Source organism: Mustela lutreola, chromosome 4 (genome assembly GCF_030435805.1).
Source record: "Mustela lutreola isolate mMusLut2 chromosome 4, mMusLut2.pri, whole genome shotgun sequence".
In the NCBI taxonomy this organism is placed as follows: Eukaryota; Metazoa; Chordata; class Mammalia; order Carnivora; family Mustelidae; genus Mustela; species Mustela lutreola.
In genome coordinates, this window is record NC_081293.1 from 75,355,708 (window position 1) to 75,426,807 (window position 71,100).

General features: G+C 47.3%; 3 protein-coding genes across 3 annotated transcripts; 2 read left to right on the top strand and 1 right to left on the bottom strand.

The window, feature by feature from the left end:
- Window positions 1-41,335: 41,335 nt before the first annotated feature.
- Window positions 41,336-42,202, top strand: LOC131828983 (spermatogenesis-associated protein 31E1-like). The gene is made up of 2 exons (XM_059170297.1): window positions 41,336-41,598; window positions 41,981-42,202. The coding sequence occupies exons 1-2, from the start codon at window positions 41,413-41,415 to the stop codon at window positions 42,131-42,133; spliced, it is 339 nt and encodes a 112-aa protein (XP_059026280.1). The 5' UTR covers window positions 41,336-41,412; the 3' UTR covers window positions 42,134-42,202.
- A 246-nt stretch (window positions 42,203-42,448) lies between these two features.
- LOC131830126 (spermatogenesis-associated protein 31E1-like) lies at window positions 42,449-47,953 on the top strand. Its single transcript, XM_059172506.1, has 3 exons — window positions 42,449-42,533; window positions 42,585-42,645; window positions 42,895-47,953. Exons 1-3 carry the CDS (start codon window positions 42,449-42,451, stop codon window positions 47,951-47,953), a joined length of 5,205 nt encoding a protein of 1,734 aa, XP_059028489.1.
- Window positions 47,954-54,415: 6,462 nt separating this feature from the next.
- LOC131830128 (spermatogenesis-associated protein 31E1-like) lies at window positions 54,416-59,254 on the bottom strand. The gene is made up of 2 exons (XM_059172507.1): window positions 58,091-59,254; window positions 54,416-56,944 (listed from the first exon to the last, which is right to left on the bottom strand). Exons 1-2 carry the CDS (start codon window positions 59,252-59,254, stop codon window positions 54,416-54,418), a joined length of 3,693 nt encoding a protein of 1,230 aa, XP_059028490.1.
- Window positions 59,255-71,100: the final 11,846 nt, after the last annotated feature.

Genomic DNA, 71,100 nt, shown 5'->3' on the forward strand with positions numbered 1-71,100 from the left:
AGAATGTTATTAACACCCCCACTTTTTAAAAAAAATAATCTCCAAGACCAAAATTTGAACTCAAGATTCTGAGATCAAGAGATGCTTCGCTGACTGAACCAGTCAAGAACCTTTTAAAACTATGGAGCACAGAGGTGTTAGATCTATTCATTTAACCCTATTAACCCAATTTTTTTGGAAGAATGTTTCTTGAAATCATTCTTTTTTAAAAAGATTTTATTTATTTATTTATTTGAGAGAGATAATGTGAACGAAAGAAAGTATGAGAGGGTAGAGGGTACGAGCAAGAAGCAGACTCTCCACTGAGCAGGGAGACCAATAGGGAGCTCGATCCTGGGACTCCAGTATCATGACCTGAGCTCAAGGAAGTTTCTTAACCACCTGAGCCACCCAGGCACCCGAGATCATTCTTGACTCTGATATTTGTAATTTGCTATCAGAAGCAAAGGGCATAATAAAAAAAATAAACAGCTGGGACTCCATCAAACTAAAAGCCTCTGCACAGCAAAGGAAATGTCCAATCATCAACACATCAAAAAGACAACATACTGAAGTGGGAAAATATTTGCAAACTACCTCACTGATAAAGGTTGCATATCCAAAATATTAAAGAACTCATACAACTCAGTAACTCAAAAACAAATAGCAGTTACAAAATCAGCAGAGTTCAGAATATTTTCCCAAAGAAAACACAACAGAGAGCCAACAAATACAAGAAGAGATGTTTACCATTACTCTTCACCAGGGAAATGCAAATGAAAGGCCAAAGTGATGTCACCTAACCCTTGTCAGAATGGTTAATATCCAGAAGACCAGAAATATCAAGCACTGGCCAAACTGTGGAGGAAAGGGAACTGTGCTCTGTTGGTGGGACTGTAAATGTGTGTAGCCACTATGGATAATAGTATCAAGTTTTCTCAAAAAAAAAAAAAAAATCCACATGGGGCACCTGGCTGGCTCAGTTAGAATAGTGATTCTTCATCTCAGGTTCAAGAGGTTGAGCCCCACATTGGGGGTAGAAAATACCTTGAAAAAATTAGAAATAGAAAGACCATATCATGGGCATCTGGATAGCTCAGTTGATTAGGCAACTGCCTTCGGCTCAGGTCATGATCCCAGAGTCCCAGGATTGAGTCCTGCATTGGGCTCCCAGCTCCATGGGGAGTCTGCTTCTCCCTCTGACCTTCTCCTCTCTCATGCTCTCTCTCACTGTCTCTCTCTTAAATAAATAAATAAAATCTTAAAAAAAAATAAGAATGACCATATCATCCAACATTCTCCCTCTTACGTATTAGAAAGAAGCCAAGTCTTCTCTCCTAAATGAAGGTGTATAGTGTGATGTGCCCTGCTGTTTAATTCCAGCACTGAGAGTCTCTGCCCCTTTGAAGTAGATTGTAAAGGGCCCTGGCCACAGGTTAAGGTATAAATTCTCAGGTCAGCTTCTCTCCAGAGCTCTACTCAAACCTTCAGAATTTAGTCCTCAGTCCATTCCCCTTGTACCCACAGCTCTGTCTTTCCCCAGTCTCTCAAGGCCCAGCCTACCACCCCTGGGGATCTGACATAACTTGTGGTTTGGTTGACCGTGAGCCCAAAGCCATGACCTGAGCTTCCCCCTACAAACATACCTGGGTCACAGAAACTTATTAACTACTTAGCAGAAATCTCAGCAGGGTCTCACAACCAAAGGCCAACAACCTGAATACTTGCTGATCAGGGAGCATCCCCCAACCACCGCAGACCCACTGATTCAACGTGCCATCAGGTGTTCTGTGCAAATTCCTTCCACTCTTGTCCCACACTAGACTCTCACCAGCCGGTGAGAACAGGTTAAGTCACAGGCACATGATCACCAGCATCTTACTGGAGTAAGGCCTCTGCTACTCCTTCCCAGCTCAGCAGTATCTGGAAGTGAGAAAAAAAAAATGCCCTCCCTGCAAGTAGACGCAGTTATGGGGCTCCATGCCCCGGGTTGCTGAGCCCTGAGGTAGGAGTCAGCACTTAGCTCAGATTTGGAGCACTAGCCACCTGTTCCTCAACTCTGTATTGGATTTCTCTCAAATATAGACTTCTGTTTTGTCTGTCAGTAGGTATGTTTCTGTGTGAAGCATGGAGTGGTGTGACTACTTGTTCCTCCATGAAGTGTTGGAATGCCCTAACTCATAGATACAAATTCATTTCCCGCCCACTCTGCAGATCTGCCAGAGCACAGCTCCACCTCAGCCCAGTACCCTGTTACCCACGGAAAGCGTCAATGCTCTGTATTATTATCCAGGACTGATGTCTTTTTACAGATCTGAACTGAGGTTTAGCATGGTCAATTAACTTGTCTGACATCATGTGGGTAGTAAATAGTAGAACACAAATTCCAACCCAGATCTCCTCAAGATGCTCAGCACCTGAAAAATATTAGGCCATTCTCAGGCACCTCAAGGCCCTGTGTGTTTCCCTTTCTCTGGCTACCTGTGAGAAGTATAATGAGAGGTGTGGGCTGACTGTCCCAAATGTAGCCCTGGTCAGTGGCAAGGAAAGATCCTAAGTAACAAGACTGATGTCAGGGTGCAGAGCAGGTCTGCAGGGCCGTGATTCTCCACCTGGGGGACAGGCTGAGAGTGCCACTGCAGTGGTTTTCACCAGGCCTGTCATCAGGAGCTCCCCATGGGCTGCTGGCTCACATCTCCAGAGAAATGGTGGGTGAGCAGAGGAGGTCAGAAGAAAATGTAGAGTCATTGAGGAAACCTGGTGGAACTAAAGGCTATCCTGACATGGCCTGTAGTTGGAGGAAAAGGGTAGGGTGGCAAGAGGATGGTCTTGAAGAAGTCTTTTCAACTACTCTGCTCTCTGTGACAAATGCTTCCTAATATTTTTCAGGTGCCAGTATGTTGCAGGGTGGCCATGTCAACTAGTGTGTAGGTCCAAACAGCCATCTGTGTGACCCCTGTGCCTCCATTCAACCCCGTCTTGCAGGGTGAGTACTACCTGAAGAAACTTGGTCTTTCCTCTGTGATTTCTTCTAAGACCTTTAAAGTTGAGTCACTTGCCATAGGAGATGAGTGGCAGGTGGCAGTAAGGAGGAGAGGTGAAGACTGGCTTTGTGGTGCCTGAGTCCATCTGCTCTGGGATCACCTTCACTCCCCTCTGAATTCATCAGGACTTCTGTCCTTCTCCAGTGCACAGTACCAGTGATAGAATAGCTGCTAACCCATGGGAAATATGAACACACATGCAAGAATTACTATACACCTGTGATGTACGATGACCACATAAGAAATCCAACAGAATGAACATTAAATATTATTTGAAATAGAATTATTGGAGTAGACAGACTCCAGAAAATTAATAAACAAAATAAGTCTATCCTTCTGGATATAGGAAAATATCAGTAGCAATAAGACCCAAGAAAACTACAGGAAAGAACCATGTCAAAATATTGCATATGAAAAATAGAATGGTTGAATTAGATTGCACAGAGATAGGGTAAATAATAGGATAAAAACAGATCAAAGAGGTGTGCAGTTGGTACTGTCTGTGGACATAACAGAAGTATCGACTTTGGAGCTGGCAAACTTACGGTAGGACCATTTGTGCAATTTCTGTACCGAAGAACTAATTAGCGAGATATGGTTGGGGATACGGAGAAGTGGAAGCTGGTGCAGGATCCTGGCATAAGCAGCAGCAACAGAGCTTTTGTCATGTCTCCCATGCCCTTTTCACCCCCTTCCTCACTGTCCCAACCTCCCCCACCACTGCTAATCCTAATGGACAGTGGAAGGAAAATGAGAAGTAGAGATTAGCAGCTGACAGACACAACTGACTGAGGAAGCCCCACAAATGGGATTTTCATGGAAATAAAATGGGGCCACTCTAATCCCTTCCTCAGATCTTCCGTTGGGGCCCCCCACAGGCTGAACTCACCCAGCCAGAGAGCATAGATAACTGTCAGGCCTTTCTATCTACCACTTCCACACCACAGAAGGGGTGGGATGGGTGGATATGGTGTCTTTAGGGTCTTTTGGGGTTGTGAGTTTGAGAAACACATTAGGCACAGAGATTAAGCAAAAACAAACAAAGAAACAAATAAATAAATAAAACTTGTATAGAAGGGCAAACCTAAAAGCCAACTCTCAATTATGGAGAGCAAACAAAATTATAGAGAACAAGCAAACCATTATAGAATGGTACCAGAGGACAGGTGGGTCATGTGTTCAACAGATGATGGTTTAAAGATGGCATCTGTCTGATGACCACAGGGTGTTGTATTGAAGTGTTGAATCTACTGTACACCTGGAACTAATGGTACACTGTACTTTCAGTAACCAGAATTTAAATAAATACACACAAGACAAAACAAACAATTTAAAAAATCCCTTAAAAAAAAAAAAAGTCTACATAAAGGAATTGCAGAGGAAGAAAGAGAGGAGGAATGTAGAAGGCCAAAGGCTGAGAAAGCCTGCACTTGAAATAAAATCAGAGTATCTGATTCCCAAAGTTTTTTTTTTTTTTTGCTGCAAGGATATTCCTGGCCTTCAACAGACATCTGCAAAGGCCACAGGAAGGTAGCTGTATTAGTCAGAGTTCTCCCGAGAACCAATTGGGTGTCTAAAAGTAAATATATAGCATCTTTATCTATGTCTATATCTATTATATCTATAGAGAGGTAGGGAGAAAGAGAGAGAGAGAGAATGAGTTTTATTTTAAGGAATTGGCTCATGATTATAGAGAGTAGCAATCCAAAATCTGCAGGTTGGGCTGGCAGGCTCAGACCCTGGAAGAGCTAATATTGCAATTCAAGGCTATATTAATCGTGTTTTTCATTTTCTGTTTTTTTATGGTGATGATACATCTTTCTGGAGAAAAGGAGAAGGTAAGGAAGCCAGGAGAAGTTGTTCTATTCATAGAGATAATAATCACCTGGTTACATACCTTTTATATCCAAACCAACCAATCCCAAGGCCCTACCTCAACACTTCCTTTATCTCACTCTCACAAACTAAAACCAATAGTTACCTCATTCTAAATCACAGCAAAGGTAGGAGTCAGACAACTAAAGGCCACCCTATACATAAAGATGCTTGACATTATTCAAACTGGCCAGTCCTAGACTGTTTCCCCTGCTCTGTCTTGCTTTGTCCATGGAAACCCCTGTAAAGTCTCTGGGCTATGCTTTCACCTCACTCCCTCTTCTGTTTCTTGACCAGATTCCTGTGTGAAGTGGCACGCCCCCTCTTCTGGGGAAATGCAAATAACAAAAATACCTCAGTCCCATTTGCATCTTTGTGTCATCACACAGTCACCTCCATAAGTTAAAATCCCACAGGTATTTTAACACAAAGTACAAATGTCCTTAGGCTGGAGACCTAGGAAGAGAAAATATTGCAGTTCAAGTTTGGGGCGGTCTGTTGGGATTTTAACCATATTCCTCTGGGGCAGTTAGTCCTTTGACTGATGAGGTGAGGCCCACCCACATTATGGAAAGTCTTATGTTTTGCTCCAAGTCCATTGTTTCAAGTATTAATCACATCCAAAAAACACTCTCTCACAGAAATATCTGGGAATAACGCTGGACAAAATGTATGGACACAATGAGATCAACCAAGTCAATATACAAAATTAACCATCACAAGAAATTTATGGGGAATTCTGCACGTATTACTCTGGGACCCCAAGGAGCCTGACAAGATAAGACACACTGTTCTCCTCAAACTCAGGAGCCTGCAGGGAAGGAGTGGAAAGTTGACAGCAAAGGAACAGGCTGATGTGCCCTTGCAGTCTGACTAGCCAGGGATCTGTCAACCAACATCAAGCTATGAATGTGGTTTGAGGTGGTCTGTGACTGATAGGGCTCCAGCCTCATGGCAGACACAAATGCTGAGCTGCTCTAAAAGAGGATACAGTCATTCTTGGTATAAGGAAATTACTGTAGTTAGTTTTGCCAAGAATAAAAACCAGCATATGGTCAAAAAAAGAAAAAAAGAAAAAGAAAGGAAACAAAGCTCATGAAATAAGAAGCAGTAGATACAAGAGAAAGCAGAAATGGACAAAGATTTCAGACTTTGTAAATGCCAAACTTTTCATAGACCTCTAATCATTTCCTTATGTCTGTTAGTTTTTAAATATCTCCACTCAATGCAATTGCATTCACTTTCATTTACTGAATAACAAACGATCTCAAAACTACCAGCTAGGACTATCATTTCCATCATGGGTCTCTTGACCAACTGTCCAGTGAAAGTGATGAAGATGATTTTTTTAAAATGAGAGGGTCCACAAATGGCCCTATGTACATATAGCAAATGAAGAAAATGTATTCAAGGAAACCTACTTAGTAAGAACGGTAGGAGTCTGTGACATTTGAACCACAACCTTCTTCCTCCCTTCCCCAACCCAAGCTCAATATGAAACAAAGTCCACTCCAGATGGCTGCAGCCAAGGACACAGGGCTCTTTGTCTCCCAGTGGATGCTGTAACCCTTGGGAGAGGCACGATGACAGTCTTTCTCATCCTTGATCCTGGCTGCCTGTTGTCAAGGGGAAGGTCCTGGCAAGTGTGGCCAAGAGATAGGGTTCTTTCTACCACTGAGGCCCTACTCTGGAGGAGGCTCTCCCTTGGGTGGTGCAATGGAAATACTAGAACCCCACCTGTCTTTCCCCTCGCCTGAAATGCAATTATCTAATATTCAATTTGGAAAGCTAAGATGACCTGAATCTACCACCTCCTTTCCCCATATCATGGAGCAGCTACCTGCTGACTCAGGATGACAGGGAAGATTGCCTAAGAGCGTAAGCTTCTTTGTCCTGGGATCTTCCCCCGCTCTTTTTTTTTTTTTTTTTTAAACCTAGCAGAGAAGATTGTATTAACTAAATCAGTTGATCTACTTTACCTTTTAAAATAAAATAAGTGAAATGTAATTAATAACTCTAAAATCAAAGGACTTAAATAAAAAAAAAAAAAGCATCTTGGTTCTTTCCACAGTTTAGCAACCACGGCCATTGCTGCTATAAACATTGGGGTACAGATGGCCCTTCTTTTCACTACATATGTATCTTTGGGGTAAATACCCAGGAGTGCAATTGCAGGGTCATAAGGAAGTTCTATTTTTAATTTCTTAAGGAATCTCCACACTGTTCTCCAAAGAGGCTGCACCAACTTGCATTCCCACCAACAGTGGAAGAGGGTTCCCCTTTCTCCACATCCCCTCCAATCCATGTTGTTTCCTATCTTGCTAATTTTGGCCTTCAACAGATGAGCGGATAAGGAAGATGTGGTCCATATACACTATGTAGTTATGATGCCTCCATCAGAAAGGATGAATACTCAAATTTTGTAGCAACATGGATGGGACTGGAGGAGATTATGCTGAGTGAAATAAGCAGAGAGAGTCAATTATCATATGGTTTCGCTTATTTGTGGAGCATAACAAATAGCATGGAGGACATGGGTAAATAGAGAGGAGAAGAGAGTTGGGGGAAATTGGAAGGGGAGGTGAACCATGAGAGACTATGGACTCTGAAAAACAATCTGAGGGGTTTTAAGTGGGGGCGGGGGTGGGAGGCTGAGGGAACCAGGTGGTGGGTATTAGGGCATGGATTGCATGGAGTACTGGGTGTGGTACAAAAACAATGAATGCTGTTATGCTGAAAATAAATAAAAAATTTTTAAAAAAGCAAAGAAAATCCACAACTAGAATAAATTAAAAAAAAACTAAAAATTAATATGTATAAGAATAAATTACTTGGGGGGACAAGACGGCGGGGGAGTAGGAGGAGGCGCCTTTTCAGCCGGTACCCCAAAGTGAGCTGATTACCTACCAAAGAACTCCGATCACCCATGAAATCAGCCTGAGATCAGAATTATACATGTCTGGATCTCTACAGGGGCAGAAGACGCCAGTGGACAGGTAAAGCAGAATGGGAACGGTGGACTGATATCGGAAGATAAACAAAAGTGGGAGGGAGCCACCAGAGGCGACCGGTTGGAAAGTAATACCCCAATACGAGTGAGAGTGCCCTGCATCTGGGGACCAGCATTAACTTGGAGACTGGTTGAAAGCACTCCAAAAGAGCAAAGGATCACGGGGGGAAATTGTGGGAATTGGGGCGGCTAGGGACAGGGGCTTAAGTCCCCGGTCCCAGGACAGCCTCTCCAGCGCTGAGGCAGAGAGAGTGCGGCAGAGAAACCAGGTCTTGGTCCCTAAGCCGCCAGCGTGTCTTAGTCCGAGAATGCGTGGGTTCTAGCTCCTGTGAGGGGATGGGAGCCACGCGGTGGGTCGGCAGAACACGCGAGCCCTACCACAAAGCTTGAGATACGCGGGCACGTCCCTCATGCTCCCCTGAGAGAGTTATAAAGGCCCGGCTGGAGCTCTTTGACCCGTGCCATTGTTTCAAAGCCTAAGACTCGCGCCCCAAACTCTCCCCTGACAGAGGTGCGCAAAAGCCCAGCCTGGTGCTTGCGGACCAGCGCCCCATTCTCAGTGCCCGAGACGCGCACCGGACCCACCTCTGAAAGAGGTGCGCTCAAGCCGGGCACTCCCAGCCCCGGCCAGCGGCAAAATCTCAGTGTGCGATTGCTGCTTGGAACCTCTCTGGCGGTCGGGAGCTCCCAGACAGCCACCACTGCCTTGGCTTTGGGTACAAGCAAAAGATCCTGTGCCCCCAGGGTCTGCAACTTGGAACTTGCTCTGCCAGCGGCCAAGGGGGTACGTATTTAGGTTCTGCACCCAGACTGAGGCTTCTCTCTGAGAGGGAGATCAGGGTGCAGTTTGTTTTCCTCTAAAACTACAAAAACCATCAAAGGTGGTCAAGGTGAGAGAAAAAAAAATGTGAACAAACATAAAAACCGCCAGAGAACAAAAGCCTGAAAAAAAAAAACCAGTTTCCTCGGAGCCCACCCCCTTGAGGGGGGCGGGAGGACTTAACTCAGGAAACATCAAGAAAGAAAAAAAACCAGGAAAGAAAAAAAAAAAAGAGGAAAAAAAGAAAGGACTACAAGAGAACAACCACTACTTGATAGGAAAACTTGTATTGTTCACTCGTTCCCACTATTCTGTTTTTTTTTTTTTTTTTTTTACACATAGGTAATATTTTTAACCTATTTACTATCACCGCGAGCTGTACAGTACATCAAATTCCATAATACCTTTCTAACCTGAACTTTTTGATACATACACCTATGTTTTTCTTTTGCATTTTTATTTTTTGAATTCCTTTTTTAAAAATTTTAGTTTAGTTTAGTCTAGTTTATTCCTTTTTATTTTTATCCTCTAATATTCATATAGAGTTAAACTTCAAAGTAATCCCCTTTCCCCAATCAATACTAACCCTATAGGTAAACCAATTTTTAATCCCGTGGTATCTTAGGAAAGTTGAGTCCTTTAACAAAGATATCAAGATACATCCAGGAAGAATCAAAAGAACCTTCCTCGCACACACTGAGAATTTATAAGAACTCTCCCATCTTCTTCCACCAGTGTTTCTGTGTTTTTTGTGCTTGTCCTGAAAGCATATAAATTTTACACTTGTGGTTCTTTTTGACGAGGTTCTTTCTTTATTTGCATATATATATATTTTTTTCTCTTGTCATATACTTGTATCAGTCTTTTTATCTCTTTTTGTTTGTCTACTTCATAAATCTTAACTTGGGGCCCATCTGGGCTGAACCTTATTTTTCATCTTCCCTTTCTTTCCTGTCTCTCTCTGTATCTCTTTTTTTTATTCTTTTCTTTTTTTTTTTTCTTTTGGCTCTCGTTTGGGTGGGGAATCCTGATTGCTCAGAAGTGTTCCAGAGTGCACCTTGACTGCACCACAGTTGATACATCCAGCTACATCTGTTCAGTCATCTCCCACCAAAATGACTAGGATGAGGAATGCCCAACAGAAGAAAAATACAGAGGATGGACCTTCTGCAACAGAGCTAATGGCTATCAACATAGACAGTATGTTGGAAAGAGAATTCAGGCTAACAATTATCCAGGCAATAACTAGGTTGGAGAAAGCCATGGATGACCAAACAGAATTGATTAGGGGTGAACTGAAAGAGACCAGACAGGATGTTCACAATGTTAGGGCGGAGCTTAAAGCTACCAGGGAGGAGGTTCACAATGCTCTCAATGAGTTCCAATCTAATCTAAACTCTCTCAAAGCTAGGGTAACTGAGACAGAAGGTAGAATTAGTGATCTGGAAGACAAACAGAGAGAAAGGATCAGGAGGAAGCCTGGAACAAACAGCTTAGAAACCACGAAAACAGAATCATGGAAATAAATGATGCCATGAAGCATTCCAACGTCAAAATTATTGGAATTCCTGAAGGGGAGGAGAAAGAAAGAAGTCTAGAAGATATAGTGGAACAAGTCCTTCATGAAAATTTTCCCAATCTCACGAATGGACTCAGCGTTCATGTACTAGAGGCTGAACGGTCTCCACCCAAGATTATACATTCCAAAAAAACATCACGACACCTGATAGTCAAATTGAGGAATTATAATTGTAGGTATAATCTCTTGAAAGCAGACATGGCAAAGAGGCTCCTTACTTACAGAAGGAAACCCATCAGAATAACGTCAGACCTGTCCACAGAGACCTGGCAAGCCAGAAGAGGCTGGCAAGATATATTCAGGGCACTAAATGAGAAGAAGATGCAGCCAAGAATACTTTATCCAGCAAGACTGACATTCAAAATGGATGGAGAGATAAAGAGTTTCCAAGACCGGCAAGGCTTAAAAGACTATGCAACCACCAAGCCGACACTGCAGGAAATATTAAGGGGGGTTCTAAAAAAGAGGAAAAATCCCAAGAATAGCATTGAACATAAATATAGAGACAGTCTACAGAAAAAAAGACTTCAAAGGTAACTCGATGTCAATAAAAAGTATCTATCAATAATCACTCTCAATGTGAATGGCCTAAATGCACCAATAAAATGGCATAGGGTTGCAGATTGGATAAAACGACAGGTCCAATCCATATGTTGTCTACAAGAGACCCATTTTGAACCTAAAGATAAACGCAGACTGAAAGTTAAGGGGTGGAGAAGCATCTTTCATGCCAATGGGCCTCAAAAGAAGGCTGTGGTAGCGATTCTCATATCAGATAAATTAGACGTCAAACTAAAGACTGTAGTCAGAGATACAGAAGGACACTACATAATCCTTAAAGGGACTATCCACCAAGATGATCTAACAATTGTAAATATCTATGCTCCCAATATGGGAGCAGCCAATTACATAAGAAAACTGTTAATCAAGATAAAGAGTTATATTGATATGAATACACTAATCGTAGGAGATCTTAACACGCCTCTCTCAGAATTAAACAGATCATCGAAGCAGAAAAATCAATAAAGAAACAAGATCATTGAATGACACATTGGACCAGATGGACCTCATAGATATATACAGAACATTCCACCCTAAAACAACAGAATACTCATTCTTCTCAAGTGCACACGGAACATTCTCCAGAATAGACCACATACTGGGTCTCAGGACTCAACCGATACCAAAAGACTGAGATTATTCCCTGCATATTCTCAGATCACAATGCTTTGAAACTGGAGCTCAATCACAAGGAAAAGTTCAGAAGGAACTCAAACACCTGAAAGCTAAAGACCACCTTGCTTAAGAATGCTTGGAGCAACCAGGAGATCAAAGAAGAACTGAAACAATTCATGGAAACCAATGAGAATGAAGACACTTCTGTCCAAAACCTATGGGATACAGCAAAGGCGGTCCTAAGGGGGAAATACATAGTCATCCAAGCCTCCCTCAAAAAAATGGAAAAATCCAGAACAGAGCAGCTGTCTCTACACCTTAAGGAACTGGAGAATCAACAACAAATCAAACCAACTCCACACATAAGAAGGGAAATCATCAAGATTAGAGCTGAGATCAATGAGGTAGAAACCAGAGATGCAGTAGAACGTATCAATGAAACTAGAAGCTGGTTTTTTTGAAAGAATCAATAAGATCGATATACCATTGGCCACACTAATCCAAAAGAAAAGAGAGAAGGCCCAAATTCATAAAATTATGAACGAAAAGGGAGATATCATAACGAACCCCAAGGAAGTAGAAACAATCATCAGAAGTTATTAACAGTTATATGCCAATAAGCTTAGCAACCTAGATGAAATGGATGCATTCCTGGAAAAATTTAAACTACCAAAATTGAACCAGGAAGAAATTGACAAGCTGAATAGATCAATATCTAATAACGAGATTGAAGCAGTGATCAAAACCCTCCCAAAAAACAAGAGCCCAGGACCTGACGGATTCCCTGGGGAATTCTACCAAACCTTCACAGAAGAAATAACACCTATTCTCCTGAAGCTGTTTCAAAAAATTGAAGCAGAAGGAAAACTTACAGACTCTTTCTATGAAGCCAGCATTACCCTGATCCCCAAACCAGGCATAGACCCTACCAAAAAGGAGAATTTTAGGCCAATATCACTGATGAATATGGATGCTAAGATTCTCAACAAGATCCTAGCCAACAGGATCCAACAGCACATTAAAAAAATTATCCACCATGATCAGGTGGGATTCATCCCTGGGCTACAAGGATGGTTCAACATTCACAAATCAATCAATGTGATACAACAAATTAATATGAGAAGAGAGAAGAACCACATGGTCCTCTCAATTGATGCAGAAAAAGCATTTGACAAATCCAGCATCCGTTCCTGAATAAAACGCTTCAAAGCATAGGGATAGAGGGAACATTCCTGAACCTCATCAATGAATCTATGAAAGACCCACAGCAAATATCATCCTCAATGGGAAAAAGCTTGCAGCCTTCCCGTTGAAATCAGGAACAAGACAAGGATGCCCACTTTCACCACTCTTGTTCAACATAGTATTAGAAGTCCTAGCAACAGCAATCAGACAACAAAGAGAAATAAAAGGTATCCAAATTGGTAATGAAGAAGTCAAACTCTCTCTCTTCGCAGATGACATGATTCTTTATATGGAAAACCCAAAAGACTCCACCCCCAAACTACTAGAACTCATACAGCAATTCAGCAACGTGGCAGGATACAAAGTCAATGTGCAGAAATCAGTGGCTTTCTTATACACTAACAATGAAAATACAGAAAGGGAAATTAGAGAATCGATTCCATTTACTATAGTACCAAGAACCATAAGATACCTGGGAATAAACCTAACCAAAGAGGTAAAGGATCTGTACTCGAGGAACTACAGAACACTCATGAAAGAAATTGAAGAAGACACAAATAGATGGAAGACCATTCCATGCTCTTGGATCGGAAGAATAAACATTGTTAAAATGTCTAAACTGCCTAGAGCAATATATACTTTTAATGCCATTCCGATCAAAATTCCACCGGTATTCTTCAAAGAGCTGGAGCAAATAATCCAAAAATTTGTATGGAATCCGAAGAGACCCCGAATCACTAAGGAAATGTTGAAAAACAAAAATAAAGCTGGGGGCATCACGTTACTTGAGTTCAAGCTTTATTACAAAGCTGTGATCACCAAGACATCATGGTACTGGCATAAAAACAGACACATAGACCAGTGGAACAGAGTAGAGAGCCCAGGTATGGACCCTCAACTCTATGGTCAACTCTATGTCAATTAATCTTCGACAAAACAGGAAAAAATATACAGTGGAAAAAAGACAGTTTTTTCAATAAATGGTGCTGGGAAAACTGGACAGCTATATATAGAAGAATGAAACTTGAACATTCTCTTACACCGTACACAAAGATGAACTCAAAATGGATAAAAGACCTCAACGTGAGACAGGAATCCATCAGAATCCTAGAGGAGAACATAGGCAGTAATCTCTTTGATATCAGCCACAACAACTTCTTTCAAGATCTGTCTCCAAAGGCAAAGGAAACAAAAGCGAAAATAAACTTTTGGGACTTCATCAAAATCAAAAGCTTCTGCACAGCAAAGGAAACAGTAAAAACAAACAAACAAACAAACAAACAAAAAAACCACAAAGAGGCAACCCACGGAATGGGAGAAGATATTTGCAAATGACAGTACAGACAAAAGGTTGCTATCCAGGATCTATAATGAACTCCTCAAACTCAACACACACGAAACAGGCAAACATATCAAAAAATGGGCAGAAGATATGAACAGACACTTCTCCAATCAAGACATACAAATGGCTATCAGACACATGAAAAAATGTTCATCATCATTAGTCCTCAGGGAGATTCAAATTAAAACCACATTGAGATATCACCTTACACCAGTTAGAATGGTCAAAATTAACAAAACAGGAAAAAACATGTGTTGAAGAGGATGTGGAGATAGGGGAACCCTCTTCCACTCTTGGTGGGAATGCAAGTTGGTGCAGCCTCTTTGGAGAACAGTGTGGAGATTCCTCATGAAATTAAAAATAGAACTTCCCTATGACCCTGCAATGGCACTCCTGGGTATTTACCCCAAGGATACAGATGTCGTGAAAAGAAGGGCTATCTGTACCCCAATGTTTATAGCAGCAATGGCCATGGCCGCCAAACTATGGAAAGAACCAATATGCCCTTCAACGGACGAATGGATAAGGAAGATGTGGTCCATATACACATACTGATGGAGCATTATGCCTCCATCAGAAAGGATGAATACCCAACTTTTGTAGCAACATGGACGGGACTGGAAGAGATTATGCTGAGTGAAATAAGTCAAGCAGAGAGAATCAATTATCATATGGTTTCACTTATTTGTGGGGCATAACAAATATCATGGAGGACAAGGGGTGTTAGAGAGGAGATGGGAGTTGGGGTAAATTGGAAGGGGAGATGGATCATGAGAGACTATGGACTCTGAAAAACAATCTGAGGGGTTTGAATTGGCGAGGGTGTGGGAGGTTGGGGTACCAGGTGGTGGGTATTATAGAGGGCACGGATTGCATGGAGCACTGGGTGTGGTGAAAAAATAATGAATACTGTTTTTCTGAAAATAAATAAATTGAAAAAAATTAAAAATTATTTTTAAAAATTTACTATTTAAAAAATGCATTAGTCACCATTACAGGTTGTAAAAGTGGAATTCAATATGCTTGATAATTGATGATAATAACAAAGAGAAAGAATTAAGTATTAAAATACATGCCCTGGGGGCACCTGGGTGGCTCCATGCATTGTGTCTGCTTGCAGCTCAGGTCATGATCTTGAGGTCCTGGGACTGAGTCCCACATGGGGCTCTCTGCTCTGCGGGGAGCCTGCTTCTCCCTCTCTGTCTCTCTGTTGTTCTGTCTACTTGTGCTCTCTCTCTCTTTCTATAAAATAAATAACTTTTGTAAAAATTTTTTTAAAAAGTAAAAAAAAGAATAAATTACTTATTAAAAATAAGCCTAGAAGAAATTCTAGAATGAAATAATTTAAACACATGTACATATTTGACAATCACTTTAATGTTAAATGAATCTGAAAATAGATAACCATGTAAAAGAGTGGCTATAGATTTGGGGAAGATGAAGGCAGTTGTCCCTTCTAAGTTATATAGGCTGCTCACTACATTAAAGAACAGAACCAAAATGGCGAAGGACAGTTGCAGTAGAAGTAGCGAGAGAGCAGACCCCAATGAATGAGTGGTAGGGGGATACATCTAGAAAATCTCCAGAACCAAGCCGTCATGGATTTGAGCATATCAGAGCAACAATAGGAGAGAGAGAGAGATCTCTGTGAATCTAGAGGTCTGCTTAAGACGTACTGTTTTCTACAAATCCAAGAAAACAAGTTTAGCGACAGAAACATAGTGCTATGGACTCCCAGGCTGTAAGATGAAAGGGGAGTACCTTCAGAATAGCTCCACTGAAGAAAATGAAGGCATAAATTCCTGACAAACTTTATATACTTTCATGTGCTTTTTTCCCCAAAATGAAGAAAAAGGCATTAGGGAAATGAAACAGGATATTGAATGACACCATAAATTAGAGTTAGAAAAACTCAGTGAGAAAAGTACAGACCTCAGGGAAGAAGCAGCAGCATATCGAAACATTACTTCCTAAGTGAAATGGAAAGTAGTAAAAAAGGTAGCAGACAGTGCTGTATGAGAATGGGAAGGGAGAAGAGAAAACTGCTAAAAAAAAAAAAAAAAAAAACCTAAAAAAAGAGACTACAAGATTTGAGAGAAAATACCAAAATGTGAAGTTATGGACAGGAAATGAGTATCTGGAATGCCTCTGGGAAAACCAAAGCAAAGACACAAAAACATTAAAAGTCATAATACAGAATTTTTTGTAAACACAATAAATCCTTTCAAACTGTTTATTAACAGAGTACCCTGAGCTGGGCACACTCCTCGGTCTAAGGACAGAAATGGTCACACCGTTAATCAAAGACTCCCACTCACAGTGCCTTTTTGCCAGCCTGCTGTCTGTGACCAGGCCTGTCTCAGGCAGGACTGCCAGATCACAGGCGGACCAGGACTAGGACTGGACTCTGACAGGAACTGGAAACCCAGGGGCCCAGTTTCCCACAGGGGTTCCCTGGGATATTGGTTAGGATGGGTGCCCTGTCCTCTGACTTCTCTGCCTACCTGTCTGTCCCTAGGGCACTCTATTCCATCTTGAGCACATGGCTAGAACCATATCTTGGGGATCTTTTCCAGCCCCCAGAATTACCCAGCCTGAATATGCTGCTGGCATACCTGGGGCTCAATATGCCAGGCTCAGACCTGGAATGCTGTGTCCAGCTTCTGCTCTCACAGCTGCAACAGCTTGAGCCCACAGAGCCAGAGCCTGGGGGTGAGGAGGACTGGGGGTGGCTCATGGGAGCCTGAGAAGGAGACAGTGTGGGCTACAGGTTGGGCCAAGTGGAGTGAGTAGTCTAAGATCCCTGTCCCCATGGGCTTCAGTTGAGGAGACCTTCCAGGAATTGGGTCTTGAAAGCAGATCACACTGAGTGGTGGGAAAAGTTTCTTTTATTATAAGGCAAAAGGGAAGTGGGTCGTGCTGATGATACTTTCTCTTCTTGGAGCTACAGCACCAGCCCCAGAGCAAGGTCCTGATCCACCTCAGGAGCTGGTCCCAGAACCTTCTCTGGAACCTGCTGCATCTTTGGAGCCTGAGCTGGCCCACCCCATCCCATCTGCTGTGGCTTACCCATCAGGAAAAACAGTGACAGCACTTGCCTTGTTGGGACCAGTGCAGGTGGTAGTCAGGGCTCTAATTCACTCTCCTGAGATGGAAGAACCATCAACCCCTTTGCCTGACCTGGAGGTCCAGCAGTGTCGGAGGCAGGTCCCTGGCCATGGCGGCCTCCGCCATTAAAAAAGATGGCGCCTAGCTAGTTGCCAGGTTAGGATTGCCTCGTGAGACTAAGCGGAACGCCCAAAGAGGAAGCAAACAGCATTGGTTTGCTAGTGAAGTTGTTCGTTTAGGTGCACAGCCTGATTCGCTCCCTCCTGTACCCTGCTCGCTGATTGGTTATGTAAACGTATATAAGTGTGTAGACTTGCGGAAATAAAGAGAGAGAAGATACACCTGAACTGGAGCTTCTTGTTGTCCTTGCGGTCGAAGGCGATAACTGGTGCCGAAACCCGGGAACTAAATAAAGAAATCTTGCAAGGTAATCCGCAGGAAAGTGGGGAGTAAAGGTCCGCAGGTAAGCGGGGACATTAGCCACGTCCAAAAGTGGGAATTCCGCGGTAAAGCGGGGAGTAAAGGGCACGTTCAAAATTGGGAATTCCGCGGTAAAGCAGGGAGTAAAGGTCGACTGAAGTATATGCGTGTAAAAAGTTAATGTGCTAGTTAGTGTCTTTAACGTCTGCATCTGTTGTCTGTGTGTTCATAATGGGATCTGAAGTATCTAAAGTGCGGTTGGAAGGGTCTTTAAAAGACCTGCTGAAATCCAATGGAACTCCACTAAAAGCAAAAACTGCTCAGGCCTTTTTGAATATAGTGGAAAAGGTGGCTCCATGGTTCCTAGATGAAGGCTTGCTAAACATACCTCAATGGGATCACCTGTGATCCAGGGTTCGGTCCCTGTGAAACCTATTTATGCCTCGGGGCCATATCAACCTTTTAAGTTGCCCAGGTGCACCAATAACAGGGTATGGCCACCGGAGTGGTCTGGATGTCAGAGTACCTTGCGCTCAGTTTACATCAATGAAATGCATAGCTTTACATTCACTCCACACTTTCCTACTTATAAAAATAATACCTTTACAGGATACAATTATTCCTTTCAAAATCCTAAGCAAGGCAATCCCTCCTCTCCCTTTGATGCATGGCAGGTCTATAACTTGCTAGGAGCATGCACTGATATCTCAGCAGTGTCCATGTTAAATGGTGGCAAATTCCTCAAGTGTTCTTATAAACAAAATGACTCTAGTACCTTTGAGACAACAGTTAATGTGTCTTGTCCCAATAATATTACTTATCAGCCCACTCCCATATGCGTCTCGCCCCCGTTCCTTTTCCTCGTAACAAATGCTAGCGAGCTGAAAGATACGTTGAATTGCACTAAGAATTGCTATTTTTCCCAGTGCTGGAATGTCACGGCCTTCAAGCTGGCTGTGATTATGTGTATCCCTACCCATGTTCCTATCCCAGTTTCCATTCCAGTAGTGCTATCCAGAAAGAAGAGAGATTTTGGTATCACAGCCGCCATTGTGACAGCATTGGCTATATCTACAGCAGCTGCCATGGCAGCAGCAGTCCCGCTTGCTGCAACTATACCCACTGCGGAAGCTGTGAACACCCTTGCAGAAGGAACGGCGGCTGCCCTTCAAACACAGACTCAGATCAATGCACATCTGCAAGCAGGAATCCTGATAGTCAACCAGAGAGTGGATTTGGTTCAAGAACAAGTGGACATATTGGGGGCCCTATTGGGACTGGGATGTATAGCACCCTTCCCGGCAATTTGTGTAACTCCCATAGCCTATACTAATATGAGTGACTTACAGAATGTCTCCCGACAGCTCTCCCAATACTTGCCCGCAGAATTCCAAAACTACACTCAGCACCTGCTACTAGGAATAACAAGGATAAATAACACCAGAGTTGAGCTTGCAACCCTCCCAGAGATAATCAAAATACTGCAAGATGTGTTAACCTTTACAAAACAATGGGCTAGCGTAATTGGTCTGATGACAATCCTCGTAGTGGGCTTGATTCTACTAGTAAGGAAACTGCAAATTTGGAGGTGACAGCAACCTAGGCAACAGCAAGCCATGGTGCAGGCCTTGTTAGCCATGGAGGCTGGAACATCCCACCAAGTGTGGCTAAGTATGCTGGATCGGTAGTCAACGACGGGTAAGATTGGTGGGGGAAATATACCAACCTAAGACAGGACGCAGATCATTGATATCTGCCATCTGATGACGGGTAAGGATATTCCCCGCCACTGACAACCTAAGACAGGCACGATCCCTGCCATAATAGAAAAAAGGGACAGATGTCGGAGGCAGGCCCCTGGCCAGAGCGGCCTCCGGCATTAAAAAAGATGGCGCCTGGCTAGTTGCCAGGTTAGGATTGCCTCGTGAGACTAAGCGGAACGCCCAAAGAGGAAGTAAACAGCATTGGTTGCTAGCGAAGTTGTTCGTTTAGGTGCACAGTCTGATTTGCTCCCTCCTGTACCCTGCTCACTGATTGGTCATGTAAACGTTTATAAGTGTGTAGACTTGCGGAAATAAAGAGAGAGAAGATACACCTGAACTGGGGCTTCTTGTTGTCCTTGCGGGTCAAGGGCGATACAGCAGGGTCCTGCCCCTGCTCCTGGGGTTCCTGAAGAGCCCTCAGTGAAGCAACCAGCCTTAGAACCCGAGCATTAGCTGGTGAAGGCTGCAGCCCCCCAAAATGCCTTCCCCTCCCCTGTCATTGCCTTCTTTATAATATTTGTGTTTTGTATACAACTGTGTAATGCCTTAATAGTTTTTGTTCATTAAATAAGTAGAATTTGAGTTTACATAAAGTTTTACTCACATATTTTTCAATGGTATATCGAGGTCTCATTAGGTACATTCAGAGTTTGGCACAATCACTTACTTCTACAACATTTCTATCAGAGACACCTGTGCTACTAATCACTCACTGCTCATTCCCTCACCCCAGTCCCTGAAACCGCTCTTTACCTCGTCTTGGTTTTTCATGTGCCTGGAATCCTACAATATGGGCATCTGTGTCTGTCTGCAGATTATAAGAATGATTCACATTTTCTAATTCTTTTATACAAATTACATTTTATTACATAGGAATGTTCCTGAAAGAACAAAGATCACAGGAATCCCCCAAATGAACTATTTTCATTATCTGTGATAGGGTTCCCTTTTACAAGGATGCCTTGAAAAGCAGAAAGCACAAGAGAAATGTCTGGGGCCATGAGACAACTTTCAATTCTTTTATTTTCCTGGATAGTCTACATTTAGAGTATTCTAATGGGCATATTATAAAATATTAAAATTATATCTTAAATATTCTCATTTATTGCTAATAAGTTAGGTAATAAGGTAAATAGTTCTTTAGGTGTTATCCAGACTATGTTTACTTAGTAAATAATGATTTAAATATGAAAAAAGTCACATTCCTTCTACCAAGAAATAATTGCCCATAAGACACAGTGACACAGTGTCCTTCTTCCCTGACTTCCCCTTTAAGGGTAGTGTGTGTGTGTGTGTGTGTGTGTGTGTGTGTGTCAGAGTGGGTCAGGGAAGCTTCCAGGACTGAGCTCTTGTTCTACCATATGTCCCCACAGTGCACAGGCACTGTCACTGCTGTCCCCTTGGGCATTCTCAGTGACAGCATTCAGCAGACATATCATTGAATAACTAAGCCATTTCCAATTATTTGACTCTCATAATGTAACTGATAAGCATGTCTGTGCTATAAATCTCTGTTTCTTTAGGAATGATTCCTATAAACACGAATACTGAAACACACTTTAACCACATTTTGGGGGGACTGGCTGCTGGCTCCTCTATGCCCTCTTTATTAAGGAGAAGAATTGCTTTGGTAAGGAAGGATCCCGGGTTCTATAGATGAGAACTGAAACATGAGGAGGACAAGCCACCAGTGATGCCATCGGGGTATTGGTAGTGACCATAGAGCATGGAGAGCCTGCGCACAATGCCCCGCATATGTCCTCTCCCACAAGATTCCTTGCCTTGTGTCCTGGAACACACCTCACCCATGCCCTGTCTGGTGACACACTCCAGCCCCTCCAGCCCCCCGTGCTTTGTAACTGAGATTCTAACTAGAGCAACCACACCCTGCTCCAGGCCAGCAGAGGGGTTCAGGCCAGGCCACTCTTCTCAGCTTGATCCCTGTCCTTCCTGGCTGAACCCCATCCTCTCAGGGAGGAACCTCTAAGGACAGTGCATGTCAGTGGGTTACAGACAAGTGTTCATCCAGTAGTTTTAGTGGCAACAGCAAGAACCACTTGAACTTGTGTGAGCAAGAGAGGCCTTTACAAAACACATTGGCTGCTCATGGAAGCTGCAGGATGGACAGAGCCTCAACCAGGGGCTTTGGCACTGGACACAGCTCGTCAACACCCCTCAGGATCCTCTAGCTGTTACCTTCTGACCTTTCCAACCCCAAACTTGGCATCCCTCAAGTTAAGCCTGTCTGAGAGAGGGGGCTGTGCTTCCTGCTGGGACCCCCTTTTCTCCCACAAAGTCTGGTAAAGGGGAGTCCACTTGATCTGATGTTGTAATAGAGACCATTGTCAGTAATTCCTGTCTTCTCTGCCATAACATGGAGCTAACCAGGCACAGAAGGTACATCTTCAGAGAGAGGACATTTGGGGCTCTCTCTGCAGGAAGAGAGAGAAACACCAGTGAGTGGGACTCAGTGAGAAAGGAGAGCTCTGAGCACTAAGGGAAGGGCTGCCATGGGCTGGGCACTGCCATATTGGTCCATGGCACAGGCGTTGTGTTGGCTTGTAGGGAGTGGCCAGGCTTCATCCTACTAATAGGTCCAACAAAAACCAAAATGATGCCCATAAAATACTTTCAACTCCAACTACAAAAAGGCTCTGGGACCCAGGCATCCAAGGAAGCCCACGTACGAATACGTACGAATGATTACACGGTGCGGGAAAAGCGGGACAGTCGTGATGGAACTGAGAGAAGCTCATTTCCCTGCTTTGGGGAGAAAGAGCCCCATCACAAGGCACCCCAATATTTGTTCCAAAAATGGGTAACAGCTGTGGGGGCTCCTGCCTGCCAGTCTCCACAATGAGGATTGTCCATGTTCCGGACACAAGCTCTGGGTGACATCTGGTCCCAGGGCTGGCCTGGGTCTGATGGATGAGCCCCAGTGTTGTGGGATCCCATACTGGAGGGGATGAAGGCTTTCTGGAAGGACAACTGAGTCAGGGGAGCCTGGACTGGCAGGCTGAAGGGACACAGTAAGGCAGAAACCCAGAGCCCATGACAGCAATGTGCTCCCAGTGGGCTAATTTTAACAGGCAAAGCTAAGGATTACTCAGTATCTTTTGAGAGAATGAATCATGTCCGTCAATCCCCCTAACAATTCCATGAGGAAGGTAGAAATGCTGTCTCGATTTGATGAAGGAAACAAAGGTTTTAAGAAACTGCCCCTTTCCATGCTCCACATTGAGTCCCAGGCAGGATTTGAACCCAGGGCTTCCAGCATTATGGGCCTTACCTCACGAGAAAGTTGCATGCAGATGCTTCAGAGGAGACTTCTCAACTCTGAGGTTACATGAGCCTTTATACCCAGGGAGAAACCTCCTCCTACCCAGACAAAAGCTGGCTGGTACTGGAAGAGTCCTTAGTGCCAAGGCACAGCATCATCAGACAACAGATGCGGGACAAGCCCTAGTCAGAGGTGGCATCGCTGCCCCTTGGATTCAGTGAGGTCTCCAGGCCTGTGGAGCTTTCTGCACTCTGAGTTCCAGGAGTGAGTTGTGGATGGAACACAGAGTCCAATGGCAGAGAGAAAGCTGTTCTAGCCCCTGCTCAGCCTCTTTGTCGCTGGGTGACCCCAAGCAGGGCTCTGAAGCTACATACCTCTTCCCTAAATTAGAGAATGTAATGGGTACTGCTAAGTGGTATGTAGAAAGAAATGACTCCTATGGTTCCTGCCTGGTGCCTGGGAGCACGTGTGTAGCCCAGAGGGAAGGCATTCTTGTCAGTGACCAATGTACCCATGCACCTGTTCTTCCACTTGTTGATTCTGGTGTCGTTCTTAAGAAACAGATGCCAAAGCTAAGGTCAGGAATATTTCTTCTTAGGCGTTCTTCTCTGAGGTTTATAGCTTTAGCTCTTAAATTAAAATTGTGACCCATATGGGGTTCATTTTGTGTCTCCTCTGAGGGCAGGGTCCATGGACCTTCCTTCAGTCATTTATAATGTTATGTATTTGTATGTGTAAAAAGGGACTGGTCAATAGATCCACAAGAATTTGTAGAATAATATTTATTCTATCCTTGAAGAAATTCGCTGAGATTGTGAAAAGGAGGTTAACTTGTATCTTGTGTGGAGGTGGAGCAGTGTCCTTGTTAAGAGCACACTCCCCCCCCCCCTCTGGTGGCCACAAGAGACATTGCAGGAGTTCCCTGATGTGTCTGCAAAGCAAGCCACAGTCAATGTTGGGCATCTTCAAGGATTCAGAGACATCCAAACAGTTCTGTAAAATTCAGTGTCTTGAAGGGTGTCTTCTAGGAAATCTGTGAAAAAAGTGCACTATTTCGAGAAATATTTTCTGAGAAGCTTAAACAGGCCCTGAGTTCAGGATAGGAAGTAGGGAGAATGGTGGATGCTTCCCAAGAGGCACAGGGTGTACGGTGGGGTAGTGTGGAAGATAACTGGTCTACACCAAAGCTCTGTATATCCAGTTGAAAGGAAACAAGCCATATTTATGGATTCCTGTGCTTACATTAACCATAAAACATTTTAGAAAAATTGAAAACTATCACTCAGCATATCTGTATCCTCTTTTCCCAGTTAGATGACATCACCCTATATTCCCAGCTAATTTTTTACTTATTAGGAGAAGATGATGCCATATATTGAACCCTTAATGACTCTACAAAAATCCTTGCAGAACTAACAGATGGATTAAGTCCTAAACTTATTGACACAGATTTAATATACAAAAATGAGTTTCATCTCTATACACGAATAACGTGCTGTCAAGAACAGAAATTAAGAAAATAGTTTGTAATTGATAATCACTCAAAAAGAATAAGATACATAGGAATTATTTTCACCCAGAGGTGAAAGACCTGCATACTGAAAACTTAAATCATTAATGAAAGAATTTGAAAAAGCCAGAATTAAGTCTGAAGACACCCCATGCTAATGGATCCCTAGAATATATGTAATCCAAAGGTCCACAGTGTGTAAAGCAATCTAAATATTTGGTGAAAACCCCATCAAGATCTAATGGCATTTTCAGAAATAAAACCAATAATCCTACAAAGTGAATGATACCACAGAAGGCCCTGAATAGACAAAGCCATCTGGGGAAAGAACAAAACAGGAGGCATCATGCTTTCAGAGCAGAAAATCCAGCAAAAACCCCACACATATGTAGTCAATTAATTTAGAACAAAAGCTCCAAGAATATAAAATAGGGAAGCAATAGTCTCCACCAAAAGTGGCTTTGGAGGACATGGGGAGGTAGAGAGAAAGGGGTTGGGGTAAATTGGAAGGGAAGGTGAATCATGAGAGACTATGGACTCTGAAAAACAATCTGAGGGGTTTGAAGTGGCGGGGGGGTGGGAGGTCGGGGTACCAGGTGGTGGGTATTATAGAGGGCACAGATTGCATGGAGCACTGGGTGTGGCGATAAAATAATGATACTGTTATGCTGAAAATAAATAAATGAAAAAAAATAAAATAAAAAATAAAATAAAATAAAATCACACCAAAAAAGTGGCTTTGGAAACACTGGGCTACCTCAAGTAAAGCAATGCAACTGAATGTCTATCCCACCCGATCCACAACAACAAAGTCACAATGTGTCAAGGACTTCAACAAAACAGCTACACCCATGAAATACGTAGCTGAAAATTGGGCAGAATGTTATTAGCACCCCTGATTTTTTATAATAAATTTCATGAACAAAATTTGAACACCAGATTCTGAGATCAAGAGTCAGATGATGTGCTAACTAAGCCAGCCAAGAGTCTATTAAAACAATGGGGCACAGAGGAATCAACAGAGATCTATTCATTTATCCCCCTTAACACATTTTTTTAGAAGAATGTTTCTTGACTTCCCTCTTGACACTGATTTTTGGATTTGACATCAGAAGCAAAAGTTACAATGAAAAATAAAATGGGACTGCATCAAACTAAAAGCCTTCTGTACAGCAAAGGAAATCTCCAGTCATCAACACACTGAAAAAACAGCATACTGAAGAGAAGAAAATACTTGCAAACTACCTAATTGTTAAATGTCTCATATCCAAAATATTCATATCATCAGGGAAATGCAAATCAAAGCCCAAAATGATGTCACCTGTCACCTGTCAGAATGACTAGTATCCAGTAGACCGAACAAGAAGGTTTGCCAAGATCTAGAGGAAAGGGAACTGTGCTCTTTTGGTGGGACTGTAAACAGGCTCTGTTGTTAGGACTGTAAGAGGGTACAGCCACTATGGAAAACAGTATCAATTTTTCTAAAAAAAAAAAAAAAAATTCAAAATAGGGGCACCTGGCTGACACAGAAGAGTGAGAGACTCTCGATGTCATGGTCATGAGGTTGAGCCCCACGTTGGGGGTAGAGAGTACTTTAAAAATGGATATAGAACAACCATATCATCCAGCAGTTCCCTTACATATTAGAATGAATCCAAGTCTTCTCTCTTCTAAAATGAAGGTGTATATGGGTGCCTGGGTGGCTCAGTCATTAAGCGTCTGCCCTCAGCTCAAGTCATAATTATAGGGTCCTGGGATCGAGTCCAACATTGGGCTCCCTGCTCAGTGGAGAGTCTGCTTCTCCCTCTCCCACTCCCCCTGCTTGTGCTCTCTCTCTCTCTCTCGCTCGCTCGCTGTGTCTCTCTCTCTGTCAAATAAATAAATAAAATCTTTTAAAAAATAAAATAAAATGAAGGCATATAGTTTTATGTGCCCCGCTGTTTCATTCCAGCACTGAGAGTCTCTGTTCCTTTGAAGTAGACTGTGAAGGGCCCTGGCCGCCAAGGCTCAGGTAAACTTCCCTTCAGAGCTCTACTCAGATTCTGACAAGTTAGCTCTCAGTCTATTCCCCTTGTACCCACAGCTCTGCCTCCCCAGTTTTTCAAGACCCAGCCCACCATCCCCTGGGAACTTGACATAAGTTTGTGGTTTGACTCACCCAGGACTTGCTGAGTCAGCCCTGCCCCAAAGCTATGTCCTGAGCTGCCCCCTATAAACATGCCTGGGTTTCAGGAACTTACTAACTACTTAGCAGAATGCTCTCACACGCACAGGTTCCCAACCCGTATACTTGCTGATCAGGGAGCACGTCCTGGCCATTGCTGTGTCACTGTATCCAATGAGCCATAAGGTGTTCTGTGCAAATTCCTTCCACACTCGTCCCTCAAACAGCCAAGTCAGATGCACATGATCACCAAAATGCTTCTGGCTTTAAGTCTTCTGCTACTCATGCAGCTATTTCCTTCCTACCTCAGCAGTATCTGGAAGTGAGGACACTCTACCGAGTCTTCTGATCTTGAAACCTTAGACCCTTCATCTACCTCATGGTCTGATGTGCCTGGTGTCTTCCTTATGCTCTCAGGAATCTTTTTCTTCATAAGGTCCACTCCTTGGCTCTGAGTGCTGCATTAACCCATGGAGTCCACCAGGTAACCTTCATGATCCTAAGAGTCTCCCTGTTTATGGCTTGGGAACAATAATCTGGAGTTTATGGATTTCTAGGAGTTTCTGGAGTGAATAAGTGATATGTATCAGTCTAGCTGTCTCAGGTTTTGTTTTGTGGAGGGAAACATTGACACTGACAGGGTAAACAAAGTCCATTCAATTGCAAGATATTTCATACATATACATGATCAAAAAGGAAAATTCAAACCATAATTTGTCTCATTTTATATTTATTCAAAATGATGACCTAAGTTTGTTTCCTTCAAAAGGTCCACATAGGGGCGCCTGGGTGGCTCAGTGGGTTAAGCCTCTGCCTTTGGCTCAGGTTATGATCTCAGGGTTCTGGGATCGAGCCCCATATTGGGCTCTCTGCTCAGCGGGCAGCCTGCTTCCTCCTCCTCCTCTCTCTCTCTCTCTCTCTTTCTCTCTCTTTGGCTGCCTCTCTGCCTACTTGTGGCCTTTGTCTGTCAAATAAATAAGTAAAATCTTAAAAAAAAAAAAAAAAAAAGGTCCACATAAGCAAGCAAGAGCCTATTTTAAGTGGTCATTTTGGCAAAAAGCTAGGTGGTGTTTTTCCTCTCCCATCCCTGACCTTTTCTTCCTCCAACTTGCAACACATAGCCCATTCTTTGTTCCTCTTTGTAAGGAAGCCAGGTGCCCACCTTAATGCTCAATCCCTGAAGAATAGGGTCTTCTGATAATCACACAGAAACAATGGCTGGCCTAGTTGAAGAAGACAGATTACCCAAAAGTCAACTGCATTTCCACTTTTGGCAACATTATCTAAAGTGAAATGTTAGATCCCAATTGGGGAAATTTGGAGCGAATTTTCCTCAACTCCTTCCAGAGGTGAATGTGGGATGTGACTGCCCCAGGGCCTGACTGATACAGCAAGGAACACTGCTCCAGAACTCCAGACTATGAAGACTATGGGAGGATTAAATCTGAAACTGCCTGTAATCCAAAAAGAGTTTGTGAGTGAGGGAAGGAGAAACAGTGAAGCATCAGTGTGGGAAATACCCACTGGATGCTAAACGTACTTGAATGCTGAGCAAGGACTAGACCTGATGTCTTGCACCTGGCATGTGTCCCCACAGGAGGCTCTCTCAAGCAAGGACTAAAGCCATAGTTGATGCCAAACTCAGTAGAAATTTACAGTCCCTTCCAGGCAGTGGAGATGTGGAGAGAAAGTACTTGGGCTTTGGAACCAGGGCACCAAAACTTCAGTGCCCAGTTTATCATCTAGTAGTCCTCAAGTCTCTGTTCCTTCACACAGCATACAAAGACCATGATGGTGCCTTTTCTTTTCTCATGCTTGTTTAAATGCCATGAGGGAAATCTAAAGCCTGCTCAGAGGTGAGGTTTATTGCTAGGTGAAGTTATTACTGACTCATTAACAGAGATTCTGAAGTGTGGTTTTGTTCATTTACCACCCTGTGAACATGTTTTTCAGTGGTGATGACATTTCCCCCCAGGTTTATTGAGGTGCTACTTGGTGTACAATAAACTGAGGCCCAAGAATCACCAGGCTTCCCTCAAGAGAAGGCACAGTGTCCAAGTGGATGCTCATTGCTCACAATCCTTGTCTTGACTTCTGGGCGTTACCTGTAAGACTTGCCATTGGGGAAGTACAGTCAACATGAGTTAAAAATTTGCCATACTAGCATTTGTAGAAACTTTCACATGATGACCCCATGCCAATGCTTATGTGGTTCTTTAGATAAACAGAAAACAGAAGGAAAATAAATAGAAAAAGAGATAAATAGAAAGAGAATGAAAACTTCTCATCTCTGTCTATGAAGCCGGCATTAACCTGGCCCTCAAACTAGGCAAAGATCCCATGAAAAAGGAGAATTTCAGAACAATATCCCAATGAATATGGACACCAAGATTCTCAACAGGATCCTAGCTAATAGGATCCAACAGTACATTGAAAGGATTATCCACCATGACCAGGTGAGTTTGATCTCTGGGATGCAAGGGTGGTTCAATACTTGTAAATCAGTCAATATGACAGAACAAATCAATAAGAGAAGAGAACCACATGGTCCTCCCAATTGATGAAGAAAAAGAATTTGACAAAATACAGCATCTGTTCCTGATTAAAATGCTTCAAAGTATAGGGACAGAGGGAACATTCCTCAACTTCATCAAATCTATCTATGCAAAACCCACAGCAAATATCATCCTCAATGGGAAAAACCTGACAGCCTTCCCTTTGAGATCAGGAACACGACAAGGATGTTCACTCTCACCACTCCTGTTCAACATAGTACTAGAAGTCCTAGAAACAAGAGACAGTAAAAAGAAATAAAACGTACTCAATTTGGGAAAGAAGTCAAACTCTCTCTCTCTGCAGATGATGTGATACTTTATACCCCAAAGACTCCACCCCCAAACTACTGGAACTCATATAACAATTCAGTAATGTGGCAAGATACAAAATCAGTGCACAAAAATAACTTGCTTTCTTATTCACTAACCATGAAAATACAGAAAGAGAAATTAAAGAATTGATTCCATTTACTATAGCACCAAGAACCACAAAATACCTTGGAAAAAACCTAACCAAAGAGGTAAAGCATCTGTACTTGGGGAACTAAAGAATACTCATGAAAGAAATTGAAAAAGACACAAAAAGTTGGAAAAGTATTCCATGCTCATGGAACGGAAGAATAAACATTGTTAACATGTCTGTACTCCACAGAGCTTTCAATTCCATCCTGGTTCCATGGAACTTTCAATTCCATCCCGGTCAAAATTCCACCAGCATTGTTCAAAGTGCTGGAACAAGCAATCCCAAAATTTGTATGGAACCAGAAAAAATCCCAAATTGCTAAGGATATGTTCAAAAAGAAAAGCAAAACCAGGGGCATTATGTTGCTTGATTTCAAGCTTTACTACAAAGCTGTGATCACCAAGACAGCATGGTACTGGCACAAAAACAGACACATAGACCAGTGGAACAGATGAGAGAGCCCAGGTATGAATGCAAAACTCTATCATCAAATAGTCTTTGACAAAACAGGAAAAAATATTCAGTGGAAAAAAGACAGACTCTTCAATAAATGGTACTGGGAAAATTGGACAGCTGTATATATAGAAGAATAAAGCTTGACCATCCTCTTACACCATACACAAAGATAAACTCAAAATGAATAAAAGACCTCAACGTGAGGCAGGAATCTATCAAAATCCTAGAGGAAATGAAAGCAAGAATGAATTTTTGGGACTTCATCAAGATCAAAAGCTTCTGGACAGCAAAGGAAACAGTCAATAAAACAAAGATGTAACCCATGGAATGGGAGAAGATATTTGCAAATGACAGTACAGACAAAGGGCTGTTATCCAAGATCTATAAAGAACTCCTCAAACTCAACACTCAACACTCAAAAAAGCAGATAAACCTTTCTGATGGAGGCATAATACTCCATAGTGTATATAGATCACATCTTCCTTATCCATTCGTCCGTTGAAGGGCATTTACAGTTTGGCGACTGTGGCCATTGCTGCTATATACATTGGGGTACAGATGGCCCTTCTTTTCACGACATCTGTATCTTTGGGGCAAATACCCAGGAGTGCAATTGCAGGGTCATAGGGAAGTTCTATTTTTAATTTCTTGAGGAATCTCCACACTGTTCTCCAAAGAGGCTGCATGCACCTACTTGCATTCTCACCAACAGTGTAAGAGGGTTCCCGTTTCTCCACATCCTATCCAACACATGCTGTTTCCTGTTTTGTTAATTTTAGCCATTCTAACTGGTGTAAGGTGATATCTCAATGTGGTTTTAATTTGAATCTCCCTGAGGGCTAATGATGATGAACATTTCTTCAACGGACAAATGGATAAGGAAGATGTGGTCCATATACACTATGGAGTATTATGCCTCCATCACAAAGGACGAATACCCAACTTTTGTAGCAACATGGATGGGACTGGGAGAAATTATGCTGAGTGAAGTAAGTCAAGCAGAGAGAGTCAATTATCATATGGTTTCACTTATTTGTGGAGCATAACAAATATTATGGAGGATAAGGGGTGTTAGAGAGGAGAAGGGAGTTGGGGTAAATTGGAAGGGGAGGTGAATCATGAGAGACTACGGACTCTGAAAAACAATCTGAGGGGTTTGAAGTGGCAGGGGTGTGGGAGGTTGGGGTACCAGATGGTGGGAATTATAGAGGGCACGGATTGCATGGAGCACTGGGTGTGGTGAAAAAATAATGAATACTGTTTTTCTGAAAATAAATAAATTAAAAATATACACATAAAAATAAATAAATAAATTTGCATTCCCACCAAAAAAAAAAAAAAAGCAGATAATCTCGTCAAAAAATGAGTAGAGAGGAACAGACACTTCTCCAAAGAAGACATACAAATGGCTAACAGACACATGAAAAAATGTTCATCATCATTATCATCAGGGAGATTCAAATCAAAACCAGTTTGAGATACCACCTTACACCAGTTAGAATAGCCAAAATGAACAGCACAGGAAACAAGTGTTGGAGAAGTTATGGAGAAAGGGGAATCATTTTCCAAGGTCCTGTCCCTCGAGCTCTCCAATTGGGGAACCCTGAGTCACACCCCACAAGTCCACCTGCCACCCATGCCTTTCAGAGCTGTGGAAAAGCCTCAGAGTGAGAGAAACCTTTGTGACCCAACAGGGCCATATCCAAACTCTGGCGCTACGGTGGGTCAAAAGTTGGAGGCTGACGCCTGGCCACAACCCCTCCCTCAACTCTGCTCCAGGAAAGCTCCCCTGCACTGTGGCCCCCGGGTGGGCCCCGTCGTCTCCACACGTTTTCCAGATGGCCGAGACAGGCCCTAGGCAAGAAAGTGCTCTAGGCCACAGGGGACAGGGCAGTCCGAAGGGTTGCCCAACACCAACCATTTCTCACTAGTTTTCTGCAAAAATCTTTGTCAATTTGGGCAGAGAGCTCATGAGAATTGGCCAGAAAACCCCCAGCAAACTCCCTTCATGTGACGCATGTCTGCCGGGCCGGGGATCTTGAGTTGTCCTGGCTCGAACCCTGCCAGAAAGCCCTCTGTGAGTCAGGTGCAGGTGAAGCCAATGCCTCCTGCTCCTCAGCCTCCAGGGGTCCCCTCCCTGGCGCTGGCAGATGGGGCCTGCCATGCCCCAGGCCCAGGCCTGAACCCTCACCTGGTTTTTTAGTCTTCTTTTTCCAGGGTCCTGTCCCTCAAGCCCTCCAATTGGGTAACCCTCAGTCCCATGCCACGAGTCCACCTGCGACCAAGCTAGAAATGGTGACTTTCAGAGCTGCAGAAAACCCTCAGAGTGAGAGAAACCTTCATGCCCCCACTGAGGTTATCCCCAAACGACGGTGCCACAGCAGGCTGAAAAGTTGAAAGCTGACACCTGGCCAAAACCCCTCCAACAACCCTGCTCTGGGAAAGCTCCACTGTGCCTGGATCCCAGGTGGTCTGCATTGTCTCAGTGTATTTTCCCAATGGCTGAGACATGCACCGAGCAAGAAAGCTCTCTAGGCCACGGGGGACAGGGCGCCCAAATCAATTGGGCGGAAAGCTCGTGAGGATTGGGTGGCATTGGGCGGCCCTCTGGACCGCCCTGTCCCCCATTGATTTGGGTAGAAAGCTCATGAGAATTGGTTGGTGTTGGGCAGCAATTGGGACTGCACTGTCCCCTGAGGCCTAGAGCAATTTCTTGCTCGGTGCATGTTGCAGCCATCCAGAAAATGTGCCGAGATGACCCTGCCCACCCAAGGGCCCCTGCCCAGGGGAGCTTTCTAAGAGCAGAGTTAAGGGAGGGTTTGGGGCCAGGTATCAGCCTCCAACTTTTCCTCCCAGTTTGGTGTTGACTGTTGGGGATGGCCTCAGTGGGGGCATGAAGTTTTCTCTTGCTCTGAGGGTTTTTGTGCAGCTCTGAAAGGCAGCATTTCCTCTTGGTGGCAGGGCCCTGAGTCATACCCAATTGGAGGTCTCGAGGAACAGGACCCTGGAGAAGGAAGACTGATAAACCGGGTGAGGGTCAGGGCCCTGGCCTAGGGACATGGCAGACCCCATCTACCAGTACCACCAAAGGTACCTCAGGAGGCTGAGTAGCAGGAGGTGGTGGTCTTGCCTGTGCCTGACACACTGTGGGCTTACTGGCAGGGTTCGAGCCGGGACAACTCAGGATCCTGTGCAAGGCCCAGGGGGTGGCCCTGCAAACATGTGGCTCATGAAGTGAATTTGACACAGGTTTTTCAGCCAATTCTCGCGAGCTTTCTGCCCAAATTGATATCGGTATCGATTTGGGCAGAGAGCTCGTGAGAATTGACCGGCGTTGGGTGACTATTCAAACTGCACTGTCTCTCGTGGCCTAGAGTGCTTTCTCGCTCAGTGCATGTTGTGGCCATCTGGAAAACACGCCGAGAACACGCTGCCCACCCGAGGGCCCCTGCGCAGGGGAGCTTTCTGGGAGCACAGTTGAGGGACGGAGTATGGCCGGGTATCAGCCTCTGACTCTTCAGCCCAGTGTGGCACCAATGGTTGGGGATGGCCTCAGTGGGGACGTGAAAGTTTCTGAGGGTATTCCGCAGCTCTGAAAGGAACCATTTCCTTCTGGTTGACATGTGGACTCATGGGGTGTGACTCAGGGTTCCTCAACCGGAGGGCTCGATGGACAGGACCCTAGAAAAGGAAGGCTGAAAATCTAAGTGAGGGTGAGGGCCCAGGTCCCATCTGCCTGAGCCAGGGAGGGTACCCCAGGAGGCTGAGTAGCAGGAGGTGGTGGCCTCACCAGTTCCTGACTCACTGAGGGCTTTCTCACAGGGTTCAAGCTGCTGGAACTCGGGATCCCAGGCCAGGCCCAGAGGGCAGCACTGCAGACTTGTAGCACATGAAGCGTGTTTGCTGGGTGTTTGCCGGCCAATTCACAGGAGCTTTCTGCCCAAATCCTTATCTCTTCACAGATGACATGATGAGAAGTAAGGTGTTTAATGACCTGACTACACAGAAAAATGAGACTGCTAATCCACTGTGGAGGAAATGGAGGGCATGTCTGTAGTATAAGAGATTCCTTTGAACCAGCAAGCCCTGGTATGAAAGTCAGTGAAAAAGGACAGCTGCCCAATCCAGGCAGAACTACTGGTAGTCCACAAAACTCAGGAATGAAAGGTTGGATCACTCCACCAGATAAAGAATCATGACCAGCTGAGGTGCTTGTTCACAGTGAATGTAATGTAGAACGAGCAGCCAAAGTAGCAGGTAGAATACCAGCTATGACCATGTGACCAGTTACAGAAATAAGGACTCTAATTCTTTTTTTCATAAGACTTTGTTCATTTGTTTCTTTGTTCAGAGTGCAAGTGGTGGGTGGGACAAAGGCAGAGGGAGAGAGAATCTCCAGCGATTCCATGCTGAGCACAGAGCCCCATGTGGTGCTCAATCTCACGACACTGACATCATGACCTGGGCCAAAACCAAGAGTCGGAAGCTGAACCAACTCAGCCACCCGGGCATTCCAGGACTCTAATTCTTATGAGTATTTCTTCCTTATTTTGTTATGAGCATTTTTGTGTTGACGCATCTGTTTTCTTCCTTCTCTTGGTCCCTTATCAGAGAACGTACGATGCACGTTTGTGATGGTTAATTCTATGTGACAACTTATGTAGGTCAGAGGATCCAGATAGTTGATCAAATCCATGTCTGGATATAACTTCAGAGGTATTTTTTTATATGTGATTTTCACTTAAATTTTGAGAAAAGCAGATTATGCTCTATAACCTGTGTGGGCCTCATCTAATCAGTTGAAGGTCTTAAAAGAAAAGATTGAGGCCCCCAGGTGTGAAGGAGTTCTGCCTCCAGGCAGGGATCAGACTCAAACTGTCACATCAGCTTGGTCTGCCACCAATCTGCCCAATCTGCAGAGTTCAAACATGCCAGATTTCACAGTCAGTAAATTCTTTAAAATAAATCTCTCTCTTTCTCTGTCTCTTTCTCTTTTTCTCTCTCAGTAAACACACACACATTATACAACCCTACTACAGAAAGTACTTCACATTTGTAATTAAGAAAATGATGAATAAGGAATGGAAGATGGGCATCATATTTACTCAGAAATTATTGGCATGTGCCTTGGCTATTAATTATAAAAATTCTACCAGAAGTCTCTAGTAAATTCTCAACAAGCACCTTCAAAGAAAGTATAGAAAAGGACTAGGCTATCTACCGAAACCCAGAAAAAAAAACAAAAACAAAAACAAAAACCAAAATGAAAATCCAGTAACTACATAAAGTAGTAGGCAAAGTGATTGTAAGAATAAAATTAATCAAATAAGAAACATACACAAGTGCAACTAAGAAGGGACATATAGCCAGACATCAACAAAACATGAGCATGGGATTTGCTTCTCCTGGAGGCAATGGAGCCAGGATGCTGGGTTTCTCCAAACTCTGAGCAGGCCAGTCTGGGTTTGATCCTCTGGCAGAGAGCTACCCACTGAAGAACTAGGTGTGGTTTTCTTTCCTTCAGAGAATTGCTGACAGACCATCTGTCACACACTCAGCCTGAGCCTGAGCATAAAGAATAGCAATGTCAGCCACAATTGTGATTCTTAAGAATGACTCTCACCCCCAACCTAGTGCAGTATCCTCTCACGGAGAAGAGCCTGGTTAGGAAGCTCGGAAGCCAGGCGACTCACATTGGAATTAACACTGGGCCAGGGCGCATGGCTCTTGGGTCAGCTGTTCCCCAGACAGATTGGGAGATCTGACTAGCTCCTTGATCAGCGTTAAGAAGTGGGTCAGATTGAGCAGGGTGGAGATGCGTAGCAAAGAATTAAATGTGGACACCCATGGCTGGCTGATACTCAACCTGGATGGCTCAGTGTGTAAAGGGCCTGACTCTTGATTTCAGCTCAGGTCAGGATCTCAGGGTCAGCTGGGCTAACCAGCACTTAGCAGGGAGTTGGCTGGAGTCTTTTTTCTCTCTCTCTCTCTCTGCTCCTCCCCCCTGTTGTACTTTCTATCACTCTCTCCCAAATAAATATATAAATCTTTTTTTCTAAAAAAAAAAAAAAAAAGAATGATAAGAAAGGCTGCAGGGCTAAACAAAGTGAAAGGCCAGTGAGTCATCATGGCATCTCAGATTTCAAAATGATAATGAAGAAAGTGGAGAACAAACCATCCTCCAAAACATGCCAAACTCCGGGGGGGGGGGGGGGAATCTGTTGCCTTTAAAAAAATGCGCCCTTGGAAAATATTTCCAAGGACATCTTCTGTTACTCACTCATTGGGCTTCTTATGAATATTTATGGCACATGTATGTAATGAATGCTGTTACATAGAGCATGAACATGGAAACAGGCAGAAGCCATGAACCCGGCATCAGAGAATGCATTGCTAAGGCAATTTCTGGTGCTTCAGGATTTCTTGTCAATTTGGCTGTGACTGTAATGGTATCTGTGGGGTGCTGTATACTTATGGACACGGCTCAGGGGCCAAGCCGTGGACTACAGCTTATCTTCCCAGGTCTGTTTAGAGAGAGGGTCAGAGCTCAGTATTGTTAAGTAAATTGCACATTTTTATTAAAGCAATAATCTTTGAAGAGTTTAAGTACTATTTTCCATTTCAGATGTTATGTACCACCTGAAGGGACAGTCAGCACTTAACATCATGGGAAAACTGGGGGTGACCCATGGGTTTATGCTGTTGAATAAAGCTGCAAGAACCTCTAGGAGCTTCAGAAAAGCACACATTTGCTCAAAATAATTTTTTAAGTGAAACTGTATTAGGAACTAGTTTCAGTCCCTTTCTGGCTCACATTGGCCATTTTTAAAAAGGGGTAGAGGGAATGTAGCCACAGCACGGATTTATCCATTTCCACACCAGACCTGGGGAAACTCACATTCTGCATTCTGTGTTCTCCAGAGAAGGACGAGCACCACTGTGATCCACAAAGCGTGACCACACAGCATTCCCATACTTTCATGTAACCAGTGGCACAAGTGGAAACACAGGTGACCAGCCAGTCAGGCAAGTGACTGTAGCTGGGGTCGCTGGGGCCAGGGAGTTAGTCTGAGTCAAGTCAGCCTACAGAAGTGCTTTTATATATATATTTTATTATTGTTTATTTTTCATTTATTTATTTTCAGCATAACAGTATCATTATTTTTTCACCACACCCAGTGCTCCATACAATCCATGCCCTCTATAATACCCACCACCTTGTACCCCGACCAGTGCATTTTAAAGGAAACTTGCTGTAATGGGGTGTAAACATTGGCAGAGAGAGGAGCCCTGTAGACTTCCTGTTCCTGCCACCTGCAAATACCAATGACTATCTCACTGTCAAGGAAGAGCCATGCATCATCTGTTTTCTTGTAAATGGCAGAATCAGAATCTACAAGTGCCTTTGTGAAACAGAACAGGTCTTATCAACTTGACATTCAGCACAATCCAATGTCCTAGTATAGTCTGCTTCAGATTCACTTCAACTTTCTTGGTCTTTTGAGGATCCAAGAAGCTAATTAGTACCATTTCATAAAAATTTCCTAATGGGGGGTCAGGGCTCAGATGATTAAGTGTCTGCCTCTGTATGATCTTCAGATCCTGGGACCCAGCCCTGTGTTGGCATCCCAGCTCAGTGGGAAGTCTGCTTCTCCCTCACCCTCTGCCTGTCCCCTTGTTTGTACTCTCTGTGTCTCTCTGAGTGTGTGTCTGTCTCTCTCTCAATTGAATAAATAAAATCTTAAAACAAAAACAAAAACAAAAAACCCCTCCCAACATCATATCTGGGGAGAGACTGTCACTTCCTTGTCAATTAAAGATGACAATAACCCAAATTGTTGAAACTTTTGTGCATATCCCTCTCTGATCCTAGGATAATTTGGTAGGTTGTCTTCATCATGTTGATGGTTTCCTTTCCTGTGCACCATACTTTTCAGTGCTCTGAGAACATGCACGTAAGCCCATTTTTAAAATTAAATAGCTCCTCCTGGAATATTCTGGAGTGGATGACCACCACTCACACCTCACCAGCACATATGAGAGCACCTGTGATTCTGCTCCTTCCCCAGCATCATTTTTAGCTTAGCCAATCTGATGATTGAAACACATTATCCTATCCTCCAATGTGTGCTGTTCACTCTGTCGATGGAAGACTCAGGTAGGAGGCAAAGTAGTTGCAACTTCACTAATCCTAGAAAGCTAAAAGGCTAGAGAGGATATGAGGCAGGAACATCCTCTGTGTAGTGAAAGGGACCACAAAAATCCTTCAGGTCTCACTGAACTGGCTTTATTTACAAAAATATTTATATTGGAAGCTAAATTCCTTCTCTAGATACTAACATAAATATTAAGAAGGTTTCATTGTAACTCTGGGAGATATGCAGAACCATTTGGGAGTTCTTGTCTATTTCAGGGAATGTTCTATAATCTGGGGCTTGTGTCTCTCCGCCCAGCGTTTGGGCAGGAGGACCTCAACTGACCTTCCCGGATTTGAATAGATGACACTGAGGCACAGATCTGCTCAGTGCTACCACCTGGGCTGTTGAGTGAGCACTCCCAGGTAAAACATTTCTCAAACCTTGGCATTCATCACAGAAAAGGCAGGGTGGTCCTGTGTTCTAGAACACAGAATAAATAGATAGATAGAACACCCTGTGTTCTATCATTGGAGATTTTATTATGTATCAGGTGAAGCACAAGGGAGAGGAAAACAGGAGTGGAATCCATCTCTGTGAGCATCAGTGTCATGTAATAGTGCACTTCAGATGTCTGCCCAGCGTAAATACATGGAAACACTGCTTTTCTTACAAAAAGATACATATTACACATAAATATGTAGATCAGTGTTTATAACTAAACAACCAAAATGTTCCAAACATGAAAGCCCCATCTAAATTTCTCCAAAAGCTGCTATATATCTCAAATGTTTACTTTTCCCTATGTTTTATTTATGAAAAGCTCCTTTTTTTCCATCACTTGGCAAACTCAGGGCTTGTTAGCTTGAATGTCCCTGGCCTATATTCAAACACATTTTCCCTCCTCTTCTTTGCTTTAATAAAATCCATCCCCAAGTGTGAGGCCTGGTTCTGTTTTCTGTTGCGTCACGGTCACCTTGTTCCACGAGCCCTGGTGGTGGGCCAGCCAGACCCAGGCCCTGCTGCCTGGCACAGTCAGAATGCAGCCTGCTAACAGCCACAGCCCAATACCTTCATTTACTGCTGAAAATCTCCAGCCAGGAGGAATCAAATACCATCCACTGAGAATCAAAAGCCTGCATTTTCTTTTAGGTTTGGGAACCATCAGAAAGTGATCTTAGCTGGAATCAGCTTGTCATAAGAAGGGCAGTGGGGAGGTTTCAAAACTGAAAGTCTCACTGGGATCTTTAAGGTCTTGGCAGCAAAGACCCTTGCCGGGCACAAAGCATCTTACAATCAGTTTTTCTCCTCCCTTCCTATTGGGTATTTGATTTTTGTTATGTCTGATTTTATTTCCAAAGGGGTTGTTTACATTAGAGTGTACCTTAGTGTTTAAAAGCTACAAGCTGACATTTATGAATTATATAGAAGGTGTAAGGAATAAGGAAAAGAAGCCCATACACATCCCAACCATTTTAAGAAATGCGGTATCATCCACATCTTTGGAGTCGTCTGTACATCCCTCCCCCTGTCTGTCCATCAGTCCTGTTCACTATTCTCTGTGTTTACCTTATATTTTTACCAAAGTAAATGCATCGCTAAATCATATTTGATTTTGTATAGTTTCGAAACTAGAACAAATGCAACCATCCTGCACAATTTTTCTGCAAGTCGCTTTTATCTCTTCCTCAATAGCATGTCTAAGTAATGTACACTTACGATGTTTCACGGTAGTTCACTGTAACTTGAGCATGATACTGCAGAGCACATACCTTCCACTCAACAGGACTGGGTTGGTCCCTGTTTTTTATTACTACAAAATGGCAGGTTTTCTCTAGCTCTATCAGTAGGATAACTCTTTCAAAAGGCCTGCTCTCTTCAGCCTGGCCCAGGTCCTGGTGAAGCATTTTCAAAAGCGATGGCTCTAACTCACAGCCCTACCACAGTCAGAACCCATGGGCAGAGGCATGACATCATCACACAGGCAGCTTTCCGTGGTGTCAGTAGAACACTCCATACCGAAGACATTCTCAGAACTGAATCTACTTTCTAGACAGCACCGTGAATGTTGAGAAACTTGGGCTGCTGGGTAGCAGTTCGCTGCAAGCCTGGGAGAAATGTGAACTCATTTGGAAGTCCTTACCTACTTCCTCGGCTTTGTAAATTTTGAATAATCATTAATTTTCTAAGTCCCTCTAGCTGAAGTTCGTGAAGATTAATTGAAATAAAACATCTTAAGATGTTTTCAAAATGTACATGGCTAAAGAAGCACAAAAGAAGTTTGAGTTTCTTTTGTACTAGGGTGATGCAAGGAAAGAACATATTATGTGGGGAGACTGGAGCTGCACACAGAGGACAAACGTTCCTGGAATTAAACAAAATTCCAAGGACAACTCCAGATTTTTTTCTTTTCTTTTTTCTTTCTTTTCAGCGTAACAGTATTCATTGTTTTTGCACCACACCCAGTGCTCCATGCAATACGTGTCTTCCCCAATACCTACCGCCTGGTTCCCCCAACCCCCACCCCCTGCTCCTTCAAAACCCTCAGGTTGTTTTTCAGTGTCCATAGTCTCTCATGGTTCACCTCCCCATCCAATGTCCCTCAACTCATTTCTCCTCTCCATCTCTCCATGTCCTCCATGTTATTTGTTATGCTCCACAAATAAATGAAAGCACATAATTGACTCTCTCTGCTTGACTTATTTCACTCAGCATAATCTCTTCCAGTCCCGTCCATGTTGCTACAAAAGTTGGGTATTCATCCTTTCTGATGGAGGCATCATACTCCATAGTGTATATGGACCACATTTCCTTATTCATTTGTCCATTGAAGGGCATTTTGGTTCTTTCCATAGTTTGGCGACCGTGGCCATTGCTGCTATAAACATTGGGGTACAGATGGCCTTTCTTTTCACTCCATCTGTATCTTTGGGGTCAATACCCAGTGGTGCAATTGCAGGGTCAGAGGGAATTTCTATTTTTAATTTCTTGAACAATCTCCACACTGTTCTCCAAAGTGGCTGCATCAACTTGCATTCCCACCAACAGTGGAAGAGGGTTCCCCTTTCTCCACTTCCTCTACAACACACATTGTTTCCTGCCTTCCTAATTTTGGCCATTCTAACTGGTGTAAGGTGGTATCTCAACAGATTTTTAAAAGCTATGAAACTGATGGAACACAACTGGAGATCTCAAGGGGAACGGGTATCTCTGAGCTTCGCGCAGGATGAAAGGCAAATTGACAAAGGTCTGTCTAGCACGGTGAGCGGGTAGCAGTGTCAGGCCTGGGCGGGTGGAGGGATGACAGAACTACAGGGCTAGCGGTGGAGAGGGGAGGTGGTCCGGCTACTTGTGTCCCTTACCTGCCCTCAAGGGCCCTTTGTGACCAGACCACAGCTCTGTGATGTGGGCATGAGGCCTGTGTCTGCATGGACACACCCAGAGCTCAGTTGCCAGAGGGCAGCAGTGCGATCGGTCACTAACTGTCAGGGCTCAGTTACCTGAGGGCAGCAGTGCGATTGGACATTAGTACTTTCTAGAGGGAAGAGATGGAGAATTATCTCTTCCCTCAGGAATTCCTTACTGATGGTTGGCTGAGCCCCAGTCCCACTCTCTGGGCCGTTAATGCCATCTTTGCCTTTGTGTGTGGACTGGGGCTCTTCGTCTTTTTACTTTCCTACTTCCACCCTGATCCGTCCTCACCACAAGGCAAGAAACACAAGAAGAGCGGGAAGGTAAGGAACCCAAGGCCCAGACCCAACAGAGTGTAACTCGATCATCTTTTCTATTATTCTTTCCACTTTTCCAAGTCACTGGAAAGACCCCTGAAATGGGAAAGAATAGAATGGGTATTCTCAGGAGAGAGTAGACCACCCCATCCATCCAGGATAAGCCAGACCAGGCAAGGGTTAGAGGGACATGAGGTTTTCTCCCTGAAGATCTCGGGCCGGAGTCCAGGTGTGGTGGAGGGGTTCAGGGCAGTGTCCCAAACACAGTGACCGGTGGCCAAGAACTGGAGGTTAAGAGCTGCCTCTCTAGCGGAGGTCAGGCCCCTGAGCACTGGGTCATCTGCTGCTGGGGTGGGGGTCTCAGCCTCCCCGTGTTCTCTTATCTCAGTACCAAGTGGAGCCACGGAGAAGGAGCAACAGAAGCAAAAAATATCAGACCGCGAAAGGTGAGTGTCCGCCACTCACCCCTGCGTGCCCCAGTTACACTGTGTCCCCCGCTCTGAAGGCCCAGTCCCACTGTCTCCAGGACACCAGGGCCTGAGCCCATCCCTCAGGAAACAGAGCCCTGGGTGGGGGTTGGGGGCTCTGAGGAGGGAGAGTGAACCCGGAGGCTTCCCAGATTGTGCACCAGAGTGAAGCCCTGAGGGGCTGGAAACTGGTATTCCCTAACCAGGCGCCTCAGGGCCTGGACTGGGGGCGGGACCTCCCGCTCCCACTGTGGACAAGCTGTTCAACTCTGCTTAGATTCCTCTGGAGGCTACAGTAGTCCTTCCTCCCCCAGCAAGGTCATGAATGGGGAAGCACTTTGGAAAGACAAAGCGATCCCCATCATGAATCCTGTAGTCACCATGCGGGCATGTGGCCTTGGACAGTGCTATTTGGGGCTCCCGAGTTCAATCCCCCAAAGGTCTCCCCTAATAAGACATTGTACCCAGCCTCCCGTAAGATCCCTGGACCCTGTCTTCTGCTGTGACCCGGTCTCCTGTTTCCAGGTTTCAGAGAATTTCTGAAGAATCTAGAAGAGGTTCAGGACCTGTTCTCCTTTCTGGAAAGGTAAAGAATCTGCCCCTTCTCCCCTGGGTTGGCCTTCCTGAGTCTATGGTGTGACCCCTGGGCTGCAGGTAACAGCCTCTGGGGCTGTTTGTGGGGGCTGGGAGGAGCCATGGGGACAGACTGTGACCAAAGACTCAGGGTGAGGGACAGCAGGAGCATTGTGATGTGGGTGTGGGGCGTGGACGGCCGTGGGGACCGCTCCCGGACCCAACTGCTACAGCGGCAGCTCATGCCTCCTGTCTCCCACAGCCACCTGGAGAGGCTCTCTGACCAGGGGGGCTTTCACCAGTTCTTACATCAAGCAGCCCCTGGGCAGGTGCGCCGAGGGGTGCCAGCTGGAGCCCGTCAGCCATGCAGGGAGCCTCTGCAAGATGCTACTCCCGCTGTGGCCCCATCACCTGCCCTAACTCCACTGACGGGGTCTCCTCGGCCTCTGGCCTCCACCCTGCCAGCAGGACCAATGACCTCAATTTCCGTTGCTTCACACTCCTCACTGACTACTTCCTGGCTAGTAGAGCCTTTCCTCCCCCCGGATGGCTTTCCAAACCAGCCACTTGCTCTTCCTCCTTCCCCGTCATGTCTCCCTCCTTCAGAGGCCTGCACTGGGCCTCTGACAGCCTCCTTGGCCCCAGAGCGGCCAGACTCTCCTTTGACTCTCCCTCAGTGTGACTCAAGGGCACCCCTGCCGTGCCCCATCCCACAGAGCTCGGCTCCGCACACGCCTTGGTCAGCTGACAGGTCAGCTTCTCCTGTCCCAGCCATCTCGGGACTGGGCCGCTCACACTGCCCCATTTCGGCCCTGTCCTGGTGGCAGGCAGCTGCCAATGCCTGGAACCTGTCCACCTCAACATGCTTGGAGTCCCGTCAAGCGCCTCTGTCCCATGGCCCACCACAAGCCTTGTTCTGGGGAGACCCCACACCCAGACAGGAAGAGACTAGGATCCCCCCTTCCATCAACCCAGACGTCCAGAAGCTTCTGGAGATACTCACTGCCAAGAGAAAAGAACTGAGGTCTTGGAGGGAGAAGGACAAGAAAGAAAGGTCAAAATACCAGCTGACCTCTTTCGGGAGAATGTTCAAGTCCCCAGGTGACGGGCAGGACACCATGGGCCGCCCGTCCTTCTGGAGCATGAGGGGCAAAGCAAAACAGCTGCTTGGTCCTGAGAAGCCCCCACGTCCCAAGATTCCAAGGGACAATTTAGAGCAGAAATGCCTCCAGCTATTCTGGGGTCTCCCCTTTCTGCACAGCGAGTCCCTGGTGGCCACTGTCAGGGTGACTGATCCCCCATTAGAGTTCCCGTCTGTCATATTCAATGAGCTCTCTCATGCCTTGCCACTCCAGATTCAGGGCAACGTGGTTCCACGCCTCTCCCTGACCCATGACTTACATGACCCTTCAGCCAGGCCCCAACCCTTGACCCTGAGATTGTCCCAGTCCCTGCCCCTTCCTCCATCTCAGCCCCAACCCCTCCCTCTGACTCAGCCCCAGCCCCTCCCTCTGACTCAGCCCCTTCCCCAGCCCATCCCTCTGACTCAGCCCCAGCTCCTCCCTCTGACTCAACCCCAGCCCCTCCCTCTGGACTGGCCCCTGCCTCAGCCCCTCCCTCTGACTCAGCCCAAGCCCCTCCCTCTGACTCAGACCAAACCCCTCCCTCTGACTCAGCCCCAGCCCCTCCCTCTGACTCAGCCCCAGACCCTCCCTCTGACTCAGACCAAGCCCCTCCCTCTGACTCAGACCAAACCCCTCCCTCTGACTCAGCCCCAGCCCCTCCCTCTGACTCAGCCCCAGACCCTCCCTCTGACTCAGACCAAGCCCCTCCCTCTGACCCAACCAAAGCCCCTCCCTCTGACTCAACCCAAGCCCCTCCCTCTGACTCAGCCTCAGACCCTCCCTCTGACTCAGCCCCAGACCCTCCCTCTGACTCAGACCAAGCCCCTCCCTCTGACTCAGCCCCAGACCCTCCCTCTGACTCAGACCAAGCCCCTCCCTCTGACCCAACCCAAGCCCCTGCCTCTGGCTCAGCCCAAGACCCTCCCTCTGACCCAACCCAAGCCCCTCCCTCTGACTCAGCCCAAGCCCCTCCCTCTGACTCAGCCCAAGCCCCTCCCTCTGACTCAGCCCCTTCCCCAGCCCCTTCCTCTGACTCAGCCCCAGCTCTTCCCTCTGACTCAGCCCCTGCCCCAGCCCCTCCATCTGACTCAGCCCAAGCCCCTCCCTCTGACTCAGCCCCTTCCCCAGCCCATCCCTCTCACTCAGCCCCAGCTCCTCCCTCTGACTCAACCCCAGCCCCTCCCTCTAGACTGGCCCCTGCCCCAGCCCCTCCCTCTGACTCAGCCCAAGCCCCTCCCTCTGGACCAGCCGCTGCTCCAGCCCCTCCCTCTGACTCAGCCCAAGCCCCTCCCTCTGACCCAACCCAAGCCCCTCCCTCTGACTCAGCCCAAGCCCCTCCCTCTGACTCAGCCACTGCCCCAGCCCCTCCCTCTGACTCAGCCCCAGCCCCTTCCTCTGGATCAGTCCCATCTCAGGCCTCTAACTGAGCCCCAGACCCAGGCAGGCCTTGCACCCTCTGTCCCAGTTGGACTCTCGTCTCTGCCACCCGTGATGGGGAGGTGCCAGGTGTCTTGCCCTGTAGCCCAGAAGACACCGTCTTACACGCCAACTGCTTTTCAAAACCTGGAATATCACTTTCTGGAGAAGCAACTAGAAAGGGGCAAGGTACCCCCTGTGATGAAAAGATCTCCGCAAGTCTTTAGCCAAGGTCCTCCTGACCTTCCGCAGGGTGGCCAGGCCCCCGAATTGATCGACTCTGAGCTCTGGGAGCAACCGGATTGGCACCTTTGGAAGAGGCTCATGAAGCAAGTAAGGGGCCCGTCTTGCAGGATCCAGCTATCCCTGGAGATACAGCCTCACCAAGAGTTCCAGAAGGTGCCCCAGGCACACAGCTGGCACAGTCCCAAGGCCAAGTCTGGGTCTACAAATGGAAGCTGCCAGGCCACACAGAAGACTGGGTCCAGGTACCCAGGAAGGACCGTGCCAAGAAAAAGAATGGGCAAGGATTCAAGGTCCAGTGCAGGGAGGATCCAGAAAGATCTACACAGGGGCTCAGCGAGCTCTCCAGAGAAGGCTCCAGGAAGAAATCGTGAGGAGCCAGACACAGACATGAAGCCCTCCACAAGCAGCACAGACGAGAAGCTCCTAGAGAAGGACCTGAGAGCCCATTTAAGGAAGTTGGGGCAGTTCAGAGAGGGTCAGATGCCTTTGGATGTTCATCCTTCCAGGCTTGCTGCCCACCACTCCTCGGACCTTCCCAGAAAGCCAGCCCCTCACGGGAAACCTGGAAAGCCAGCGCTTTCCAAGTGCTGGGAGCCCTCCCACAATTTTTCCATCCTCAGTCCATATGCTCAGCGGATGCTAGAAGCACATATCAAAAGGCTCAGGGTGAAGCACCGTTGGGGCCTCCCCCTCAAGGTTCTCAAGACAATAAACCTCTTCAAGTTAAAGAAGGGCTTCCTCCTCTCCCAGTCCTTCCCTTCCCGCTCAGCCACCTGCATATCCAAGGCTGGCTTGGGCACCAAGTTCGTGGGAAATCCTTCTCAGCCCTATCAAGGAGAGGTGATGAAAGAGTCTTACCCCACTTGGGGGGGTCCCCTCGGTGTTCCCCAGCCTACGTGTGAGGAAATCCAGCAGGCTCTGGAAGGGACCTCACCTGGGGGTGGCCCTCTAGCTGGAGAGGGGCCCAGGTCACCTTCTCGGACCTTCACATACAGCTTTGTGGGCAGAATCTGGCACAGTGAGACTGTCCCTAGGACTCTTATGAACAGCAGCTTGGAGTCAAGTCCAAGTCCAGCAATGGCCACAAAGGAGCTAAGGAGGGTGAATTGGGGTCGGGCCTCACGGGACATGACCATGCTAGAACTCAACTTAGAGCACCAGAATCTGAGTGCCAAAGAGCCCGGGGAGGTGGGGGACTTCAAGGAGGCCCCTGCCTGGGGAGTCACCTTAGAACCCCGTCTGCTGGCCAACAACCAAGGCCTCCGTGGCAAGCTGAGAAGATCGGGGTCTGCAGAGAAAAGTGACAGTCCCTTGCAACGTACAAAGTTGGTCACCCGAGACCTCGAAGAGCTACGCCTTGAGGCACGGCGCAGGGGATCGGAGCCCCAGAAGTTGATGGAGTCAGAGAACCGGCTTCGTGATGCCACCCCCACCGTGTGCCTACAAGACTGTGAAACTGGGGTCCTCCTTCAAGACTGTGAGACGGAGAGTCTCCTTCAAGACTGTCAGTCCAACATGTTCCTTGCTGCTAACATCTTGGCTTCTCAGGGATCTCTGTCTAGCTTCCAGAGCAGGTCCAGTGAAGACACATCTACTTCTGAGGTGCTGCATGGCCAAAGATCCCGTGGCCAGAGCCCCCACAGGCAGCCAGGACCCCTGGGACTGGAGCACCAATGTAAGAGCCTGAGCAGGTCATGTGTCCCCCCCGTGGAGATAGAGAGCTCCACGAGGTCCCCCTCGAGAGAGCCCGCCAAGGAGTGGTCAGAAATGAAGCTCCTCCAGATCAGTGAGGTGAGACATCCAGTCCAGAGCAAGGAGTCAGGAGAGGCCTCGGGAAGCAAGGCCTGTGAGATCTTGCTGAAGAAAGAGGAGGCGCCTCCGGAAAACTACTTCAGGAGAAGGATGACGCACTTGCTCCAGTGGTTCTTTCCCAGTAAAGGCAGAGGACTGGAAGATTCCCTTCAAAAGGGCAAGTCTTCATCATCCCAGGGCCGGGGACAAGTCATGGGCAGGTCAGCCATGGACAGGGCTTCTGCCGAGGCTCAGGTGGTCGTGAGGGCTGTGGAGCAAATCCTAGAGGAGAAAATGTTGCCCAACCAGGGACTCAGGGTCCCGAAGGTTGACTGGTGCAAAAAGGATCTCCAGGCTTCAGCAGACCCCAATGTCTGCTATCACAGGGTTCTCTCCTACCAAGAGCAGAGGAGAGTCATGAGGGAGACAGCCAGTCCACAGGGCACCCCCAGGGGCCACAACTATGCCAACAAGACCGAGTGGATCGGGTGGCCCTTCCCCACCAGGGTGCCAGAGTGCCCGAGCAGACCCTGCCAGAACGGGTCCCTGGTAGGGGGCCCTTCAGGCCGCACCCTACAGGCCCACTGCCCCAGGCGCTGCCTCCTTAAAAAAGACAGTTCACCTGGCCAGCCACTGTGTGCTTCTCACGCCTTTCCTGGCAGAACAACTTTCCCCCAAGAAAAAACGCAGACAGTGGAGAGAAAAACTTTTTGTTCTCACATTAGTACATCATCTATGGGCTAATGGCGTCTTCATGCCACAGTTACTTTGCTTCCCCAAAATAAATGTGATTTGTTTTTGTTGTTGTTTTTTTTTTCCCCCTCAAGAGTGGTGCTGGCCTCTGTGTGTGCCCTGCTGCGGTGGGAGGGAAGGATCAGGGTCTGCTCTCCCCGAGGACCTGCTTTGGTTTCCAGAATGAATGGGGCCTTGGAGGATGGTTTATCTCGGGGTCCACCCCCGCCCCCTTCCTCCCTCTCCTTCAGTTTCCATGACAAGGTGAACACGAACCAGACCGGGACCTCTCCTGCTTTCCCTCCACCTGGAGCTTGTGTGGCTTTAGGGAGGGTTTGCGAGGCAGAAATCCCGCGGAGGCTTTAGGAAGACGGAATCCTAGGTCAGAGTGGGGCCCGCAGTTGGGAGACACAAGACTGGCCTTGAGGGCAGAGGTGAGAAATCCTCTCCCACTCCCGCAGTCTCCTGTGGGGAGTAGAGGAGGGCCACCCCCGGAGCCTTCTCACCCCAGGGAATCCTGTCTTAGCTCCCTCAGCCCCTCTTCTCACACTCAGATCCACAAAGGACAAACTCGAACTCGGTGCTGAGGGTGTGTGGGGCGTGCCACAGAGATCCCCAGGGTCCCACCTGCCCAGGCCCAGGGCACTGAAGGGGCCTGCCCACCAGCACCCCCTTCCCCTCTTGGGGGATTGAGGGAGTGTGGCTGTGGGCAGGGGCCCCTGTACTTAGGGTGGGACGCCAGGAAGGAGACCAAGTGACAGAGTGTGCCCATGCCTGATGTGACGACTGAAGATCCTTGGTGTCCCACTGCCACCTATGGGCCCCGAGGGGAGAAGTTAGAGGCCCCGGGGCTGTCCCCGCAGGGTCTGTGCCCCACTCCAGCTGCCAATCCCAGGGGTGAGGGGGTGGGGGTAGTGGGGTGGGGGTTGTGCAGAAGCCACCTGAGCTCCCACACAGACGGCCAGGTGCCCAGAGGCAGCAAAGCCTTCAGGCAGAGAAGTGAATTTCTGCACAATTTGATAAGCTTGTAGGACTGGGGTGCCCGGACGGACTTGTGGTCTGTGACCTTTACGTACACGTGTGGCCCAAGGATGGCTCCCAGGGGACTGGTGGGGACTCAGAGGCCAAGGGACTGGCCTGGCTCCTGGTCTTGGTTACCCCAGAGCCTGGAGGGGCAGGAGGCCCTCAGATGGGGCTTCTCCCATCCCCGGCTGGAAGGGATGTGTCCAGAAGGAGGGTGGAGTCTAGGAGGGCGCCCCCTGCATGTCCAGCGCCCAGCCCAACATTGTCCTCCAGGGTCCCCCACACATCGCTCTGATGGGAGACCCACACAGAGGCCCAACACAGAGACCTCTGACAGAGACCCACACAGAGACAGTGCACAGAGAGCTCTAACAGAGACCTCTGACAGACACCCACACAGAGACTCCACAGAGAACCCTCAGCACGACGCTACACAGAGATCTCTGCCAGAGACTCACAAGGGCAGGGGCTAAGTTTCTGCTTATCATGATACCATTACTTATGATCATGCACGTTGTAGACTGCAAGGCCTTCTCAGAAACACCCAGAGACCAAGCCCATCCCATACTAAGAGATATCTGGCAGCTGTTGCTGTTGGGCTGTGACAAACACCATGGCAGGGGCCATGAATGCCCTGGTGTGAACAGGGGAGTGGGGAGGGCACCCTGAGGGCAGGCATCCCGCACGCCGACTCCTATGATGGGGATCTCCCCCGGAAGCTTGTGTGCACACAACTACGGACCATGCCTCTCCCCGTGACAGAGGAGCTTTGCTACGCATCCTCGCAGTCCATTTCCGATGGTGTTTGGCCACTTATGTAATGGAAGACCATCAGTTTCCAAAATTTCATGAAATTTACATGAACTGAAAATTTTGTTTTCTAGACTCTATCTATTGGGAGGGGAGGGGCAGAGGGGGAGGAGTAGAGGAGGGAGGGAGAAGGACAAGCAAATTCCACACTGAGCGGTGAGCCTGGGCCCACCGGTTCTCAGGACCTGAGATCCTGACCTGAGTTCAAACCGAGACTTGGTGCCTTAACTGACTGAGCCAGCTGGTGCTCCTGAGATTCTTGAACTAACTTTTGAAGTACGCAAGAGAGGAGAAAATGCGTTACCAAAGTATTCACAAAATGGTAATGATGGTGATGTTCTGTGCTTGTGGAGGGTTTCCTCCTCATGAAGCCCCGACTCAGGACCTTGGCTTAGAGCACCTCGCTCACAACCCTAACCCCCTCCTCTAACCCCTCCCCTAACCTCTCTTCCAACCACTTGTCTAACCCCTCCTCTAGCCGCTCCCCTAACCACTCCCGCCTTCCCATGAATCAATCCATGTAACTGATGAAGAGCAGGAAAGTTTGTTGCTGTTGTCTGCTTTGTAAAGCAAGGTTGCTTGTTGCCACCTCTCTTCTGGATTATTTCACAGACATTAGACGAAGCTTTAGAAGAAAGTTCTCCCTCATCTAGGAGAGTGGGTCTTCCCACGTTTTATCACAAACCTTTCCTACAAACATCTCAGAAATGCCAATATAATACATAGTATTTTCTACAGATGAACAAAAGCAAAGATTTATCTCATTCATGTAAATGCTAAGAAAGCAAGACAGCGAATTAGTGATTGAAGCCTCACACCTGAGGCTTAAGCAGACGAGCAGAGACCTGCAATCGATCAGCTACAGAGAAGGACGAAACACGTAAGCGACCTCGACTTTGCAATCACGGGGAAAACTAGGATGTAGGATTTGAAAAGTCCTAGAAATGGTCACTGCCTTTCAAAACATCCCCCCTATTCTTCCCCACAGAGTCCAAGAGGCTGGCAAGGCCTCAAACTTTTGATTTACCATGAGTCATAAAAGCTTTTCAATCTGGAGAAGTCCCTTTCTGAAATGGAAACACCCTTTTGTGGCATTCTTTTAAGTCAGGTTCTTTCCTTCATTTCTTCATCCAAATGTATTGGTTGAACAGGGTAGACATGGAGCCTGGAAGAGGACCCCCCCATCAGTCTCTCTGCTGGCTTGAACCACACAGAGAGACAACTAAAGAAAAGGGCTCACCTGTGGTGAGATCTGTTTCTAGGACACTAAATGTGATTTTTTTCATAAGCAGGATCTCAAGAAATCCATGCGTTGACCCTGTGTGTTAAGGTTAATCAGGCTGTTTTTTATGGAAAGAAAGAAAAACAGAGGTTGCGGTCTGGAAAGTTTCTTGGCCAAGGGGTCATCCCCCGAGAGGCCTGCCCCTGAGACCGAGGGTGGGAGGTTTCTGGAACAATGTCCCCCACACTAGGGCATGTGCTGGGAGGAATCCACTTACTGACAGGAGGTTTTATCTACACATACTCCTTGGTTTTCCTACCAAATAGGACTGCTGAGTCATGGAATCACAAAGTAGGAATTCTCAGGGGAAACACCAAGAAACAAACATCAAGACTAGGGTGCTGAGTGACTGTCTGTCTTGGGTCAATCCTTCATCGGTCTCATGCCTTCAAACTACCCTTTGTCTCATGCCACAGCTACCCATGTCAGCATGTGGAGGGTTTGGACAGATGGGCTTAGAAGCCCTACAAACACTGACTAAAAGAAAGACCCCATGGCAAGATTTCACCAATGCCCAGGAGTTTAAAGGACAGCAGGGAGAGCCAAGATTCCACATCAGAAGAAGCCAGGGACATCTGGAGGAGAAAGGTACAGCTTAGCCCCTCACAGGCCTGCTTCGCATGGAAAGAAAGGCAGAAAATTCTGGCACTCCTTCCTGTGAGCACTGAATGACCATCCTTCCTTCATTCAAAACTTACCACCCCCCCCCCCCTAAAAAAAAAACCAAACGAACAAACAAACAAACGTAACATGTGAAAAGGCTGAGCCAGGGACAGTGGTTTCTACCCCAACTATTCCTGAGTTAGTATTATGGTCTTACAATACCTCACTTTTATTGTTTAACTGTCTCTGCTCTGAATACATTTCAGAGAAAATTCTGAAGTAAGCATTCAAGTGAAACCATAAAAATGTTCTGTACTATGATCAAGTGGGCATTTTAACGACTTATAATTTCGCTTCTAATGTAGGAAATGCTCCATACCTCCCAAACTAAGCTTGTTAGGGGTCAGACAGATTCATGAATGTGTGCAGTCTCTATTAGATTTCTGTCCTGGGTTGTTTTTCTTCTAAATGTTTATAGCTGCTTAAGCAGTGATTTAGAAAAAAATACTTTGACTACTTTTTTTCACTCTATGAACCCACCTCAAGTATTGTGGAAATATTAAAAGATATAATTCTCTCATTCCATTCTCATGCCTCAAAGCCTTTAGTTTGTGTTTTTGAGAACACTTGCACTGAACGTGATGTAAGTGTGCTTGGGTGTCCTGATACAAGGGTGGTGTTTTACATTCAATGCCTGTTTCTCGAAGGTTCACTTCAGCCCAGAGGAGCTGCTGACATGTTCTGTTGCTTCTGTGGGGGTTCTGCCTGTCTCATCCCTGGGCTTACTGCCCTGCTCTGTGCCACCAACAGTTTACCAAACTGCTGGGGGTCTGTGTTCTGGGATCCTGGCTTCTCAGCTGGACCCACTGGGAGAGACCTGGAGACCACATGATCTGCCCACAGAGTCCTACCATGGCCCAGGGTAGTAACAGGGAAGATCAAGGGCTGTGAGAATGCTTAGCACTGCTTCGCCTGGGCTCCCTGCCCCCTCTCGCCAGGGCAGCACCCCACCTCAGCCCCTGGCCACCCACTCCCAGGACGCAGTGGTGGCTGCTACAAACTAGGGTTGTAAAAGCCTTCTGCTCGCATGTGGCACACATGCCATCTTAGTGAAGCAGTGACAAACCAGGGAAGAAAACAGTATCTGTTAATTAGCTCTAATGCAGAGTTCGACTGTCCTGCAGTGTCCGTGCCTACATCTTTGACTCTTCGTGGACTTCCACTCTTTCCATGCAAAATCGAAGGGACAGTGATGCCCTGGCTAGCCCCCACCATGGAGGAGGGAAGGGGTGCTTGTGATTTATAGACTAAGAGGAAAGCACAGGAATCCCATGGGCAATGGTTTGTGGAACCAGGCCAGGTTGGAAGAAGTAAAAGGAGGAATGAAAACAGAAAGGTGCAGTGTCCTTTTCTTTCAGAGAGTAACAGATGAACAGCGTCTGAAAGGTGGCCAGGAGCTGGGGTCCAGGGCCCCTGAGCCTCAGCAGAACGCACAAATCTCAGTTCCACATCACCATTAATGAACTGAAATGTCTCCTCTCTGTCAGTTTCAGGTGATGAAAGACTGTTTATATATTTTGGAACTGTCCCAGGCAGTACCAGAGTCTTGGTTCTCTTACCTGAGAAGGAAATTAAGGTTGAAAATGAGAATACAAGGTGAAGACTGATCATAAATTGTTAGCATTTCCTCTCTCCCTGATGACTCAACATTGCCAGGCAGAGGCTGTGAGCCCCCTCCTGGGCCCTCCAGGGTGGTCAGGCTGGCTCCCGTCATAAGGTCCCCATCTTACCTTCCCCTGTCTGTGACCCAGGGACTCCAAACATAACAGTGAAATCCCCTCAAGTCTTTGTGGCCATCCCAACCTGAAATACAGGGACCTGCCCAGGGGTTCTCAGTGATTCAGGTCTGCACCTGCTGGATACAGTCACCTCCTGGACCCGCCTGCCATGCGGCCACCAGCAAGGAGTGCCGGTTGTGCCTCCTGCCCTAGCACCTGTGAGCATAACAAGTCCGGTCATTTCTTAGCTTTCCTGTGCGTGACTTCCACAACCACGTTGGAATGTTCCTTAAAGACCCCACAAGGGGGACTAACCTCGCCCACTCACAACAGAGTGGTATTGGCAGAAAACAGAATCTTCATCACAAATACATGTGGTCTGGGAAAGCTAAGCGACTTACTAAACCTACATCTAGAAGGTGTCCTGCATCCTAGATGCCTGATGAACTCAGAGAGCCCGTTTCGTGCACAGTGGATCACAACAGCTCAGTTCCTCTTCGCCCCAAATCCTTGCTTCCCTGCTCATGACTGACCCTGTTCTGACAGGATTTCTCACCTCTGCCCTCAAGGCCAGTCTTGTGTCTCCCAACTGCGGGCCCCACTCTGACCTAGGATTCCGTCTTCCTAAAGCCTCCGCGGGATTTCTGCCTCGCAAACCCTCCCTAAAGCCACACAAGCTCCAGGTGGAGGGAAAGCAGGAGAGGTCCCGGTCTGGTTCGTGTTCACCTTGTCATGGAAACTGAAGGAGAGGGAGGAAGGGGGCGGGGGTGGACCCCGAGATAAACCATCCTCCAAGGCCCCATTCATTCTGGAAACCAAAGCAGGTCCTCGGGGAGAGCAGACCCTGATCCTTCCCTCCCACCGCAGCAGGGCACACACAGAGGCCAGCACCACTCTTGAGGGGGAAAAAAAAAACAACAACAAAAACAAATCACATTTATTTTGGGGAAGCAAAGTAACTGTGGCATGAAGACGCCATTAGCCCATAGATGATGTACTAATGTGAGAACAAAAAGTTTTTCTCTCCACTGTCTGCGTTTTTTCTTGGGGGAAAGTTGTTCTGCCAGGAAAGGCGTGAGAAGCACACAGTGGCTGGCCAGGTGAACTGTCTTTTTTAAGGAGGCAGCGCCTGGGGCAGTGGGCCTGTAGGGTGCGGCCTGAAGGGCCCCCTACCAGGGACCCGTTCTGGCAGGGTCTGCTCGGGCACTCTGGCACCCTGGTGGGGAAGGGCCACCCGATCCACTCGGTCTTGTTGGCATAGTTGTGGCCCCTGGGGGTGCCCTGTGGACTGGCTGTCTCCCTCATGACTCTCCTCTGCTCTTGGTAGGAGAGAACCCTGTGATAGCAGACATTGGGGTCTGCTGAAGCCTGGAGATCCTTTTTGCACCAGTCAACCTTCGGGACCCTGAGTCCCTGGTTGGGCAACATTTTCTCCTCTAGGATTTGCTCCACAGCCCTCACGACCACCTGAGCCTCGGCAGAAGCCCTGTCCATGGCTGACCTGCCCATGACTTGTCCCCGGCCCTGGGATGATGAAGACTTGCCCTTTTGAAGGGAATCTTCCAGTCCTCTGCCTTTACTGGGAAAGAACCACTGGAGCAAGTGCGTCATCCTTCTCCTGAAGTAGTTTTCCGGAGGCGCCTCCTCTTTCTTCAGCAAGATCTCACAGGCCTTGCTTCCCGAGGCCTCTCCTGACTCCTTGCTCTGGACTGGATGTCTCACCTCACTGATCTGGAGGAGCTTCATTTCTGACCACTCCTTGGCGGGCTCTCTCGAGGGGGACCTCGTGGAGCTCTCTATCTCCACGGGGGGGACACATGACCTGCTCAGGCTCTTACATTGGTGCTCCAGTCCCAGGGGTCCTGGCTGCCTGTGGGGGCTCTGGCCACGGGATCTTTGGCCATGCAGCACCTCAGAAGTAGATGTGTCTTCACTGGACCTGCTCTGGAAGCTAGACAGAGATCCCTGAGAAGCCAAGATGTCAGCAGCAAGGAACATGTTGGACTGACAGTCTTGAAGGAGACTCTCCGTCTCACAGTCTTGAAGGAGGACCCCAGTTTCACAGTCTTGTAGGCACACGGTGGGGGTGGCATCACGAAGCCGGTTCTCTGACTCCATCAACTTCTGGGGCTCCGATCCCCTGCGCCGTGCCTCAAGGCGTAGCTCTTCGAGGTCTCGGGTGACCAACTTTGTACGTTGCAAGGGACTGTCACTTTTCTCTGCAGACCCCGATCTTCTCAGCTTGCCACGGAGGCCTTGGTTGTTGGCCAGCAGACGGGGTTCTAAGGTGACTCCCCAGGCAGGGGCCTCCTTGAAGTCCCCCACCTCCCCGGGCTCTTTGGCACTCAGATTCTGGTGCTCTAAGTTGAGTTCTAGCATGGTCATGTCCCGTGAGGCCCGACCCCAATTCACCCTCCTTAGCTCCTTTGTGGCCATTGCTGGACTTGGACTTGACTCCAAGCTGCTGTTCATAAGAGTCCTAGGGACAGTCTCACTGTGCCAGATTCTGCCCACAAAGCTGTATGTGAAGGTCCGAGAAGGTGACCTGGGCCCCTCTCCAGCTAGAGGGCCACCCCCAGGTGAGGTCCCTTCCAGAGCCTGCTGGATTTCCTCACACGTAGGCTGGGGAACACCGAGGGGACCCCCCCAAGTGGGGTAAGACTCTTTCATCACCTCTCCTTGATAGGGCTGAGAAGGATTTCCCACGAACTTGGTGCCCAAGCCAGCCTTGGATATGCAGGTGGCTGAGCGGGAAGGGAAGGACTGGGAGAGGAGGAAGCCCTTCTTTAACTTGAAGAGGTTTATTGTCTTGAGAACCTTGAGGGGGAGGCCCCAACGGTGCTTCACCCTGAGCCTTTTGATATGTGCTTCTAGCATCCGCTGAGCATATGGACTGAGGATGGAAAAATTGTGGGAGGGCTCCCAGCACTTGGAAAGCGCTGGCTTTCCAGGTTTCCCGTGAGGGGCTGGCTTTCTGGGAAGGTCCGAGGAGTGGTGGGCAGCAAGCCTGGAAGGATGAACATCCAAAGGCATCTGACCCTCTCTGAACTGCCCCAACTTCCTTAAATGGGCTCTCAGGTCCTTCTCTAGGAGCTTCTCGTCTGTGCTGCTTGTGGAGGGCTTCATGTCTGTGTCTGGCTCCTCACGATTTCTTCCTGGAGCCTTCTCTGGAGAGCTCGCTGAGCCCCTGTGTAGATCTTTCTGGATCCTCCCTGCACTGGACCTTGAATCCTTGCCCATTCTTTTTCTTGGCACGGTCCTTCCTGGGTACCTGGACCCAGTCTTCTGTGTGGCCTGGCAGCTTCCATTTGTAGACCCAGACTTGGCCTTGGGACTGTGCCAGCTGTGTGCCTGGGGCACCTTCTGGAACTCTTGGTGAGGCTGTATCTCCAGGGATAGCTGGATCCTGCAAGACGGGCCCCTTACTTGCTTCATGAGCCTCTTCCAAAGGTGCCAATCCGGTTGCTCCCAGAGCTCAGAGTCGATCAATTCGGGGGCCTGGCCACCCTGCGGAAGGTCAGGAGGACCTTGGCTAAAGACTTGCGGAGATCTTTTCATCACAGGGGGTACCTTGCCCCTTTCTAGTTGCTTCTCCAGAAAGTGATATTCCAGGTTTTGAAAAGCAGTTGGCGTGTAAGACGGTGTCTTCTGGGCTACAGGGCAAGACACCTGGCACCTCCCCATCACGGGTGGCAGAGACGAGAGTCCAACTGGGACAGAGGGTGCAAGGCCTGCCTGGGTCTGGGGCTCAGTTAGAGGCCTGAGATGGGACTGATCCAGAGGAAGGGGCTGGGGCTGAGTCAGAGGGAGGGGCTGGGGCAGTGGCTGAGTCAGAGGGAGGGGCTTGGGCTGAGTCAGAGGGAGGGGCTTGGGTTGGGTCAGAGGGAGGGGCTTGGGCTGAGTCAGAGGGAGGGGCTGGAGCAGCGGCTGGTCCAGAGGGAGGGGCTTGGGCTGAGTCAGAGGGAGGGGCTGGGGCAGGGGCCAGTCTAGAGGGAGGGGCTGGGGTTGAGTCAGAGGGAGGAGCTGGGGCTGAGTGAGAGGGATGGGCTGGGGAAGGGGCTGAGTCAGAGGGAGGGGCTTGGGCTGAGTCAGATGGAGGGGCTGGGGCAGGGGCTGAGTCAGAGGGAAGAGCTGGGGCTGAGTCAGAGGAAGGGGCTGGGGAAGGGGCTGAGTCAGAGGGAGGGGCTTGGGCTGAGTCAGAGGGAGGGGCTTGGGCTGAGTCAGAGGGAGGGGCTTGGGTTGGGTCAGAGGGAGGGTCTTGGGCTGAGCCAGAGGCAGGGGCTTGGGTTGGGTCAGAGGGAGGGGCTTGGGCTGAGTCAGAGGGAGGGGCTGAGGCAGGGGCCAGTCCAGAGGGAGGGGCTGGGGTTGAGTCAGAGGGAGGAGCTGGGGCTGAGTCAGAGGGATGGGCTGGGGAAGGGGCTGAGTCAGAGGGAGGGGCTGGGGCTGAGTCAGAGGGAGGGGTTGGGGCTGAGATGGAGGAAGGGGCAGGGACTGGGACAATCTCAGGGTCAAGGGTTGGGGCCTGGCTGAAGGGTCATGTAAGTCATGGGTCAGGGAGAGGCGTGGAACCACGTTGCCCTGAATCTGGAGTGGCAAGGCATGAGAGAGCTCATTGAATATGACAGACGGGAACTCTAATGGGGGATCAGTCACCCTGACAGTGGCCACCAGGGACTCGCTGTGCAGAAAGGGGAGACCCCAGAATAGCTGGAGGCATTTCTGCTCTAAATTGTCCCTTGGAATCTTGGGACGTGGGGGCTTCTCAGGACCAAGCAGCTGTTTTGCTTTGCCCCTCATGCTCCAGAAGGACGGGCGGCCCATGGTGTCCTGCCCGTCACCTGGGGACTTGAACATTCTCCCGAAAGAGGTCAGCTGGTATTTTGACCTTTCTTTCTTGTCCTTCTCCCTCCAAGACCTCAGTTCTTTTCTCTTGGCAGTGAGTATCTCCAGAAGCTTCTGGACGTCTGGGTTGATGGAAGGGGGGATCCTAGTCTCTTCCTGTCTGGGTGTGGGGTCTCCCCAGAACAAGGCTTGTGGTGGGCCATGGGACAGAGGCGCTTGACGGGACTCCAAGCATGTTGAGGTGGACAGGTTCCAGGCATTGGCAGCTGCCTGCCACCAGGACAGGGCCGAAATGGGGCAGTGTGAGCGGCCCAGTCCCGAGATGGCTGGGACAGGAGAAGCTGACCTGTCAGCTGACCAAGGCGTGTGCGGAGCCGAGCTCTGTGGGATGGGGCACGGCAGGGGTGCCCTTGAGTCACACTGAGGGAGAGTCAAAGGAGAGTCTGGCCGCTCTGGGGCCAAGGAGGCTGTCAGAGGCCCAGTGCAGGCCTCTGAAGGAGGGAGACATGACGGGGAAGGAGGAAGAGCAAGTGGCTGGTTTGGAAAGCCATCCGGGGGGAGGAAAGGCTCTACTAGCCAGGAAGTAGTCAGTGAGGAGTGTGAAGCAACGGAAATTGAGGTCATTGGTCCTGCTGGCAGGGTGGAGGCCAGAGGCCGAGGAGACCCCGTCAGTGGAGTTAGGGCAGGTGATGGGGCCACAGCGGGAGTAGCATCTTGCAGAGGCTCCCTGCATGGCTGACGGGCTCCAGCTGGCACCCCTCGGCGCACCTGCCCAGGGGCTGCTTGATGTAAGAACTGGTGAAAGCCCCCCTGGTCAGAGAGCCTCTCCAGGTGGCTGTGGGAGACAGGAGGCATGAGCTGCCGCTGTAGCAGTTGGGTCCGGGAGCGGTCCCCACGGCCGTCCACGCCCCACACCCACATCACAATGCTCCTGCTGTCCCTCACCCTGAGTCTTTGGTCACAGTCTGTCCCCATGGCTCCTCCCAGCCCCCACAAACAGCCCCAGAGGCTGTTACCTGCAGCCCAGGGGTCACACCATAGACTCAGGAAGGCCAACCCAGGGGAGAAGGGGCAGATTCTTTACCTTTCCAGAAAGGAGAACAGGTCCTGAACCTCTTCTAGATTCTTCAGAAATTCTCTGAAACCTGGAAACAGGAGACCGGGTCACAGCAGAAGACAGGGTCCAGGGATCTTACGGGAGGCTGGGTACAATGTCTTATTAGGGGAGACCTTTGGGGGATTGAACTCGGGAGCCCCAAATAGCACTGTCCAAGGCCACATGCCCGCATGGTGACTACAGGATTCATGATGGGGATCGCTTTGTCTTTCCAAAGTGCTTCCCCATTCATGACCTTGCTGGGGGAGGAAGGACTACTGTAGCCTCCAGAGGAATCTAAGCAGAGTTGAACAGCTTGTCCACAGTGGGAGCGGGAGGTCCCGCCCCCAGTCCAGGCCCTGAGGCGCCTGGTTAGGGAATACCAGTTTCCAGCCCCTCAGGGCTTCACTCTGGTGCACAATCTGGGAAGCCTCCGGGTTCACTCTCCCTCCTCAGAGCCCCCAACCCCCACCCAGGGCTCTGTTTCCTGAGGGATGGGCTCAGGCCCTGGTGTCCTGGAGACAGTGGGACTGGGCCTTCAGAGCGGGGGACACAGTGTAACTGGGGCACGCAGGGGTGAGTGGCGGACACTCACCTTTCGCGGTCTGATATTTTTTGCTTCTGTTGCTCCTTCTCCGTGGCTCCACTTGGTACTGAGATAAGAGAACACGGGGAGGCTGAGACCCCCACCCCAGCAGCAGATGACCCAGTGCTCAGGGGCCTGACCTCCGCTAGAGAGGCAGCTCTTAACCTCCAGTTCTTGGCCACCGGTCACTGTGTTTGGGACACTGCCCTGAACCCCTCCACCACACCTGGACTCCGGCCCGAGATCTTCAGGGAGAAAACCTCATGTCCCTCTAACCCTTGCCTGGTCTGGCTTATCCTGGATGGATGGGGTGGTCTACTCTCTCCTGAGAATACCCATTCTATTCTTTCCCATTTCAGGGGTCTTTCCAGTGACTTGGAAAAGTGGAAAGAATAATAGAAAAGATGATCGAGTTACACTCTGTTGGGTCTGGGCCTTGGGTTCCTTACCTTCCCGCTCTTCTTGTGTTTCTTGCCTTGTGGTGAGGACGGATCAGGGTGGAAGTAGGAAAGTAAAAAGACGAAGAGCCCCAGTCCACACACAAAGGCAAAGATGGCATTAACGGCCCAGAGAGTGGGACTGGGGCTCAGCCAACCATCAGTAAGGAATTCCTGAGGGAAGAGATAATTCTCCATCTCTTCCCTCTAGAAAGTACTAATGTCCAATCGCACTGCTGCCCTCAGGTAACTGAGCCCTGACAGTTAGTGACCGATCGCACTGCTGCCCTCTGGCAACTGAGCTCTGGGTGTGTCCATGCAGACACAGGCCTCATGCCCACATCACAGAGCTGTGGTCTGGTCACAAAGGGCCCTTGAGGGCAGGTAAGGGACACAAGTAGCCGGACCACCTCCCCTCTCCACCGCTAGCCCTGTAGTTCTGTCATCCCTCCACCCGCCCAGGCCTGACACTGCTACCCGCTCACCGTGCTAGACAGACCTTTGTCAATTTGCCTTTCATCCTGCGCGAAGCTCAGAGATACCCGTTCCCCTTGAGATCTCCAGTTGTGTTCCATCAGTTTCATAGCTTTTAAAAATCTGTTGAGATACCACCTTACACCAGTTAGAATGGCCAAAATTAGGAAGGCAGGAAACAATGTGTGTTGTAGAGGAAGTGGAGAAAGGGGAACCCTCTTCCACTGTTGGTGGGAATGCAAGTTGATGCAGCCACTTTGGAGAACAGTGTGGAGATTGTTCAAGAAATTAAAAATAGAAATTCCCTCTGACCCTGCAATTGCACCACTGGGTATTGACCCCAAAGATACAGATGGAGTGAAAAGAAAGGCCATCTGTACCCCAATGTTTATAGCAGCAATGGCCACGGTCGCCAAACTATGGAAAGAACCAAAATGCCCTTCAATGGACAAATGAATAAGGAAATGTGGTCCATATACACTATGGAGTATGATGCCTCCATCAGAAAGGATGAATACCCAACTTTTGTAGCAACATGGACGGGACTGGAAGAGATTATGCTGAGTGAAATAAGTCAAGCAGAGAGAGTCAATTATGTGCTTTCATTTATTTGTGGAGCATAACAAATAACATGGAGGACATGGAGAGATGGAGAGGAGAAATGAGTTGAGGGACATTGGATGGGGAGGTGAACCATGAGAGACTATGGACACTGAAAAACAACCTGAGGGTTTTGAAGGAGCAGGGGGTGGGGGTTGGGGGAACCAGGCGGTAGGTATTGGGGAAGACACGTATTGCATGGAGCACTGGGTGTGGTGCAAAAACAATGAATACTGTTACGCTGAAAAGAAAGAAAAAAGAAAAGAAAAAAATCTGGAGTTGTCCTTGGAATTTTGTTTAATTCCAGGAACGTTTGTCCTCTGTGTGCAGCTCCAGTCTCCCCACATAATATGTTCTTTCCTTGCATCACCCTAGTACAAAAGAAACTCAAACTTCTTTTGTGCTTCTTTAGCCATGTACATTTTGAAAACATCTTAAGATGTTTTATTTCAATTAATCTTCACGAACTTCAGCTAGAGGGACTTAGAAAATTAATGATTATTCAAAATTTACAAAGCCGAGGAAGTAGGTAAGGACTTCCAAATGAGTTCACATTTCTCCCAGGCTTGCAGCGAACTGCTACCCAGCAGCCCAAGTTTCTCAACATTCACGGTGCTGTCTAGAAAGTAGATTCAGTTCTGAGAATGTCTTCGGTATGGAGTGTTCTACTGACACCACGGAAAGCTGCCTGTGTGATGATGTCATGCCTCTGCCCATGGGTTCTGACTGTGGTAGGGCTGTGAGTTAGAGCCATCGCTTTTGAAAATGCTTCACCAGGACCTGGGCCAGGCTGAAGAGAGCAGGCCTTTTGAAAGAGTTATCCTACTGATAGAGCTAGAGAAAACCTGCCATTTTGTAGTAATAAAAAACAGGGACCAACCCAGTCCTGTTGAGTGGAAGGTATGTGCTCTGCAGTATCATGCTCAAGTTACAGTGAACTACCGTGAAACATCGTAAGTGTACATTACTTAGACATGCTATTGAGGAAGAGATAAAAGCGACTTGCAGAAAAATTGTGCAGGATGGTTGCATTTGTTCTAGTTTCGAAACTATACAAAATCAAATATGATTTAGCGATGCATTTACTTTGGTAAAAATATAAGGTAAACACAGAGAATAGTGAACAGGACTGATGGACAGACAGGGGGAGGGATGTACAGACGACTCCAAAGATGTGGATGATACCGCATTTCTTAAAATGGTTGGGATGTGTATGGGCTTCTTTTCCTTATTCCTTACACCTTCTATATAATTCATAAATGTCAGCTTGTAGCTTTTAAACACTAAGGTACACTCTAATGTAAACAACCCCTTTGGAAATAAAATCAGACATAACAAAAATCAAATACCCAATAGGAAGGGAGGAGAAAAACTGATTGTAAGATGCTTTGTGCCCGGCAAGGGTCTTTGCTGCCAAGACCTTAAAGATCCCAGTGAGACTTTCAGTTTTGAAACCTCCCCACTGCCCTTCTTATGACAAGCTGATTCCAGCTAAGATCACTTTCTGATGGTTCCCAAACCTAAAAGAAAATGCAGGCTTTTGATTCTCAGTGGATGGTATTTGATTCCTCCTGGCTGGAGATTTTCAGCAGTAAATGAAGGTATTGGGCTGTGGCTGTTAGCAGGCTGCATTCTGACTGTGCCAGGCAGCAGGGCCTGGGTCTGGCTGGCCCACCACCAGGGCTCGTGGAACAAGGTGACCGTGACGCAACAGAAAACAGAACCAGGCCTCACACTTGGGGATGGATTTTATTAAAGCAAAGAAGAGGAGGGAAAATGTGTTTGAATATAGGCCAGGGACATTCAAGCTAACAAGCCCTGAGTTTGCCAAGTGATGGAAAAAAAGGAGCTTTTCATAAATAAAACATAGGGAAAAGTAAACATTTGAGATATATAGCAGCTTTTGGAGAAATTTAGATGGGGCTTTCATGTTTGGAACATTTTGGTTGTTTAGTTATAAACACTGATCTACATATTTATGTGTAATATGTATCTTTTTGTAAGAAAAGCAGTGTTTCCATGTATTTACGCTGGGCAGACATCTGAAGTGCACTATTACATGACACTGATGCTCACAGAGATGGATTCCACTCCTGTTTTCCTCTCCCTTGTGCTTCACCTGATACATAATAAAATCTCCAATGATAGAACACAGGGTGTTCTATCTATCTATTTATTCTGTGTTCTAGAACACAGGACCACCCTGCCTTTTCTGTGATGAATGCCAAGGTTTGAGAAATGTTTTACCTGGGAGTGCTCACTCAACAGCCCAGGTGGTAGCACTGAGCAGATCTGTGCCTCAGTGTCATCTATTCAAATCCGGGAAGGTCAGTTGAGGTCCTCCTGCCCAAACGCTGGGCGGAGAGACACAAGCCCCAGATTATAGAACATTCCCTGAAATAGACAAGAACTCCCAAATGGTTCTGCATATCTCCCAGAGTTACAATGAAACCTTCTTAATATTTATGTTAGTATCTAGAGAAGGAATTTAGCTTCCAATATAAATATTTTTGTAAATAAAGCCAGTTCAGTGAGACCTGAAGGATTTTTGTGGTCCCTTTCACTACACAGAGGATGTTCCTGCCTCATATCCTCTCTAGCCTTTTAGCTTTCTAGGATTAGTGAAGTTGCAACTACTTTGCCTCCTACCTGAGTCTTCCATCGACAGAGTGAACAGCACACATTGGAGGATAGGATAATGTGTTTCAATCATCAGATTGGCTAAGCTAAAAATGATGCTGGGGAAGGAGCAGAATCACAGGTGCTCTCATATGTGCTGGTGAGGTGTGAGTGGTGGTCATCCACTCCAGAATATTCCAGGAGGAGCTATTTAATTTTAAAAATGGGCTTACGTGCATGTTCTCAGAGCACTGAAAAGTATGGTGCACAGGAAAGGAAACCATCAACATGATGAAGACAACCTACCAAATTATCCTAGGATCAGAGAGGGATATGCACAAAAGTTTCAACAATTTGGGTTATTGTCATCTTTAATTGACAAGGAAGTGACAGTCTCTCCCCAGATATGATGTTGGGAGGGGTTTTTTGTTTTTGTTTTTGTTTTAAGATTTTATTTATTCAATTGAGAGAGAGACAGACACACACTCAGAGAGACACAGAGAGTACAAACAAGGGGACAGGCAGAGGGTGAGGGAGAAGCAGACTTCCCACTGAGCTGGGATGCCAACACAGGGCTGGGTCCCAGGATCTGAAGATCATACAGAGGCAGACACTTAATCATCTGAGCCCTGACCCCCCATTAGGAAATTTTTATGAAATGGTACTAATTAGCTTCTTGGATCCTCAAAAGACCAAGAAAGTTGAAGTGAATCTGAAGCAGACTATACTAGGACATTGGATTGTGCTGAATGTCAAGTTGATAAGACCTGTTCTGTTTCACAAAGGCACTTGTAGATTCTGATTCTGCCATTTACAAGAAAACAGATGATGCATGGCTCTTCCTTGACAGTGAGATAGTCATTGGTATTTGCAGGTGGCAGGAACAGGAAGTCTACAGGGCTCCTCTCTCTGCCAATGTTTACACCCCATTACAGCAAGTTTCCTTTAAAATGCACTGGTCGGGGTACAAGGTGGTGGGTATTATAGAGGGCATGGATTGTATGGAGCACTGGGTGTGGTGAAAAAATAATGATACTGTTATGCTGAAAATAAATAAATGAAAAATAAACAATAATAAAATATATATATAAAAGCACTTCTGTAGGCTGACTTGACTCAGACTAACTCCCTGGCCCCAGCGACCCCAGCTACAGTCACTTGCCTGACTGGCTGGTCACCTGTGTTTCCACTTGTGCCACTGGTTACATGAAAGTATGGGAATGCTGTGTGGTCACGCTTTGTGGATCACAGTGGTGCTCGTCCTTCTCTGGAGAACACAGAATGCAGAATGTGAGTTTCCCCAGGTCTGGTGTGGAAATGGATAAATCCGTGCTGTGGCTACATTCCCTCTACCCCTTTTTAAAAATGGCCAATGTGAGCCAGAAAGGGACTGAAACTAGTTCCTAATACAGTTTCACTTAAAAAATTATTTTGAGCAAATGTGTGCTTTTCTGAAGCTCCTAGAGGTTCTTGCAGCTTTATTCAACAGCATAAACCCATGGGTCACCCCCAGTTTTCCCATGATGTTAAGTGCTGACTGTCCCTTCAGGTGGTACATAACATCTGAAATGGAAAATAGTACTTAAACTCTTCAAAGATTATTGCTTTAATAAAAATGTGCAATTTACTTAACAATACTGAGCTCTGACCCTCTCTCTAAACAGACCTGGGAAGATAAGCTGTAGTCCACGGCTTGGCCCCTGAGCCGTGTCCATAAGTATACAGCACCCCACAGATACCATTACAGTCACAGCCAAATTGACAAGAAATCCTGAAGCACCAGAAATTGCCTTAGCAATGCATTCTCTGATGCCGGGTTCATGGCTTCTGCCTGTTTCCATGTTCATGCTCTATGTAACAGCATTCATTACATACATGTGCCATAAATATTCATAAGAAGCCCAATGAGTGAGTAACAGAAGATGTCCTTGGAAATATTTTCCAAGGGCGCATTTTTTTAAAGGCAACAGATTCCCCCCCCCCCCCCCGGAGTTTGGCATGTTTTGGAGGATGGTTTGTTCTCCACTTTCTTCATTATCATTTTGAAATCTGAGATGCCATGATGACTCACTGGCCTTTCACTTTGTTTAGCCCTGCAGCCTTTCTTATCATTCTTTTTTTTTTTTTTTTTAGAAAAAAAGATTTATATATTTATTTGGGAGAGAGTGATAGAAAGTACAACAGGGGGGAGGAGCAGAGAGAGAGAGAGAGAAAAAAGACTCCAGCCAACTCCCTGCTAAGTGCTGGTTAGCCCAGCTGACCCTGAGATCCTGACCTGAGCTGAAATCAAGAGTCAGGCCCTTTACACACTGAGCCATCCAGGTTGAGTATCAGCCAGCCATGGGTGTCCACATTTAATTCTTTGCTACGCATCTCCACCCTGCTCAATCTGACCCACTTCTTAACGCTGATCAAGGAGCTAGTCAGATCTCCCAATCTGTCTGGGGAACAGCTGACCCAAGAGCCATGCGCCCTGGCCCAGTGTTAATTCCAATGTGAGTCGCCTGGCTTCCGAGCTTCCTAACCAGGCTCTTCTCCGTGAGAGGATACTGCACTAGGTTGGGGGTGAGAGTCATTCTTAAGAATCACAATTGTGGCTGACATTGCTATTCTTTATGCTCAGGCTCAGGCTGAGTGTGTGACAGATGGTCTGTCAGCAATTCTCTGAAGGAAAGAAAACCACACCTAGTTCTTCAGTGGGTAGCTCTCTGCCAGAGGATCAAACCCAGACTGGCCTGCTCAGAGTTTGGAGAAACCCAGCATCCTGGCTCCATTGCCTCCAGGAGAAGCAAATCCCATGCTCATGTTTTGTTGATGTCTGGCTATATGTCCCTTCTTAGTTGCACTTGTGTATGTTTCTTATTTGATTAATTTTATTCTTACAATCACTTTGCCTACTACTTTATGTAGTTACTGGATTTTCATTTTGGTTTTTGTTTTTGTTTTTGTTTTTTTTTCTGGGTTTCGGTAGATAGCCTAGTCCTTTTCTATACTTTCTTTGAAGGTGCTTGTTGAGAATTTACTAGAGACTTCTGGTAGAATTTTTATAATTAATAGCCAAGGCACATGCCAATAATTTCTGAGTAAATATGATGCCCATCTTCCATTCCTTATTCATCATTTTCTTAATTACAAATGTGAAGTACTTTCTGTAGTAGGGTTGTATAATGTGTGTGTGTTTACTGAGAGAGAAAAAGAGAAAGAGACAGAGAAAGAGAGAGATTTATTTTAAAGAATTTACTGACTGTGAAATCTGGCATGTTTGAACTCTGCAGATTGGGCAGATTGGTGGCAGACCAAGCTGATGTGACAGTTTGAGTCTGATCCCTGCCTGGAGGCAGAACTCCTTCACACCTGGGGGCCTCAATCTTTTCTTTTAAGACCTTCAACTGATTAGATGAGGCCCACACAGGTTATAGAGCATAATCTGCTTTTCTCAAAATTTAAGTGAAAATCACATATAAAAAAATACCTCTGAAGTTATATCCAGACATGGATTTGATCAACTATCTGGATCCTCTGACCTACATAAGTTGTCACATAGAATTAACCATCACAAACGTGCATCGTACGTTCTCTGATAAGGGACCAAGAGAAGGAAGAAAACAGATGCGTCAACACAAAAATGCTCATAACAAAATAAGGAAGAAATACTCATAAGAATTAGAGTCCTGGAATGCCCGGGTGGCTGAGTTGGTTCAGCTTCCGACTCTTGGTTTTGGCCCAGGTCATGATGTCAGTGTCGTGAGATTGAGCACCACATGGGGCTCTGTGCTCAGCATGGAATCGCTGGAGATTCTCTCTCCCTCTGCCTTTGTCCCACCCACCACTTGCACTCTGAACAAAGAAACAAATGAACAAAGTCTTATGAAAAAAAGAATTAGAGTCCTTATTTCTGTAACTGGTCACATGGTCATAGCTGGTATTCTACCTGCTACTTTGGCTGCTCGTTCTACATTACATTCACTGTGAACAAGCACCTCAGCTGGTCATGATTCTTTATCTGGTGGAGTGATCCAACCTTTCATTCCTGAGTTTTGTGGACTACCAGTAGTTCTGCCTGGATTGGGCAGCTGTCCTTTTTCACTGACTTTCATACCAGGGCTTGCTGGTTCAAAGGAATCTCTTATACTACAGACATGCCCTCCATTTCCTCCACAGTGGATTAGCAGTCTCATTTTTCTGTGTAGTCAGGTCATTAAACACCTTACTTCTCATCATGTCATCTGTGAAGAGATAAGGATTTGGGCAGAAAGCTCCTGTGAATTGGCCGGCAAACACCCAGCAAACACGCTTCATGTGCTACAAGTCTGCAGTGCTGCCCTCTGGGCCTGGCCTGGGATCCCGAGTTCCAGCAGCTTGAACCCTGTGAGAAAGCCCTCAGTGAGTCAGGAACTGGTGAGGCCACCACCTCCTGCTACTCAGCCTCCTGGGGTACCCTCCCTGGCTCAGGCAGATGGGACCTGGGCCCTCACCCTCACTTAGATTTTCAGCCTTCCTTTTCTAGGGTCCTGTCCATCGAGCCCTCCGGTTGAGGAACCCTGAGTCACACCCCATGAGTCCACATGTCAACCAGAAGGAAATGGTTCCTTTCAGAGCTGCGGAATACCCTCAGAAACTTTCACGTCCCCACTGAGGCCATCCCCAACCATTGGTGCCACACTGGGCTGAAGAGTCAGAGGCTGATACCCGGCCATACTCCGTCCCTCAACTGTGCTCCCAGAAAGCTCCCCTGCGCAGGGGCCCTCGGGTGGGCAGCGTGTTCTCGGCGTGTTTTCCAGATGGCCACAACATGCACTGAGCGAGAAAGCACTCTAGGCCACGAGAGACAGTGCAGTTTGAATAGTCACCCAACGCCGGTCAATTCTCACGAGCTCTCTGCCCAAATCGATACCGATATCAATTTGGGCAGAAAGCTCGCGAGAATTGGCTGAAAAACCTGTGTCAAATTCACTTCATGAGCCACATGTTTGCAGGGCCACCCCCTGGGCCTTGCACAGGATCCTGAGTTGTCCCGGCTCGAACCCTGCCAGTAAGCCCACAGTGTGTCAGGCACAGGCAAGACCACCACCTCCTGCTACTCAGCCTCCTGAGGTACCTTTGGTGGTACTGGTAGATGGGGTCTGCCATGTCCCTAGGCCAGGGCCCTGACCCTCACCCGGTTTATCAGTCTTCCTTCTCCAGGGTCCTGTTCCTCGAGACCTCCAATTGGGTATGACTCAGGGCCCTGCCACCAAGAGGAAATGCTGCCTTTCAGAGCTGCACAAAAACCCTCAGAGCAAGAGAAAACTTCATGCCCCCACTGAGGCCATCCCCAACAGTCAACACCAAACTGGGAGGAAAAGTTGGAGGCTGATACCTGGCCCCAAACCCTCCCTTAACTCTGCTCTTAGAAAGCTCCCCTGGGCAGGGGCCCTTGGGTGGGCAGGGTCATCTCGGCACATTTTCTGGATGGCTGCAACATGCACCGAGCAAGAAATTGCTCTAGGCCTCAGGGGACAGTGCAGTCCCAATTGCTGCCCAACACCAACCAATTCTCATGAGCTTTCTACCCAAATCAATGGGGGACAGGGCGGTCCAGAGGGCCGCCCAATGCCACCCAATCCTCACGAGCTTTCCGCCCAATTGATTTGGGCGCCCTGTCCCCCGTGGCCTAGAGAGCTTTCTTGCTCGGTGCATGTCTCAGCCATTGGGAAAATACACTGAGACAATGCAGACCACCTGGGATCCAGGCACAGTGGAGCTTTCCCAGAGCAGGGTTGTTGGAGGGGTTTTGGCCAGGTGTCAGCTTTCAACTTTTCAGCCTGCTGTGGCACCGTCGTTTGGGGATAACCTCAGTGGGGGCATGAAGGTTTCTCTCACTCTGAGGGTTTTCTGCAGCTCTGAAAGTCACCATTTCTAGCTTGGTCGCAGGTGGACTCGTGGCATGGGACTGAGGGTTACCCAATTGGAGGGCTTGAGGGACAGGACCCTGGAAAAAGAAGACTAAAAAACCAGGTGAGGGTTCAGGCCTGGGCCTGGGGCATGGCAGGCCCCATCTGCCAGCGCCAGGGAGGGGACCCCTGGAGGCTGAGGAGCAGGAGGCATTGGCTTCACCTGCACCTGACTCACAGAGGGCTTTCTGGCAGGGTTCGAGCCAGGACAACTCAAGATCCCCGGCCCGGCAGACATGCGTCACATGAAGGGAGTTTGCTGGGGGTTTTCTGGCCAATTCTCATGAGCTCTCTGCCCAAATTGACAAAGATTTTTGCAGAAAACTAGTGAGAAATGGTTGGTGTTGGGCAACCCTTCGGACTGCCCTGTCCCCTGTGGCCTAGAGCACTTTCTTGCCTAGGGCCTGTCTCGGCCATCTGGAAAACGTGTGGAGACGACGGGGCCCACCCGGGGGCCACAGTGCAGGGGAGCTTTCCTGGAGCAGAGTTGAGGGAGGGGTTGTGGCCAGGCGTCAGCCTCCAACTTTTGACCCACCGTAGCGCCAGAGTTTGGATATGGCCCTGTTGGGTCACAAAGGTTTCTCTCACTCTGAGGCTTTTCCACAGCTCTGAAAGGCATGGGTGGCAGGTGGACTTGTGGGGTGTGACTCAGGGTTCCCCAATTGGAGAGCTCGAGGGACAGGACCTTGGAAAATGATTCCCCTTTCTCCATAACTTCTCCAACACTTGTTTCCTGTGCTGTTCATTTTGGCTATTCTAACTGGTGTAAGGTGGTATCTCAAACTGGTTTTGATTTGAATCTCCCTGATGATAATGATGATGAACATTTTTTCATGTGTCTGTTAGCCATTTGTATGTCTTCTTTGGAGAAGTGTCTGTTCCTCTCTACTCATTTTTTGACGAGATTATCTGCTTTTTTTTTTTTTTTGGTGGGAATGCAAATTTATTTATTTATTTTTATGTGTATATTTTTAATTTATTTATTTTCAGAAAAACAGTATTCATTATTTTTTCACCACACCCAGTGCTCCATGCAATCCGTGCCCTCTATAATTCCCACCATCTGGTACCCCAAC

Coding starts and splice junctions, on each gene's coding strand:
- LOC131830128 (XM_059172507.1), bottom strand. CDS start 59,254: ATGGGGACAGACTGTGACCAAAGACTCAGGGTGAGGGACAGCAGGAGC. Junction 56,945..58,090: donor CCCTGGTGGCCACTGTCAGG/GTGACTGATCCC, acceptor GACCTTCCGCAG/GGTGGCCAGGCCCCCGAATT.
- LOC131830126 (XM_059172506.1), top strand. CDS start 42,449: ATGTGGCCTTGGACAGTGCTATTTGGGGCTCCCGAGTTCAATCCCCCA. Junction 42,534..42,584: donor GACATTGTACCCAGCCTCCC/GTAAGATCCCTG, acceptor TCCTGTTTCCAG/GTTTCAGAGAATTTCTGAAG. Junction 42,646..42,894: donor CTGTTCTCCTTTCTGGAAAG/GTAAAGAATCTG, acceptor TGTCTCCCACAG/CCACCTGGAGAGGCTCTCTG.
- LOC131828983 (XM_059170297.1), top strand. CDS start 41,413: ATGGAGAATTATCTCTTCCCTCAGGAATTCCTTACTGATGGTTGGCTG. Junction 41,599..41,980: donor AACACAAGAAGAGCGGGAAG/GTAAGGAACCCA, acceptor CTCTTATCTCAG/TACCAAGTGGAGCCACGGAG.